At 39.6% G+C, this 60948-nt stretch overlaps 6 protein-coding genes across 6 annotated transcripts; 3 read left to right on the forward strand and 3 right to left on the reverse strand.

The window, feature by feature from the left end:
* Positions 1 to 6166: 6166 nt before the first annotated feature.
* LOC115767180 (UNC93-like protein) lies at positions 6167 to 33618 on the forward strand. Its single transcript, XM_030711369.1, has 6 exons — positions 6167 to 6376; positions 25655 to 25803; positions 30788 to 30922; positions 31002 to 31407; positions 31501 to 32354; positions 32472 to 33618. Exons 2-6 carry the CDS (start codon positions 25756 to 25758, stop codon positions 32649 to 32651), a joined length of 1623 nt encoding a protein of 540 aa, XP_030567229.1. The 5' UTR covers positions 6167 to 6376; positions 25655 to 25755; the 3' UTR covers positions 32652 to 33618.
* A 1395-nt stretch (positions 33619 to 35013) lies between these two features.
* Positions 35014 to 36695, reverse strand: LOC115767214 (dnaJ homolog subfamily C member 22). Its single transcript, XM_030711409.1, has 2 exons — positions 36430 to 36695; positions 35014 to 36364 (listed from the first exon to the last, which is right to left on the reverse strand). The coding sequence occupies exon 2, from the start codon at positions 36348 to 36350 to the stop codon at positions 35133 to 35135; it is 1218 nt and encodes a 405-aa protein (XP_030567269.1). The 5' UTR covers positions 36351 to 36364; positions 36430 to 36695; the 3' UTR covers positions 35014 to 35132.
* Positions 36696 to 37781: 1086 nt separating this feature from the next.
* Positions 37782 to 38988, reverse strand: LOC115767216 (zinc finger C4H2 domain-containing protein). Its single transcript, XM_030711410.1, has one exon. The coding sequence runs from the start codon at positions 38808 to 38810 to the stop codon at positions 37824 to 37826; it is 987 nt and encodes a 328-aa protein (XP_030567270.1). The 5' UTR covers positions 38811 to 38988; the 3' UTR covers positions 37782 to 37823.
* Positions 38989 to 39734: 746 nt separating this feature from the next.
* On the forward strand, positions 39735 to 40901 carry LOC115767198. Its single transcript, XM_030711388.1, has one exon. The coding sequence runs from the start codon at positions 39735 to 39737 to the stop codon at positions 40899 to 40901; it is 1167 nt and encodes a 388-aa protein (XP_030567248.1).
* Positions 40902 to 41937: 1036 nt separating this feature from the next.
* LOC115767231 lies at positions 41938 to 43005 on the forward strand. The gene has a single exon (XM_030711430.1). It carries the CDS (start codon positions 41957 to 41959, stop codon positions 42728 to 42730), a length of 774 nt encoding a protein of 257 aa, XP_030567290.1. The 5' UTR covers positions 41938 to 41956; the 3' UTR covers positions 42731 to 43005.
* A 536-nt stretch (positions 43006 to 43541) lies between these two features.
* On the reverse strand, positions 43542 to 57501 carry LOC115767236 (scoloptoxin SSD14). Its single transcript, XM_030711437.1, has 7 exons — positions 57243 to 57501; positions 48452 to 48652; positions 47550 to 47653; positions 46561 to 46801; positions 45441 to 45854; positions 44736 to 45380; positions 43542 to 44320 (listed from the first exon to the last, which is right to left on the reverse strand). Exons 2-7 carry the CDS (start codon positions 48586 to 48588, stop codon positions 43819 to 43821), a joined length of 2043 nt encoding a protein of 680 aa, XP_030567297.1. The 5' UTR covers positions 48589 to 48652; positions 57243 to 57501; the 3' UTR covers positions 43542 to 43818.
* Between the last annotated feature and the right edge of the window lie 3447 nt (positions 57502 to 60948).

Consider the following 60948-nt stretch of genomic DNA (forward strand, 5'->3'; position numbering starts at 1 on the left):
TTTTTACCGTTTCTTGGCAGCGCTAGTCATCGGGTAGGGCTCGCTGTCCAAGTTAACAGCTCTTAAGTTAACCAAGTGGCGCGTAAAATAGGACAGTGATTCCCCAGATAAGAGAAAAAAAGAGAATTAATTTGAATGCTGGCAAAATTTGTACATCTAATACAGGTATTATTATTATTATTTGGTTATTAATATAACTTTTATTAAAAATAATATTGGTTTTAATAAAATCATAGCTACGGTTATTGATTTTAATTTTGTATGATTATTAATATTTGAATTGCAATATAATTACATTTTTATTATACCCTGATTGTATTTGTGCAAAATGTAAATGTATATAACAGGCAGAAGGAAGCATCTCCGACCCCATAAAGTATATATATTCTTGATCAGCAGCAATAGCCGAGTCGATCAAACCATGTCTGTCCGTCCGTCTGTCTATCCGCTTGTATGTATTTACGCAAGCCTATAGGAGATAGATACTTTACCTAGTGCCCACTAAGTACGAGTTTGTTTCCGATAATCGATAACTTGCCGCTTTTATTAAGAAAATCTCTTAGGTTTATCTAGTATCTTTCATTGAATAGCTTTTGCTAACATACCCCATAGCTATGGATCGAATAAATGAACCAATTTGAACTACACACCAATTGAAGCCTTATATTAACAAATTGCAACAATTTCACACACACTTGCGCGGCTTAGTGGATTCTATCAACAGCATTGCAATTGCGATTGTATTGTTTTCTGTGTCCTGCTATTATAATACGTTTTGAATTTCTCATTGGAGAAAAATTGGTGTGGCTCTCGAACCAGTACCAGTTCTGGTTCTTGTTCTTGCAAATTCTTCAAGCAAATCAGTTCATAGAACATTAAAAAACAAAACACATTAAATAGTTTCCAAATGGAAAAACTAGCTGTTAAAATTGACAGGCGGATACTACTGCAACCAGCATTGAGCTAAGCTCAGAGATCAATTCGACGCAAGTCTGTCGCCCTCTGGCGATTGGCGGCCTCTTGAATATTGCTTTTGCGCAGTTTTTCTATAGCTTTTCATGGTGAAATGGGTAGCTGCCGCTATCCAATATTTTCCGGCGAGCATCGGTTTCCAAAGTCTGGGAGCTGGGAGCCAAGTGTTAATTGGTTTTGTTTAACCGAAGGCGCAAGCGGACGAGTTTGTCTGTAGCCTTTGTTCTTCGCATTAATTGATTTAATTATAAGTGCGTGTTGCAACAGTGCCACAAATAACAGTAATATAGATAGTAATATATACTATATTATTTTGCATTAAAAAAAAAAAAAAAAACTAAAACAAATACAAATCGAAAAACAAAATGTTGCAGCAGATGTTCAAATATTTGCTCTAGGTTTCCTTATATTTTTAATTGGCGCTGAGTGAATATGGAAAGCCAGGCATCTAGCAGTTTCTATATATATATATATATATATATATGTGGGTGGGTGTGTGTGTGTGTGTGTGTGCGTAACTGTATCTATATCTAACACGCATTTGCATGTAGAGCTGGTGCTAAGTCAATAGACCAACCCCGCCGCACCCCGCTAAGCCCAAGTTAGCTGGGCCCGACTGATAGCCAGCCGCAGCTGACAGCGTTAAAGTTGACAGCTCAGCTATCAGGCACACACACGCACACACACACACACACACACACCATTGCATGCTAACAGTGAACTTGAAAAGGTTATTAAAAATTCAAGTGCGGTAGTTGGGTGCTAAGGTAAACAGACGACGGCGATAACTTTGTCAACTGCAACATCGGCAGCGTGAGTGAGAGAGAGCATAGGGCCAGTCGGTGTGTATATAATACAAGTTGACCCATATTGTCGCACTGTCGAGATCGTGGATTTTCCGCAATCATGATTTATGCAGTGTTTATATACATATGTTGCCTGTCAGCCAGCTGCCCAAACGCACAGCACAATACAATGCTCGACTACGATATGCCCTGTATTTAGCGTAATCACATACACCCTTATACATATACGCCCATTGCACTAGTAATTTAACGGTACTGCTTATGTAAGCCAATCCTGTTAAGATAACAGCTGTTAAAATACCGATTGTCACAATATGTTCATAATTCTGTTAGCATAAATTTAGGCAATACCAAATTATTTTCTACTCTTTATGTTTAAATAATAGTTTATAGAGTTATAATTATTGTTTATTTTATATAACTATTTACAAAGCCACAAAAAAATTAAAGCTGTATTGTTTCTCTCTGTATGGGATAAATTTTGCAAATATCTGTTCAGAAAATTAACAACAAAAAGCTTATATAATTTCATTTTCATTGAGCAGAGTATGTAGGAAATGCGCTGTAATTAAAAAAAAGAAAAAATCATAATGATAATTGCAAAAACAAAAAAAAGCAAGAAATTATCTCAAATTTGTATATAGCAGAAAATATAAAATGCTGTGTTCTTCAAACAAAAAATGCATCAGAAATAGAACTATAAAAAAAAAGTAAGAGAAAAATGATAATAAATATAAATAAATAATGGAAATTGTTGTTGCTTAGCTCGACAGATGTTAGGGTATTTACAATGCGTTAAGCTCAATGGCAAACAGCAAGCAAAGTTGTTGTTTCCTTCACTTTTCTAAGAAGCGACAATTTACGAGCAACTGCGGTACTCGTAAAAATGATTTGCATTTTGTTGTGGCACACACACGCACACACACACTCACACAGATGTATCTGTTAAGATATATACCATATAGATATATTGTGTTTTGTGTATACATTAAATTTTAACTGTGCAACTCGTTCTTAGTCAGCTAAAATGGCACTCAACTCTCTGTCTGAGTGCATATCATAATTATATTCAAATTAATCCTATTCTCATCGCAATTATGCAACGCCTCAGATTTAATTAATGTGCCAAGCTGGACTCTAGGTCTGTGCACGTGCTCAGCTCGGCCGATTACAATTACATTTACAAGTCTATCAATATGCCGTAAATGATAATTGTTGCAAATATCATTTAAATTGAGCCATTTACTAGTCGCCCCTTCCCACAGCCCCCATAGCCCCATAGCTGTGGGAGACTGGACTGGACTGGACGTTGCGGCTTGGACCAGATTTGTGCAGATTCTTTGCACTCTAATTGAAAGAGTCCGTTTGCAAATTAAATCGCGCCAACAGTCTTATACACCCATTCACACTGCGTATACGTCATATTTGTATCTATATATATATATATGTACATGCAGCGGGCCTTAAGCATAAATATATATGTAAATGCTTAAGTGCCGCAGCAAACTACAAAATAGAAGACTTATATAAGCGTGGAAGAGTTTGTTAAGCACTTTATAAGAATCAATCAAAAGCTGATAAGAGCAACCCGAAACTAATCGAAGATGCAAGTAGTATAAGACGCAGCAAACATGCACACATTGGCATATGGTTCACTTAGTATAAGAGTTGAGGATGCGCCAAAAGCCTTGCTCGCATGCCAAAAATAGACGATATATAGTATAACAGCTGGTAGCAGAGCGTAAAATGTCTCACAGTATAAGAAAAACGCCAAATAAATAATGCTTAGCGCTACTTATAAAATGTAAGCTACTATAAATTTAAGAAAAATAACACGAATTAACATAATAATGTAGCGAAAAATTAAGGATTTTTATAAGACTACAAAATGTGCCAAGTGTCTAGTGCTGCTAAAATTAGTCAAAAACTTTCTAAACTAATCTAAAAATTAAAATGCAAGAGCAAAATTATGTTTGTATTTTTTTTTTTTTTTTTTAGTTTAGGTTCCCAAGTGTAATACTTTTCCTGGTATAAGACCTTATCTACGTATTTCGGGGGTGCATTATTGCTTTTATAAGACAGTGTAGACGAGCTTTGTATGCAAGAAAAACCTTGCGAAAAAAACTAAAAATAAACAAAAGAAAAATAATAAAAAATGGAAGAACAACATTTAGAAATCTAGCAGCAGCAGCAGCAACAGCAGCCAGGGCGAGAACTGTTAACGAGTATAAGAGTGACATTTCGGCAGCAACTAACGAAAGCCAAATAAGCTGACACACTGAGAATAGACAATGCAAAAAAAGGCAGCACATAGATGAGCTATAGAAGTATACATACATACATATAGATGTATATATATATATGTATGTATATGTAGATACTTTTAGCTGCGCTTGAAACGCTCGTGACGTCTGCTGACGGCGATGACAAAAGATGACGAAAAGCGAAGCCAAAAGCGACACGACGTCGGTTCATTTAAGCAAACAAATAAATAATTAATAAATTAAAAAATGAAACAATAAAATGGCCAGTTGTTTGTCAATGTTGTTGTTGTTGTTGTTGTTGTTGTTGTTGTAGATATTGTTTTTGTTTCATGAGTATGTTATGGCTTGTTTGGGGGGGGCTTTTGTTAAATGCGGCTACTGCTGCTGCTGCAGCGACTGCGCCTGCTTTTGTTTTCTCGTTTGTTTGCTGGATTTTGCATTAAACAGTTGACGCAGGCTCTGAGAGTGACACACAAAATGCGGGAAGCGAGGGAGCGAGATGGGGCTATAGCGATTTACGATTTATCAATCGCGGCATGCAAATCGTTTTTCATTAACAGCAATTATTATTTAATTATTGCATTAAGACATGCTAAACGACAGCGGCGACGTCGCTGCCAATCCACCGAGACAGAGATTGAGACCGAGACCCAGACCCAGACCCAGACCAAGATCAAGGAGCACACATACACACACACACACAGTCACAGCCATTGAAGGAGGCGTGGCTGAATAGCAATTTCTAATGAAAGTTGAAAAGCGCTACTCATGCGATTGGCTGAAATGTGTCAGTCCCACGCCCCACTTCCTCGCCACCAACAACAAGACAGGCAACAAACGTCAACAGCATCGAGCAAGTTTGAAGCAAGTTCGAAGCGGCAACGATGCTGCGCAGCCAGCGACCGCAACAGCAGCTGCGACGCAGCGTGCGCAGCACGCTCACCCACACATACCACGAATAGAGCCGAAAAAAGCTTACGATTGATATGAAGCTGCAGCTTCGTTTTATTAACTCCCTCTCTCTCTCCTATTGTGGTGCTCTCTCGGCGCCGGCGCAACGCAAACAGCTGCTGCTGCTGCTGCTGCGACGCTGACGTTGACGTTGACGGCGTGTAAACAGGATCTGAGCGTATATTACGTAGCGGCTGGCTTTAAGCCAACATCATTACCAAGCCGAACGCCAACAACAGCTGCCGTCGCTCCACACACACGCTCCACGCTCCACTCTCCAAACGAACATCGAGCAACGATCTCCGATAACGAGCAGCTGTTTTTGGGCCCGTTGTCAGTGCCAGAGTTATCTGGCCGCATCTCTGCCAAAACGCAAATTTCCAACGCAGCGGCGCCCCTCTCCCGCCCCGCCCCATCACAAGCACCCCCGCAGGGCAGCGACAAGTGCAAAAAGTGAAGTGAACTCCACATACGAAAGCATCGTTTCGCCATTGTCGTCGTCGTCTGCTCTCTCGTGTCGCGTTCGTGTTACGCTCGTGTCTCGTTCGTTTCTCTCTGTCGCGCGCTCGGCTTGCGCGCCGCTTCAAGTCCCATTGTAAATTACTTGCAAAGTAAAATTTAGTCTCGGCTTTTAATACCGTTTTAGTGCGTTTTCGAGTTGGTCGTGTTTTTTGTTACCAAAAAAAAACCAAATAAAGAAACTTAATACAGAAAGGCTTAATTCTGCGGCTGTGACAATTCCAAAATAAAAAATTACAAAATCAAGTTAACTTAAATATCAGATAAACCTTTTTTTTTCGGTTTCCTTAAACATTTCACAATAACTTTGCGGAACAATCGCAAGCAACAACAATTCTATTTCGCACGTCCTGCGCAATAATTATTGGCAGACTTTATCAGAGACTATCATCAACAAAAAAACTATTTTTTTTTTATAATCTGACATTTTGAAAATTAAACGGAAATGTAAACTACTCGCCCCCGCCAACTGAGCCTCGCTTCCTGTAAATTAAGAAAAAGCATTTTTCGGTTTCGCACGCCGCAAAGAGACAAATTTTGCAATAAAATTTGAAAGCAACAAACATTACATAACACTTGACTGCAAGTACAAAAATACATATTTAAAAGTATCATAAATAATTTAAAGATATAATAAAATACAAAACGATAAACAACCATAAAATAAACAAAAACCATACAGCCCAAAACAAATTCAAGACGGAAGTGTATTTTTTTTCCCAAAGCCGCGCATCCTGTTTGAGCTTTTCGCGCACACACACACACACACACACACACACACACAGGCACAGACACACGCACACACACACTTTGAGACGCGTAACTGGCTCGCGCTCTCGCACACGTATAAGAGTTGTGGAAACGGTAAGTTGCGTACTGTAATTGCCATTACATTCAAATTTTGATTTTGTTAAATGCTTAGCATAAGTAGCACAGAACCGAATCTAGGTATAAGAGAGCGCTTATAAGAGGCGGCAGCAAATGCAAATGCAAATGTTATGCTGCAGCTATTATAAGTTGGCATAACATATGTAACCGAACTCAGTGCTGAAAATGCAAGCAGTATAAGACTGCTGAGTATAAGAGCGGCAGTCTTGAGCGTAAAATTGCAAAAAAAAAAAAAAGAAAAATAAAAGAAAAATGAAACCAAAGCACAAATAACAATAATAAACAAACATTGCAATGTGCAATATTGCACATAGTGTGTTTTAGTAACAGAAACCATAAATAACGCCGCGTCTCAACTAACTCTAAGTATATTATCAAACAGTTCTAATGAAAACAGAGAAACACCCACTGCCACACACACACACACAGACGCACACGCACACAGACACAGGTGGTGAGCAGGTGTGGGGCAAGGGCGGCGACAGCACGCGCGCTGTGCAGTGAGTTCATAAACAAAAAAGCAATAAAAAATATATAGTAAACCAACAAAAAGAAAATAAACAAAATATAAATAAATAAGTATACAACAAATAAATTGCATTGCCCAAGCGCATGCCAATTTTAAATGCCCAAAAAATAAATAAAAATAAAGAAAGGAAATGTGTGCAACCCCCTTCAACTGCACTACACTACAATTTTGGGCTGTTCGTCAACCGTGTCGCGTGTGCCGAGTCACCCCAACCCGTCCATAGCCCAGGGTAATTGACATCTGGACAGTTCAGACGCTTTGCCACAAAGATTCGATGCGGCAAAAGGCAAGCACAAAAGCTACAAAAATAATAAGAATAATTATAATACTAATAATAATCATAATAATAATAATAGTAAAAATAATAATAATAATAATAATAATAATAGCAGCAGCTGCCGCAGCGTTTCAATTGTTTTTCAATTAATCATGCCAAGGCCGAAGGGAGCGCGGGCTGGGCTAGCTCGGATCGCATCGATATTCGCCCATTGCCCAAATGTGGCCATGTGACGCCCAATGGAGCAGTGCGAATGTATCTTATGGATACGTCCGCTGTTATGGATACCTTAGCTGTTGTGTTTGGCATGCGCGGCTGCATGAACTGTCTGTCTGGTTATTTAAGCGCTCAACGCACATGCGCAGTTTTTCAATGCCCAAGCACACACACACACACACACACACACACACACACACACACACACACACACACACACACACACACACACACACACACACACACACACACACACACACACACACACACACACACACACACACACACACACACACACACACACACACACACACACACACACACACACACACACACACACACACACACACACACACACACACACACACACACACACACACACACACACACACACACACACACACACACACCACACACACCACACACACCACACACACCACACACACACACACACACACACACACACACACACACACACACACACACACACACACACACACACACACACACACACACACACACCACACACACCACACACACCACACACACCACACACACCAACACACACACAGCCTTAGCCTAGGCTTAAACAGCTCCAAAGCAACAACAAAAATCAGCATAGAAAACTTTCACTGCTCGCGACGTTCCAGTTTCAGTTTCAGTTTTCGATTTGCTTGAAGATGCGCCCAAAATGCGACACAAAATTCAAAGTCCAATAGATAAATGTGTGTGTCTTTTTTTTCCAATTTTTTATTTGTAAAGCTACGAGCGGATTTCCGCCGCTGTAAATTGTACACTTCCAAGACAATTTGCATAAATACATGCGGACGATAACAAATCACCTCAGAAAACATACACACGCAAACAAAGTTCTAATTAAATGTTACAACTGCGAACAAAAAAAAAACTAATTTGCATTTTTTGGAGAACGACAAAAAGGTGAGAAAATTATTTCTACAATAATTGCGACAGTCGAGTCAAGTGCCTACTTGAGTGGAAAATCAATGCACTTCCGCAAAATCGCCAAACGCACACACACACACACGCACACACACACACGCATCTATAGCAGTTGCAGATACTCGTACGAAGATACACAGATAAACAGGAGACAAACAAACAATTTGACGGGCGCGCAAACTTTTTAATTATTTATAGCAGCAGCGACGCCAGCTGCGACAGCGACGCCGACTGCGACGTCAATATCAGAATTCACACTGCACATTGCATTAAATAAGTTAACAATTTCGAACTGCGCATAGCTATATACACATACATCTTCCAAGCTTAACCCAAAGATAACTGAAATGAACTCTATTAAATTTGTTAAAGATTAACATGAAATATATATATATATATATATGCATTAATATATTATAATTAATACATTTTAAGTTAGATTTTATAAAAACATATTTTCTGTCAATTTTGTTTAATAATTTTATTTGTTTGAATTCTGTCCAAAATTGGCCTAAAAATGCATACTAAAAGAATTTGTCCTAAAGAAAATACTACAAAATTCTATATATATATATATATATATATATATTGTACAGTTCTTGGTCGTCCAATTAATATGTTTCAAAAGTTCCATAACATAATCAAATTAAATATAGCTTTTTGCAAAATATTTGCCTACAACATTTTCCAATAAAATAGTTTTTAATTGAAGAGCAATTTTCATGGGCTTCATTAATGTTTACATACAGAAAGGGATAATTTATAAGCTGCCTAATAAATATCATATACAATTTATATATAGACTTTAGCCACAAAATTTATTGTTTAGCTCACTGTGAAATTATTTGGCAGCTGACAATTTGAGCGAATGATCAATATAACAGCCAGTAAAAAGGCAATATTTTAATTTGTGGACATTTTTCAAAGTATTTTAAATAAATCACTGAATGTCATTGATATCCATTCAAAATAATTAAAAAGCAAACAAATGTAGAATAAATCAATAAAAGAACAAGTACGCATATTATCAATCAACATTTGTCGTAAAACAGTTGTATAACAGCTTGCAACTCTGTTAAGCAGCTCTGTTAATCAGCTGTTATTTATGTTATGTTATGCTTAACTCTGCTCTGTTTAACATATGATATTGTTTTATCCATTAAATAGGACCCCATATGTATGCCTAGGGTATTTTTCAGTCTGGCTTTGCGAAACATTCGCCTTGCTTCTTGGCAAATTTGCAATGAAAATAACATGCATTTTTCTTTGTTTTTACGAATTTTGTTTGGCAAAGTGCAATTTAATTAAAACATATAGTAACTGTATGCATATATATATATATAAATATATTCCATCTGTTATTTATAATTGCATTTACACATATACATATACATTTTGCATACGTGCATTTTGCATATTCCTGTCGCTGCATTGATTTCATTGTTGTTAAATGCACGACAAAATAACTTTCGCCCTTTTCATATTTCGGCCTGCAATAAGCCTTGTGCTTTTTGCTGTTTGTTTGCCTTTTGTTGCTATTAATTTGCTGTGCACATTTTGCGCAATTTCTTGACAACAACGTCGACGACTCCTTCGTACTGTTTGTGGCTGGCGGATGACGTGTGGTTGTTGTGGCAAAATGTTGATAATAACTTTTTGTCTCTCAGTCTCTGTCTGATTGTTGGGCTTGTTATCGCAGCGATCGTTTACACAATGCCGCCGCCTGCTGCTGCTGCTGCTGCTGCTGCTGCTGCTGCTGCTGCTCATCATCAACAACAGTTGGCAGATTTACTTTATTACTCATACGCCATGTGCGCCTGCGCCTGCGCCTGAGTCTGCGTCCGCGCCCGCCCTCTTTGGTACGGCAGGTGCCAAACAAGCGTACAAATATTTGAACATGCCCGTTAATATAATTTGCAAATGATTTATGCGTACTTGCAGCCAGGTAGGCATACAGGCGGGCAGGCAGGTACCCAGGCAGTCAGGTAGTAAAACGAGCAAAACTGGAGCGTCTGAGCTTCTTTTCAGGTTCTTTGCAGCTAGTTTACTCGCATGTTATCACTTCATTAAGAGTCAAATGTTGCCAATTGACTTGCCGAGATATGCCTTGAAAATCGGGCAACATCATTGAACAACATGAACGAACTTTAACAAAAGACGTCGTGCATATCTTAAAAAAGAAATCACATTAAAAGAGACGGCTGCCAGCCGCTAATTAGCATGTCAAATAACCAAAAAAAGGAAAGATGAAAAAAATAGCTATGAATATCAACAATTTGATGGCTAATCAGTCTAATAGGCTGACAAAAACCACAACTGAGACATATAACATATATAGTATATGCAGATCAAGCAAATGCGAAAGGCTTTAGCCTTAAGTTGGCACACTCGACAATTTTCACTTAAGCACTTCAACGTGTCGAAAACATTTAGCATTATCAGCTCAAATCGTACAAGAATATCGAAATGGTCAGGTAATTGCTATTTGGAGAACCCGTGCTAAACATGTTTAATTAGAAGTGTACACTCGAAGATAAAACTTGCTGTTCAAATTTGAGAATTTCGATTATTTGTTTCAATCAAATCGAACTTTAGCCAAGAAAACTTCTTGATAGTTCTTAATCGTAGATTAAACAATAAATCAACTTGATAAATCTTAATTCAAGACTTCTGAAATAACAGTTCTGGAAGAACTTCAACAATATACACTTGAAGAAAACATGCAGCTTTATTCTAAGCCAAATTTTTTCCTTTACACAAATACTATTTTTTTAATGTTATCTCTGATTTTGACTGAGACAGACTTGAGACAGAAAGAAAAACAAGCATAAGAAAAATCTGTTCATTTCTCTAAGTGTACAGCCCCTCTACGGCTTAGAAAATAAGATATTCACCATTAAATCGATGTAACATAAACAACATTTTGTGTATATTTCTCTGAGTGCACGCCTTGCTGCAAGCCAGACGAGTTCTATAATGCCAATTGGACTTGTTGATTTGGGCTTCGCAAAGCTAACTGTTGTTTGTGCCAGCCAGAAGTACTCAGCAGCAGCTCGTTTGTTGACTAGTGTACACTAATATTGTGGCTGCAGCTGCGACTGACATTTCGGGACTCTCCAGTCCAGATTGCATAAGCGGCCAATCCGAAAAATTCCAAAAAAAGACAACAACAAAAGCAACATATAGAGCAGCCCTGATCGGAAACTTGTTTTTCATTTATTTATTTTTTTTTTTTTGTAATATTTATTTATATTTTTTCCTTTTCGTTTTGTTTTCTTCGTAAACGAAATTAACATTAAATGCAAACGTGAAGGCGAACGCGACCTTAGAATGGAATTCAAGGCGCTCGGAAAACCGCCGAACTTGGTAATTTTCCATAGCTGGCTACAACTGGGGAATCTTGGGAGCTTGTGAGTCTTTCAAAGGGTCACGGCTTTCACCTCAAAGCAACAAGAACAACAACAACAACAGCAACAGCAACAGCAACTGTCTGAACCGGCAGCAATCATTATGACGCTGACAATGACTATGATAATGATGTTGATGTTGATTTTGATGTTGCTGTTGATGATGTTTATGATAAGAGCTGCCCGCGTTTACGGCCAAACCTTTATTGTTATTTATAGCCAAATAATTACCGCTGACAACGATAAGACGTCGCGAGGCCCAAGCCTCATGACTGTCCAAAGTTAGTGGCAACTGCTGCCACGTTTACCCAGCTGATGAGGCTGGAGCCAGTCAGTCGAGGTGAGGCGTACCGACACACAATATGAAGATCACTTTGCACCGAATCGTCTGATAAGGTTTCGCATTTCGTAACAGCTACAGCAGCGGATACAGCAGGTATTAGTCACACACTCGCAATATTCAGATATTTATTCATATGATAAGTAGAGTGTGAATGAATCTCAAGTCACGCAGATTATTCCTCAAGTACTTCCCATTCGGGCTGACTCGCAGTTTATTGATTCTAATTTGGTTCATATGACGCTATCAATTCAAAGCAGAACAAATGGAAATCAATATGATTATGTGTCAAGCAGAGCATAACAGAGTGTGACAGTTAACAGCACTAGCTTAACATAGGCAGCTTAACATAAGCAGCTTGACATAGACTACTTAACATGGGCTACTTAACATTTGCAGCTTGCCATAACCTCAATTTATGGCAAGTTGTCGAAATATTACCCATGGCATACATTCAAAATAGGTAATATTTGTATTATTATTATGGATTTTGATTTCTTTTTGCTTTTTCAACTGACAATCGAATTATAAACTACGCATATCAGGCGTGGGCTAAATCAATTGGGCTTTTCCCCGGGCCAACACATAACGTGGCAATAGTTAGCACCTGTGCGCCGCAGGCGGGAGTTTAGAGTGAGGCTGTGTCATTTGTTGGTTTAGCTCATTAGCATCATTTGGGCTTGACAGTCTTTACAAATGAGACGCCAATGAGAGGGCAGAAATAAGAAAATACAAATAAAAATCAAATAAGACCAATATGAAACGAAGCGCAATTGAAATTGAAGCTTGAAGCTTGAAGCGAACTGTGCGAAGCCTGACTAAACAAACACTTAATGACCAGCAATAATAAACGACTTAAGAACTCGCTGTAACACAAAGGGAAAAAATTTGATTAATTTGCATTGAAAAAACAAAAGCAAAAAAGTAAGACGTAAAAAGCAGCATTAAGCAGCTAAAAATGGCCAAATCCCGGATAGGCAATCGAGCAACAGGTGGCAATATGCATGACAAGGCGATTCGCAAGTGCCGTCTGAGCAAACATAAATACATATATGTATGTTAGATTTGCCGGGGCCAAGCCTTGTCCACATTAACATCACAGCCAACTGCCGAGCACTTTTATCAGAGCAGCTTAATCCAAAAAGATTCTAAATGCCAACTGCGCAAACAAAACCGACAAGAAACAAAGCACTTTTTGGCCATCCCGAAACTCAAATAAACCTTGGAACTGCTAATCGACGGATGAGCGAAAAACCAAGACGAAGTACAGCACTGAAATTAAATATGACAGCAGAAATATAATAAAAATTAAAAAAAAACACACACACACACAAACTGGGCTAAGCAAAGAAAACGGAGGCTAAACTAAAAATTATAAAAAAAAAACAAAAAGACAAACGTCTTGTCGCAGTTTTTTTCCGTCAACTTTAAAGCTCTCTCGCACGCATTTTACATAATTAATATGCTATATAAGCAATTATTCTTACGATTGTTGTTTAAGCGATCATAAAAAAAACAAAAGCAAAAACAAAAACAAACAAAAAATATAATAAAAAGCACAAAAACAAACAAGCAAATAAGTTAACTCTGTCCGCCAAAAGCGGAAGCTATTATAAGTGATAAAAAAAACAAACCAAGTATTAACTAACAGCAGGTAAAAAATGAAAATACTAATATAAAAAAAAATTAAATAATATAAAAAAAAAAATTGATTCGCATCGAATGCGTAGCACACAAGTCACAAACTCAAATAAATTGGAATTGAAATTGAAATTGAAGCTCAATGCAATGTTTTGTGTTTGTTTAGAACTTTGTGGAGTTTCGTTAATATTATTATTATTATTGTTGTAGCTGTTGTTGTTGTTGTTGTTGTTGTTGTTGATGTTGCTGCTGTTGCCACTAATTGCATTCTAATCGGCGACGAAGGTCTCGGTCTCGGTCTCGGCCGCGATGGCGGTCGCAGTCGCCGTCTGGCAACAGTACAAAAACACAAACACAGACAAGCTCTGAGAGAAAAAAATAGATAGATAGATAGATAGATAGAGAGACAGTCAGACAGTCAGTTAGGTGGACGGACGGGCTAGATAGACTAGAATACTAAAAACTGCAACAAAAACAAAATTCATTCGTTTAGTTTGCGCTGTGGAAAGCAGTTGGCCAAGACGCATCTCAGCCGCAACTCAGCAAACGGTGACTGACCACAGCGAACGGCCATACGGTGCGTATGTGTGATGTGTGCAAATAACATACATACATATATATATATATACATATACATATTGATATATACACATGTATTTATATATATGGTAGAGGTTTGTGGCATGTGCGATCGTTGTTTTTAACATTTCTCCTTTCTCCCACATTTACCTCTGCTGCCTCTTACCTGTTGTTGCTTGTCTCCCATTTCTTGTCATGTTTGTTGCCATTGCATTTGCCTCGACGGCCCACGGAGCGTATGCGCAATGCACTTGCCCTAGAATACTTATGTTTACAAAACGGCGCTCTGTCCTCTCGCCTGGCTGTTGGCCAACAATTCGAGTATTTATTTTGATGCCTTGTTGATAAAAATCATTGGGATCGCCACATACTTACGGCCGCAGTATATAGTATATATATATATAATATTATTTGACTTGAGAATTGAACTAGACACAATTTTAACAGTTTCACAAGTGTAGTAAATTCAGCAGCAAGTTCAAATACAATTTTCAAACTGGGTAATATCAAAAAAAAATATATATATATATCTATAAATCTAGAACAAAACATTTTCAAATCAAAGAAGCAAAATAAAAACAAACTTGGCTCAAACAGAAATTAGACCAAAATTCCAACAAGCCGTTTATTATGATAACAAACAAATTATGAGCAACAACAACTGCAAAAACCTTTAATTAAAAAAGATATTTATATATAAATAAATGTATATTATAGATGTAAATTTGTTGCTGCTCTTGTTGATTTTGTTTAATTATTAACATTAATTTGTAGTTGGCATTGTTTCTACTTAATTATTAGGCTTTTGGCCCATTGACTGTAAATGTGACAATTTGAGAGCTACAAATACATTTTGGCCAATGGCCATCGCCAGCTCGGGGGTGTACACTAGCCAGCACAAAAAACAAACACACAGCAATAGGAAAAAAAAAACTCTAATAATAGTTAATCTACACAGATAGCCATTAAAATTGGTGTGCTGAGAATTGGCTGGCGGGAGCGGCTCTTTGGATCTGAGCCATTTGCATTGTGCTAACAAATTGAAAAAAAAAAAAAAACATATCACACACACACACACACACACAAAAATGGGAAAACTAAAACAACAATCTCTGGGCGAAAATTACAGAAAAATTAACACGCAACTGTGCACACAATAATCGTATTAATAACAATGATTTTTTTTTTAATATACAATATATGTGTATATATTTATTATAATCACACACATGCACATATGTAACGCCAGTAAATACATGCATGTATTTGATATGTATGTACCATATGTACGACATGTATGTACGTATGTACGTATGTACATGGCATGCGAACAGCTCGGCTTTTCCAGTGGCAAACGCCAGTTGTGATTTCCGTCCTCCGTTCTTTGTGTCCAACGACAAGTGCTTCGAGTGCTTCGCGTGACTTTTGAGCCATAAACTATGTGTGAGTGTGCGAGTGTGCGAGTGTGTACTTTGTGCTATTTTATATAGCACCATTGTAATCCCCGGCCATATATTGAATGTTGGCATTTATTGCTGCTCGCTAAAATCACTTGGTTAGAAAAAGCAAAATCACAGCTTAATCAAATTTAAATTGATTGATTTGCCTGCTATAAAGATTAGCTGCGAGTCAACTGTAAATCGCTCGCTTCTAATCAAAGGTAAAACTACCCTAACTACTCAATGATAAGGCAAAAGAGTTAAATAAATAAATAATTGCTATAATTTATGATTAACAATAGCTTCTGGCCGCAAACTGACAAAAGAACGACAAATCTTAGCTTCCTTCTTGATAATTAACAAATAAATTAGACAGATTTCTTCATTTATTCACAAAATCAATAACATTTTTCTTGACTATTTAACCAACTAGTTGCCAAAAGATAATTATTCAAGAACTGAACCAAGTATTTTTATAGACAAAAAAATGGCAGAAATATCTTATAAAAAATCTATACAAATGTCTGCAACTTTGTAAGCAACTGCTCTGATTGTATAATCAGCGATTGAATATAGGAAAAAAAAGGGCAAAATGAAAAAATTACGTATACATAATTTAAGCGATTCATCGATTGCAGTCAGTTGTGATATTTGTTTGTTTTTTTTTTTAGTTTTTTGTGTCTTTGTGCCGTTGTCATTTTAATTAAAAATTCAATACGAAATATTTGCCAGCAAATAACAACAAATACGAATTTCAAGTAGCGCGCCTAATGAAATGAAATCAGCAGCTAAAAATGTTGTCTAAATATAGTCAAATACCTGCACATAAAACCAGTACCCAAGTCCCCTTCACACACACACACACACACACACACACACACACACACACACACAAGAAGGCGACATGCACGTGACTAGCCAAAAAAAAAAATAAGAAAAAGAACTTAAAAGAGCGGCACTTGGCATAAAGATTTATTAAAATTGATTAAAGCCCAAATTGTTGCTAAAGCAGTTGTTGATAGAAACTCCAAGGAATTGCCAATATATGAATAAAATATATATTAATAGATATCTCTATAGAATAGCAAATATACCATTTCCAGTGCAGGCAACAATGCGAATATGCGTATATGGTATATTCACCGGCAATTTAACAGCTGTGCTCGTAATGCCCTCTGAATGGAGAAGCGCTATTTTTAGATGAGCACTTACAGTTAATGCTCGCACACAACTGAGCAATATCGAAGAATAAAAAAAACGTGGGGTTTCAAGTTCACATCCCTGGGTGCGAGCGAGTCTGTTTGTGACTCAACGATTATGGGATTGTGTCGATGCGCTTCATTAGTAAGTCAATCTTAAGTTGATTACAGCAATTATTTGATTAATGGTGCTAATCGTCACACTATATATTTTATAATTATGACACTTGATGCCGTTTCCGATTACTGAATAATTAGAAAATCGAAGAAAAATACAAGCGTTTATTAACACTTGCATAGTTATGAACCTAATTATTTTTTAAATATCATACTAACATCACACTTTCATATGCGTGCATGCTCAGATGTTTACACGATTATGTTAAGCATTATGCTAAGCCATATGTTAAGGCATTGCGTTATGTTAGGCATTATGTTATGGATTTTGCTAAGCATGATGTTAAGCATTATGTAAGGCATTTCGTTAAGCATCATGCCAAGCATTTTGTTAGGCATTATGCAAAGCATAATGTTAATCAAATTGTAATGCATTATGTTAGGTATTATGTTAAGCACTAGTGATGAGAAGGATCAGATCAGTTAGAGAATGTAGTCATATATCCGGAAATACCTTCAGTTCACTTTACACGTGCTGCTGAGAGGATAGGGAAAAACTTGATGTGTGATTGTAGTACTTGAAATTTCGTTTTAATGAACCTCTTCAGTTTGTTTACTTATCAATAAGTTTCGCTTAGCCTTCGACTGGGCAATGTAATGATAAAGCTGCCAGCCAAATCAGACATTGACTCTTCCAATAGGACATTAGCTAAATATTCCGAATACGCGATATTTCAAGGATTTTCAGACAGACAAAGTTTACTTTTAGATGCAAAGTTTACTGTTAACACGGCTGTCTCAATAACTGGGTCATTTTCTCTTCTTAACAATCTAACAATATCTGACTGCTTCAGAGCTGCATGAGCTCAGCTTTTAAACTTAACTCTTCAGGGTTGTTGCCCTGTTCCACTTGAAGGCGGCAACACTCTTTGGAGACCCAACTTGGCAACACTTGAAGCTGAAGAACAGCCCATACACATGTCAAGTGTGCCACCCTTCAACTTCTCAGCTCTCATTTTATTGACACAAATGTGCGTTTATTTAATGATCGACTCACAAATTTAAGTTTGCATATTGTTTTTGTTGTTGTTGTTGTTGTTGTTTTTCTGTTTCACTCGTTAATGAACAATGAGTGTTGGGCAACAACAACCCTGCAGGGTTGCCACCACCTGCCAGTGAACAGCAATTATTCTTCATTAAGGCAGGGTATATTTTGCATAATGCAATTAGTCAGACTGAGTTAAGGCAATAAACGCGAAATGGAAACCAAAATCGTATCACTTGACCAAAAAATCACAAGCCCAAGCAATTGATTGTGCGCCTCTTCCAAATAAATTGGCCCAATCACCAGTTAATCATAATATTTATGATCTGCGACAAATCACAGCACATAATCACGCGCTAATAACTGGCCACGGGGCCGATAGCTGCGATAAGGCCTCACAATCTACCGCTAGATGAGCTGTTTTTACGCTTTCAACTTTACTGCCAAGTGCTAACCATATGGGTAATTTTCTTGCCCACACCTACATGTATATGCCATACATATATATAGATATAGATATATATGTATACATATTAGTTTGGTTTCAGATTTGTTTATGGTGCGAACCCAGCGCTTGTGTTAATTAATTAGAATTTATGACTGTCAATTGCGCGGCCGGCCAGTGACAATAAATAGCTATTAGATACTTGGTTCTTGACGACGGCTGACAATCTTATCGGTACATGGAACCACCGAAATGCCTGACTAGCTAAACTTTAAACCAGCCGCCTAACAAGCATACATACACTCAGAAAAAACTCTCTCATCGAATGCACTTGCCACCCGATCGATAAATAACTATATGTCTCTATATGGCAGTAACTTTATACTTCAGCTTGGTAGAAAACAAGCTCAGTCTTCGGCAAAGGGGTCCATATGTGACCGTAGTTTCGTCTTAGCCAAAAGTCAGTGTTTCGAAAGTTTGATTGGTTGGCTCTTAATATCAATAAGAACAATATGTATATAGCATATAAAGCATATGTATTAAACATTATGCTCTCGACATTTTTGATAGAACTGGAATTTGAAGCATTTTTTGTAGTCAAGGCTTTTATGTTAAGAAAATGTTATTTTGAACTTTCGTTAAACTCAACATTGCAACATTTCAAAAAAGCTTTACAACAGTGGAACCAATGGATATACCTTGTTTATATATGTGTATAAACAAGTCCAATTCACATTATACGAAAAAATCTAAAATAAATATATGATTACATAAAACGCGATCAAAATTGCAGCATACTCTAAATAATAAGTATAAAAGGAATAATAATAACAATTATAAAATAAAGTAATTTTTTCGAGTGTAAGGGCCGGCACACGCCCAGAGCTGTCGGGCAAATCGGTTTTTTTTTTCGAGCACGGCCGAGAGTTTCCGATTATTCTAGAGTCCGTCTAGAGATATTTCAAAAGCGCCGCATTGCCGCCTGTTCGCCTTTTTGGTAGCTCCTCGATGCTCTTCCTATTCATGTAATCTTTTGAGTGGGTTCTGGCCAGCAAATTGGCAAACGAATCAGGGCCGAGCAGGTCGGTCATGCCCCGCCCCCGTTGCCGTTGCCGTTGCTGCTCCCTGATTATTTACTGTTAACTGTTCGTACTCATACTTCCAGCTAACGATAGATAGATAACCTTGTCCATTTAACTATTGGCGCGCTCTTGGACCCGTCCGTCTACGATTATGCCAGCAACAACAACTGCAGCAGCAGCAGCAGCAGCAGCAGCGGCAGCAGCGGCAGCGCCGACTGCGACGCCCGCCACTAATCACTCCAATTAGCTAGAAAGTGTTTTTTGTTTAAAATTCGCACGTTGTCGCAGTTTCTTGGCATTGTATTGTGAGGCAGGCAGCCAGTCAGACACTTGGCCAGCGGAGCGTCAGAGCCAGAAACCCAAAACGCCAAACAGGAACAGCACCCAAGGAGCTGGCCTTTTAACGGTTATCGTAACCATTTGCCGCATTGTTTTTTCTGTGATTGTGTGAGTGCCACTAGCTAACTATAATATACAAGTGCAATCGAATAAATATGAAAAAAGTTATGCAAAGTAGCAAAGTAAGAAACTTTAGGAGTCTGCGGCTAAAAGACTTTTGCACGTCGCGCGCCAAATTCAAACAGCCGAACCAGCTAGATCGCAAATGCCCTAAGAAGGCAAACAACAAAACATGAAAGCCAAAAAAAAAAAAAAAAAAAATCAAAACTGAAAATTCATTTAAAAAAAGTACCAAAAACAAAACAACATTAAATACATGTACGTTAAAGAGCCAAAGCAGCAACTAAACAAAGCGCACGACAAATTTGAATGCATGGCAAACAAATAATAAATGAAATCAACATTAAGCCGAATTCTGATTACTCTTGCAAGCGCATCTCGCATATTGCACTGCTGCGATTCAAGTGATTCAATATAAAAGTTTATTTTGCAAGCCAAACGAAAAGACAGTGCTAATTAATTAGTTCAAACCAAATTCAAAGACAAATATTTCATTTGTGAATTTTTGAATATATCAAAATAATTTATTTTAAATTGACAGAGAAATATTTTATTTGTCAAGCTCATTTTGAAATCCCATCAATTTTGACGTACTAAAAGCAAATTCTATTTTTATTTGTAAAATATCCTTTTGATTTTAATTTGAATTTCTGAATATTTAAGATAGTTATAACAAAATTTGTATTAATTATTACAACTTAAATGAAATATTTTTGATCTTAACCGAACTCAAAAATATATTCCAGAAAATTAACTTTTATATAAAAACAAAAATACAACAAAATGCAGTATGCATTAAATCTTAAATAAAATATAATTTAAATTTTACGTTCCTTTTGATTTCAATTATAAATAATGAATATTTTTTATTATTATAACTGAAAAATATATTTCAGTCAAAATTTCAAAATCTTGAATCAAATATGGTTAAAATGTTTTCCTTTCAATTATAAATATTGATTATATATATGAACAGATTTCCATAATTAAATCTAGAAAAATATCAAAACTTCCCCTAAATATAAAGTACACTCTCCAACTCTTGCTCTGGCATAGTATAATTTATGCAGAGAAAGAGTATTCGGGCTGTGTGCACAACTTGGCTTGCAGATGTAACCTGCTGCCTGCTTCATATGTGCTTCAGTTCATTATTGCCAAAGGGGTTTTTTTTTTGTGCTTACTGTCAGTATTTTTGAAAGGCCGGCTAAAGCGCGTCCGTTCGCCAAGCTGGCAGTTATTGTAAAGGGCCTCGCTTTGGCAGTGAACAAGCCAAACAAAAAAAAAAAAAAACTAAACTTTTGCTTTTTCAACGCTCTTTCTGCTATTTTACTATATTTTCATGCTGTTGTTTTTTATTTATTTATCTATCTTCGTATTTTGCTGTACATTTATTTGTGGCACATGCCAAAACATTGGCCACTTAAGGCCCAATCTGTATTGTGTGTGCACACGGATAATGCAGATTACACACACACACACACACACACACACACACACACACACACACACACACACACACACACTCACGCACACATACCTTATGCTGTGCTGCTCGATGTTTTCTGTCTCTTTTGTTGTTTTTTTATTTTTCATTCAGTTTCGTGTAATTGGGCAATGTGAATGCGCGCGCGATCGTAAATGGCCAAAAAGACAAATTGTAAAGTGGCTAATTTTATGCAAAAAAAAAAACAAAAAACATAACAACAACAATTGAAGCAAATGCAAAAGTGTAGCAATCCAAGCAGGCAGCTCAATAGTTTTAGATACATCGCACACTTAGAATAATAATTCATATAATATACTTGCCGTTATTGTGGCCTGTGTGTGTGTGTGTGTGTGTGTGCGTGTCGGGCGCGTGTCTTACCAAAAATTAAAACAGCTTAATAAAAAATATAAATAATAATAATAGCTAAACAGTAAGAAAAAGCATTGCCCCACACGCAGCAGCTATAATAAAAAAACAAAAATAAATAAAAAAAAACAACAACAAAAATATAATAATTAAAATTTTAAGAAATCAAACACAAATGAAGAAAATGGCCCATAATTGTCCCATTTTTGGCAGCGGCTCAATTGAATTGTTATATGCACACACACAGACACACACACATACACACACACATGCATTCACACGAATGTTGCTTTTGCAATACAAATTCCCTGCTTAGCCCATTGTGCGGTTCACTGTATAATTAGTTAACAGATCTACGGCTAAAACTAAACGACTTGCTGGCAAATAAATGTGAAAAAAAAAAACCAAAGAGCGGCAGCCACAAAAACCGCAATTAAATACCAGAAATAATAATAATATCAATCGCTCAGCACATATAGTATAAGAGGCTATCCCAATAGGCCAAGACACGTGCGCCTCAAGCACATGCCATAACACGTAACATACAAAAAACGAAAAAAAAAAAAGCAAGTAAAAGTGAAACACGGCTGGCAGATACCCTGCACTCATTCATATGTTATAAGCATACCAAAGACCAGAACTAAATCTAAAAGAGAGAGGCTTATGGCAAATGAAATAAACCAAAAGTTAATCTAAATATTTCAATCCGCGTATACTTTATGAGAACTTGCATACCAAATTTGGTGTCAGTAGCTCATAAAATCTCTAAATCCAAGGATTTTGGGAAGCTTTTCGATAAATATCGATATTATGGAAATGGGCAAAGATATCATACAGCGTATACCTCAAATTTCTCTAGCTCTTATAGTTGTTCTAGCTGGTGCACACATTTCCACAGAGCCAAATAGCATGTATTACCAATTTCTAGGGGCCACATTTATTCGGCAAGCGGAATTGCCTACGGCCAAATAAATATTTCAAATATTTTGCCAGTTTCCCCCATTGGAAGTGACGTCAGCAGCATCATGCGCATCATCATTATTATAATAATCATCGCCAGTTGCTGTTGTTGTTTTTATTATTTTTTATTTTTATTTTTTTTTTGTTTTTTGTTACTGTCGGCAGTAGCAAGTTCTTTTTTGAAGCATGTATTATTATTAATAGCCAGTTTTTCATTATTATTATTATTATATACTTTATTTTCGCACGCTGTTTAAAACGCGCACAAAACGCGCACTGCTCGGCCCAGGCTAGAATCCGTGTCCGTTTATTGCGCCGCAAAACTCCAAATTGGTAGTTTACCTAACTTGGCCTATAAACATTAAACACATGCTCGCAACTGATTCGCAATTCATGACCGTAAAATGCAAACAAACAAACAAGCAACAATAAAAAACCCCAGCCCATCCCTAACTCCTTGAAATTGGTAATTGAATCCCGCGGGAGCACATGCCGTATAATAATTTTTAATAGTTATACCTATTCCACAGCTAGCTAACAGCCCATAAGTACTTGAGCCATCGGGCCCGGAATCACGGTGTGCAATTTGAGCACATATATTTTTTCTGTAACCATCATTACAGACACAGCTAAGTTGACATTTACAATCAGCATACTATCCAGATTTAAGTACAGTTCACACGGTACCCAAATATATACCTAACATTTCTATTGAGTGGCTGCGACATGACTATAACTTAGCGAGTATCTCATGCCCCCTATATACATATATATGCATACAAATATATATGTATATATATAGCCAGATAGCTGGGCACGTGTGAACTGAGCTTAACACTTACAGTGACTTTTACAGCATGCAATGTCACATGATGTTAAAGAGAGTTAACATTAAGTTAGGATGTTTAATGTCACATTTGCTCGTAACTCTCTCTTTCTCTCTCTCTCTCTCTATCTTGCTCTTTTTGTCTCGCTCTCTTTGTGTGTCTTTCATCCTAATCGAAACTGAAAAACTGGAAAACACAGAAAAACCTGAATACTTTCGTATACACATATATATACTACCTAAAGCACAAATTTACCTGTATCCAATTTACAATCCAAGTCCCAGACACACACACACTCACAACTCGTGTGACTCCTCATTGGACCCAAAAAGATCGCTGATTCTATGAGTCTATGTCGGTCTTCCTCTTCTTTAGCGTCTACTTTTACGTTTTTAGCATACATAAATATTAATTTTTTGTTAACAAATTATAAAGCAGCGCCGCGCCTCGTCTTATTAAAAGCCATAACTTTGGGCATTTTTATGTTAATTTTGGCAGTTCTTTTTTTTTCAAATACATTTTTTTTGATTTGGCTTTAAGAATATCTATGCCACATTTTTGCCGTCTGCCATGTACTACATACGTGCCATAAGAGTAGAGTGTTTGCCCAATTTGTCGCCAGCTCGTTTCTTATCGCTTCATTGAAGCGACAACCAAAGTTGCCTTATGCTGTGTCTGTGAATAATTGTATGTGCGGAGTACTAATATGCAATTAATTGATGTGTCCACCTGGCCAAGCGTCTCTACCTGTCTACCTGTGTATAATTGAAACAAAACAGAAAGAAAACAAAGCAGCAGAAAGAAAAAAAACAACGTCAAGCAGGAAACATGATCTTGAACTTGCCGCGGCCAGCAGCTAATTACAGCAATACACAACAATGGCAAAATGCTAGACGATGGGAATAAACGCACCTACATACATATAAACACTCGAAAAACTATTCATATCCATTTATTGTCGAACTACACGCCGTACTACAATAGAGTTTCATATGCATCACGTATGCAAATAATTGATTCTAATTAGCGGTCCTCCATGGTCACTTGGTTCCTGGTGGAAGCATTAGAAACTCGCCAAATAAAGTCTTTGTACACATTCTCGGTTCTGTTCTGGGAATTGGGTTTCAGGTTCGATTATAATACAAATTAATAAATAACTAAATACTATTTGAAGTAAATCGAAACTAATTTATAGAGTAACGCATGCTGATTGAATCTGATATCATATGAAAAGTAAAGCCGAAAATTAAATCAAATATAATATACTTACAAATGTTACACACACACAGAGACTGTTGTTCGTCACAGTCTGTCTATCGTATTGCAGGGCACATTAGGTCGAAACCAAAAGCAAAACCAAACCCAAACCCAAACCAATTCAATCCCATAAAATTAAATCATTTGTCTACGAAAATTCCGACAATTATGGCCACAATTTCAATAACGAAAATCTACTACTCATCGTCTCGTTTCTGTTGCTGTTGATGTTAATAATAAAGCTTAATATTAATATTATTATTGTTATTGTTATTGTCATTGTTCTGCTTATAGTATAACACATGCCATGGCGCACTTATTTAGTATAATGTAAATATATATATAGTGTACATACATCATATATAGATATATATACATATACATATGTATATATATATAGAACTCAGAGTGAGTTCAGCCCAAGCTTAGGCTATTATTGCCCATCTCAATGGTGGCTGTAATAAGTTTTCAATTGAAATAATGATCGTACTATATACATATAATATATATTTACCACACGTGATATTTTATGGCCGTTTTGTTTGGCTTTGACTGGCAAATTGTTTTATAATTATCTAATGGATTCTATTCAACATCTTTTTCTCTCATTCTTCTCATTACAGCAAACAGTTAACTCGCCTTATTGATAATAAAAAGGGAAACTTTTACCCCCAACCACCCACCAAATAAAAGAGCAACACACAGCACAGAAAAGACCAGCAAAATGACTGGTTTCACCAACGCCGGCTTTGAGAATGATGAGCCCGTCAAGGTGAGTGTTAATACCTTAGTTTACAAGCTGGGCAATTGGCTATTGAGAAGAATCGAGGCTTTACGGAGAGCTATAGCTGGTATGAAGGCGTGATAGATCAAGCCAAGCTCAATTTATGTTTATCATCGACCAGGCATAAATAGTGAGGCCCTACTTTTCTTTTCTCTACAATTTTTGTATAAAAACCATTGGCATTAGTTCGGATTGCTTTATAGATAGAACGTCTGCAAAACTGGTTCTGTAACTGAACCGGTTCAAGCTCGAAATTCCAATTCATTGTTTAAAATGAGCCAAAACTCAAGCAAAGCCCAGCCAAGAACCAAACTAGCTCATAATTTTAATCAAAGCTCATGTAATTCAAAATTAAAATCAAAGCATAAAAAACTTGAATAGAGCTTTAACTTAACGCTAGCTTGTATTTGAGTTATGTTATGTTTTCAGCAGAATGGGAAATTCTGAATAAAAATGAAAATGTTTCAATTAATGAATTTGTATGTCACGGAACCTGACTTCAGGTTCAGGTTCATGAACGAAAACTAAGCATAAGACAGCAAGGAAACGCCCAGCTGGTAAAAACTTCCTGACTTTAGCCTCAGACAAAAGTCAATGTACGCCTTATATATACAAACTGAATGAAGAACAAGCATGAATCTAAGTTTAGCTGGAAAACCTTTCGAATTAGATATAACGAGAAGTCGTTTAACGATTCGATCGCATGCATTTCTTGACCTATTCATTTCAGTTAGTTGATGGAGTTACGAGTTTTTTACAGACGTATGTAGACATCGATTGCACGGCAATTGTTGAGCTCTGATCGAAACAAGTTTACAATTCAATCCTATTCATATTTATTTGGAATGTATTTGTGCACTCGTGTCAAGCAATCAAGTTTTATGTTTATCGGACTGGTTCGCATAGAGCAGCAGCATACTGTTCGATGTAAAAAACATAAATTAATACAAATAAAACCAATAAAAATTCCTTGATCGAATACGTGCAATATTCGTTAAAGTCATTCATGCGCATTACGTTAAGCCCAGCCCAATTGATTAAGTATGATGTCTATAAGGCTGGCTACGATATTACACTTATTGACAGGCCAATCCGGCTAATGACTGTGTTTGCCTTCGCCAAGAAATCATGTTTTAAATTGACACGCGTCACATTATTTATGATGTGCCCCCAAAAACAAAAATAAATAAAAAATAAAAAGAGATATTATAAAGAAGGAAGTATTTAAAAGCAGCTCACCTCTCACATTCGTACATGCATTTAGTTTTAAATTTATTTGTATATATACATATATATTGATGATCACGGGATGTTGGTGATTATGAATGATGATGTTGCCAGCTAATAGGCGGGCGGACAAGCGGACAAGCGGGCGGGCGGGCGTTTGGGTGCTGTGAAGTAAAGTGGCCACTCCTAAAAAAACACATAAAATAAATTTCACCTCAAGAAACAGAAACAGAGACAACCACAAAGCCCACGCTAAACAAGCCAAGCCAAAAAGAAATGTGACAGCAGAAAGCGCTATAAAGCCAAAGACAAACACGAATACACGAATTCGAATACGAGTACGAATACTCGATAACTACAAACCCATTACGTATATATATATATATATACGTACGCTATGTATCGCATAATGCCGCAAGTTATAAATGAGCCTGGCCCAATTGAAACCGAGCCACAGTCGCGTGGACTTGAATTGTGTTTCTGCACATTGCAATTGCAAAGAGCTGCATATATACATATGTATGCACATATATATTATACTTCTATTATATATATATATATGTGGTTATCATAAGTGGTTTTGCTGGCAAACATAAATATTGGTCATTTATAATGAGTCTTGTAAACCACCCATGGGCCCATTGGCACAGCATCCAAAGTGCTTGTAGCCAGTTCCAAGTGCCGGGCACAAAGCATTCTCAATGGTAAACCCGTTTTTGTTGTTGTTGTTGTTGTTGTTGTTGTTGTTGGCAGTGCACAGCCACATTAAGAAACCAGAGAATCAGGCAGCAAATAACCCAAAACTCAATAACAAATACAAATTTATGTAAAGTCAAGAGACATGTAAAAATATGGCAAGAGGAGACGGCGCAGCGACCAAACAAACACACACACACATACAGACAAGCACACAGACAGACACACACACACACAGACAGACAGACAGACCGACGGAGAGACAGACAGGCTGAAAGCCAAAAAGCAAACACGAAACGTGCCGAGTTTAAAAATAAAACAACGCAAATCTCGTGCGCCGTTGCGCCGCTCTACGCGCTTCTCACAGTGACAAGGCGCTCTGGCAATTGCTAATGTGCCCCTCACCACCCCTCGCCTGGCTGCCCCCCCGCCAGCCATCGCACACAATGTAACTGGTTTGCTGCTTGTAGGTCTGCTGCTGCTGCTGCTGGCTGCGAGATTTTCCGTGCTCTCTTATCGTATGGTATTTTATGCATGTTTCGCACTTGCCACATGATTATTATTGGATTTGGTTTTCGATTTGGATTTGCTTTATTTTAATTAGTGTTATTATTTTATACAACATGCATTTATGTCTGTCTGTCTGTCTGTCTGTCTGTCTGTGTGTGTGTGTGTGTGTGTGTTTTGTGTAGACATGGCCGTTTTCTTGGCAAATTGGCCGCAGCGCCACCTGCCGTCAGCTACAGACATCAGCTGTTTTGAGCGCACAGAAACGAAGGCGAGGATCAAGCGGCGAGCGTAGACAACAACATTTACAGTTACAGCCAGTTGTTTTTCGACCAGTTTTTATTTATAACATAGTACTTATATTTTTTGGTTGATTTTTTCTTCTACTTCTTTGTATTTTTACAAACACTGCAATTATATGCACATGTGTGCGATCGCACGAGCAGCTTGGAGGACAGAGGAATTTCATTGAATTTTCATTTGAATTGGGCAAATTTTGACAATTTAATACTTCACTTTTAATGCAAGTTCAACTTTGAATGTGTTCATATTTGATGCCAACAGAAATAAATTACCGAAAAATAAAACGAGATGGTCAAAATTTCATCGTCTAAAAACTTAGGTGAAATCAAGATCAGATATTCAAAAGGAAAGGAAAACAAATTTCAAACTAAGAGGAAAACCTTTAACATATGACATTTAATTGTTGAACACATTCAGAACTGAAGCGAAAAGTACATAAATTCTACCAGTATATGGTATTTCCATAGGCAATTATATTTCGTTGCGCTTCGTAATACTGTTATTTTAGAGAAGGGTGCTCCAATTGCCACTCAGCCACTGGCAAATGCGGCGTATGAGTAATATTTAGCCAAATGAATTCGTCTGGGCCGCATTGACGTGGCCGAAGTAGCTCGTGTTGTTGTTTGTGTATATTCATTTTGTTTGTTGCTCTGTTTTCTGTTGGTCGCCAAAAACTTGTTTAATTTTTTGTTTTGCCTTGTTTTTTTAGCACCTAATTAAATGCAATTTTTTAATGTCAGCACAACAGCAAGAACAACAACATCAGCAATAAGATTAACAATAATAATAATAAAAATAATATTAATAACAGCATCAACTTTACAGTTGCACGTATTTAAACTTCATTATCATGCATTTATAATATGCTTAGATGTGTTTGTTTAAACATTTAAGACTTTGTGTTTTATTGATAAGCTCGGGGAATTTTCGCTGCCCTGCGATTTGCATACAAACAAAGCGAGCTCTGCCCAACCACCCAACCACCCACAGCCCCAACTCCACCCTGTCATCAGTTCCTCCGGCCGCGTGTGAACCTTAGCCGCAACAAGGGGCTATTATGCGATAATATTTAAACTACTTACATACGATATTGTTGTTAAAAAAGTAATCGATTCAAGCTTGCATAACGCCGCTAGCTTCTGTTGTTGTTGTTGTTGTGGCTGTTACCTACCTAATTGGCCAGGGGACGTGGACGTGGACGTGGACATGGGGCTCCATGTCGGCTTCGTTAAATGCCAATTACAATTTCGTACCTCCCAAAAATAAACTAAAACAAAATAAAAACTTAACGTATATTGCGTTAGCGTTGAAAATCGTTCACCCCCTCCTACCTACTCTCCCCCCCCCCCCCCCCCCCCCCCCCCCACCCTCCCTGGGGACCGCTCTGTAACCTTCTGAGCGGTGCGGCAGCGCATGCAAAATCACAATTTCGATTTCGGGCAGTTCTACGACCGTGCCCAGCTAGCTGGCAAGTGCCTTGCGCATTTTTTATGACCATTTAAAGACCGCGACGCGCATGCGCAATGTAAAACGCGCACCGAACGCTCACAAAACGCGCGAAAAACGCGCGCGTTCACGCATTTTATTTTCGAAACTAAAAGCGCAAACGCGCCAACACATAAATAATTAATTAAGATTGTCCATGTGTGTGTGTGTGTGCCAAAGACAACCAAAGAAAGGCAAAGTGCAGCCAAGCCGCACCACAAATACCCTTTCACTTGCAAACATATGTTAGTTCCATATTTGACGTAGATCTATCCTAATTACAAATTTTGTAGAATTCCATTCGAAACAAAACAATCAATTGATCAAATTCTAAGAATTCAATTAGGAACAATACAATATTATGATTCGATCATATTCTAAGAAATCTATGAAGAATTTTCTCATACCATATACAAATTTTCAATCAACTTTTGACAATGGGGATTTTTCTAAATTCCATTGCACAGAGAGAAAAACTTGAGAACCTGAACTGGAATCAAGTAAAAATAAGTCTGGAAAAAGAAATGAATTTTTACAATTTTGTAATGCTTGAGTTAAGGATTGAAATATGAATATGAACTCTTAAACATCAATTAAATGGAGTTCGAATTGATTCGAATGATTCAAATTCATAGAAGGCAATTCTTATGTTGGACCATTTTTCTATATGTATTCCACCTTTTTCCATCCATACTACATTGACATTTTGAATGAACAACGATTAATTTTCGCTTTACTTTTGCTTTATTTTTAGCCAAAAGCTGGTTTCGAGCCCGACACCGCCTCGCTGCGAGAGAAAGTTGTGCTGAATCCGGCCGAGAAATGGCGCATATTAAAGAATATCTCAATCATCTCGATAGCGTTCATGGTGCAGTTTACTGCGTTTCAGGTGAGCGAAATTGATGAACGAAATGCATTTGGATGCACCTGCTAACCAATTGGCCAATTGTGCCTCAATACAATTTTAGGGCACGGCCAATCTGCAATCCTCGATCAACTCAAAGGATGGTCTTGGCACAGTATCGCTCAGTGCCATATATGCGGCGCTGGTTGTCTCTTGCATCTTCCTGCCCACGCTGATCATTCGCAAGCTGACGGTTAAATGGACGCTCGTTTGCAGCATGCTCTGCTATGCGCCGTACATTGCCTTCCAGCTGTTCCCGCGCTTCTACACCCTGGTGCCGGCTGGCATTCTGGTGGGTTTGGGCGCGGCGCCCATGTGGGCGTCCAAGGCTACATATCTGACACAGGTTGGGCAGGTGTATGCTAAGATAACTGAACAAGCTGTTGATGCCATTATTGTGCGCTTCTTTGGCTTCTTCTTTCTGGCCTGGCAATCCGCTGAGCTTTGGGGCAATCTCATCTCCAGCTTGGGTAAGTCACCACACACATCCCAGCCACCATCGTTCCACATCTAATCTCTCTCCTCCTCCCTCTCTCTCTCTCTCTATATGTGCCTCTTAACAGTTCTGTCCAGCGGCGCACATGGTGGCAGCAGCAGTGCCAATTCCACAATCACCGAGGAGGATTTGCAGTATTGTGGCGCAAACTTTTGCACCACCGGCAACGGCGGCCACGGCAACCTGGAGCGTCCGCCAGAGAATGAGATCTTTGAGATCTCTATGATCTATCTGGCGTGCATTGTGGCCGCCGTGTGCATCATTGCCTTTTTCCTGGATCCCCTTAAGCGCTACGGTGAGAAGCGCAAGGGCTCCAATTCGGCTGCGGAACTGTCCGGCCTCCAATTGCTGTCGGCCACGTTCCGTCAAATGAAGAAACCGAATCTGCAGCTGCTCATACCCATTACAGTCTTCATTGGCATGGAGCAGGCCTTCATTGGCGCCGACTTTACCCAGGCATATGTCGCCTGTGCATTGGGTGTCCATCAGATTGGGTTCGTGATGATCTGTTTTGGCGTTGTGAACGCTCTCTGTTCCATACTATTTGGCTCCGTGATGAAGTATATTGGACGCTTGCCCATCATTATTCTGGGCGCTGTTGTTCACTTCACGCTCATCTCCGTGGAGCTTTTCTGGCGGCCCAATCCCGACAATCCAATCATCTTCTATGCCATGTCCGGACTGTGGGGTGTCGGCGACGCCGTCTGGCAGACGCAGATCAACGGCCTCTACGGTCTACTCTTCAGGCGAAACAAGGAAGCTGCCTTCTCCAACTATCGCCTATGGGAATCCGCTGGCTTTGTCATCGCCTATGCCTATGCCACAACGCTCTGCACCCGCATGAAGCTCTACATTTTGTTGGCGGTTCTCACGCTCGGCTGCATTGGCTATGTGATTGTTGAGATTCTCTACAGAAAGAAGGTAAGCTAGGTCCAAAGCTAACATTTCTTAAATACATTGATTTAAATGCATATTTAGATAAAGTAAGCAACAAAAATGGATTATTTATTAAATTTGTTGTATTTCTTATATTTACAGCAACGCAAGATCAAGAAGCAGGAGAAACTCGAGGCCGCCGAGAAGGAGAAGGAGGCCGCTGCCGCTGCGGCAGCTGCTGCAGCCGCTGCAGAGGCCAATACCGGCTTCGGCGACGGAGTCGAGGAGACCGATGATGAGCTCGATGATCTTGAAGAAGATATTGTAGTCACGCGCCTGTAATAATCGTAATTTGTTAATTGTTGTACGTTCTTTTTGTTTATTTTGCCGACGGCGTCGTTGCGGCTGCTACAGCTCCACTGTTAACGGGTAACGGGTAACAGTGAGCAATTCTGTTAATCAAACACGAGTGCAAAACTGTAAAGCATATGTAAATTCAAACACACACACACACACACCAAAAACTATTGCATAGCTGCAGGCGCACACATTTCGTCGGCGCTAATCGTTGTAGTTGTCGTAGTACTTAGTACATTCCCTCTTCCCAATCCATTTAACACAAAAGGCCAACAGGCAAGCGCACACTCCTGCGCTTATATATATATAGATAAATATATATGTGTGTGTGTGTGTGTGTTTATGTAGAAATGTGTGTGTGTGTATAGGTGTGTGTGTGGTCTTGTGCTCGTGTCACGCACAAATTTAGTTTGTACATACATATGCAAGAAATGTTAGCAGAGAGTTTTGCAAGTTTATAGCAATTGACGACAGATGGCGCCTTTAACTTAACCTAGTGTGAATTACAAGCATCGGTGTGTTAGTTTAGCTGTAAGACAAACACGACACACAGACAACACACACGCACACACACGCATGCATGCACAAGCACCACGCACAATGACAACATGCTGCAGCAGTATGTGTGTCAATATGCCTATTAAATTGTTATTTTATTTTAAAAACTAGCATTAAATCTAAATATATATATGAATTTTTTTTCAATTTTTTTTTTTTGCTTATATACAACAACAAACAATTAAACAAACAAGAAAACGTGATAACCAGCCACACTCACAAATAAACACACACACACACACACACATGTATACAAACGTACACACACAGACACGAGTGCACACAGTCACAAAATAGTCAAATTTCTAAACTAAAACTGGCCGCGAAAACTAATATTAAAAATAATTATAATTAAGCAGTCGAAAAAAAAAACAATAAAAATATATGCAAAAAAAAATATAGCAAGCACGCGATTAAAACAAATTTGATAAATGCATAAGCAAAAAATATAGCATGCAAAACGATAAATACATTTTTTGCTCAGTATTATGTTTTAAACTAAATTTAAGTGAGTTATTGTATCCTGTTTTTTTTTTTTTTTTTATTTAACACCCTTTTCTTTTGCAAAAGAAAAACAAAAGAAACGCTATCCAAATAGTATATTTTTGAATGTATATATACATATATATATACATATAAATATATACTATACATATATGCATATAAACAAATGGAAAATTTTTTAATTTCGTGTTGGAGAAGCATTATCGAAAACCTCCCTTCGATTGCAATTATTATTATTTTAATAATGTTGCATTAGCACAATATACAGACACATATATTTTTTTGTTTTATTTAAATGTTTTACGTAAATATAATCAAAGCAAAACAAAATTCAAAAAAAAAAAAAAACAAAACAAAAATAATATTAATGCACACAATTTTCTTTTTTTTTTCTTAGTTGATTAAGTAGTTCATTATATTATGTAAAATGTATAAATAAATAAATGAATATAAATATTTGATATGGTAGTTGATTTTAATTTGAAAATAGTATTTTCTTAATATAAAAAATAGTTATCCAATTATTGCCACGCTTACTCGAAGCTGGGTAAAGGGTATCTGCCAGTCAATAAGATTGTACTAATTAGTTAGGAGCATATTGAAGCTCTTTATTTATTGCCACGCTTGGTTCAATTATCTAGTAAACTAAAAAAGTTCTTAAAAGAGTGCAGTGTTTAACGATTCACTCGAAATAAAGTAATATTAGCCAACGATAAGGGTAAAAGTTGTCTGTATTCAATAACCTCCAGCTCTAGTTTTAAACGACTTTCCTATCAACTACATGTTTCTAAACACTTTGTCACGCCTTCAATGCTTTAACTTGTTGAGAATTATAAAGCGCGTTACTCTGTTCGCATGCAGGGCTCAATCTTGCATCTTTCATTTAGCTGCACACGTCTGATAGGGCATACCTAGGCCTATGTACTGCCTAAAACGAGACTTAGGATAGTTTCTTCATGATAGTTTAAACCAGACAGACCATGGCTATGGCTATATCAACAGTTGGCACTAATTAAATATACATTAGCAGTTTTAAAGTAGTTCGATTGAATTTGCAAATTAGTCGTTGCAGGCTTTGGTTAAGACAAAAAAAGAAGCCTTACTTAAACTGTATATCTTGATTAAGAAGTACATATATTCTACACACATACTTAGCGGAGTCAGATGACTCGTGATGTTATGATGCCCTCTGGAAGGGTATAAAATAACAAAAGTGACCTCGTACTTATCACGACGCTCGCTGCACGAATATAGCTAAACGCTTATTAGTATGTTCGTATATAGGGATCTGCGGATTGGTTTATTCTATATTTAAATATTAAAAGTAAATACATTATTGTTATTGAAGAAAAAAAATGCCTTAAATTTGTAGCAGACTTAGACTTTGATTAGGCAATTATGGAATTACAGCTCAATGGCATCATCTGCATTAAACTGTTTGTTCTTGCGACGACGACTGGATTTGATCTTGCTGAGTACGCTGTAGGCCTGCTGGATTTCAATGAAGCGCTGGTGGGCAGCGGGTCGCAGTGCCTCATCCTTGACTTTGTCGGGATGGTTCTCTTTGGAGAGTTTGCGATAGGCAGCCGTAATATCTGCCTGCGAGGCGGTGGCACTGACGCCCAGTACCTTGTAGGCATTACGTTCACCATCCACATCCATGCTCTCAAAGACCTCACGCCACGTCTCGTACCAGCCATGATGCTGCGCATATGTATAGGTGTCGTACAAGGCCTGCTTTAAGTCTGTCCACCAGGCGGAAGCGAGAAAATTTTGCAGTGCCTCGTGTATGGGCACTTCGCCACCATCGTCGTCGCGAATGGTGCCGTTGAACAGCACCACGGAGCCCCACAGGCTAAAATAAATGCAAATGGCTGCGCCCAGCTTCAGTGTGCGTTCGGTGGGGCCGCGTCGGCGCGGCGGTGCACGGCGCCACTGCTTCGAGAAGGTATCAAAGACCAACGCAGACACAAGCGAGGTCAGGAGCAGCGAGTATGTCTCATCATAGATGAAATAGCGTGACGGGTAGGCAACCATTGCGCCTATAAGGCATTGCCACAAAACGCCGGACTCGCGTCCAATGTTGCCCACGGTCCAAACGCCCAGCGACACAAAAATCGGGATGCACCAGTGTAACCAACCAAAATCAATCCCCGCAGTGATGGCTTGCGGTATGGCCGAGCTAAACAACTGGCCAAACAGGTATCCAATCATGATTTGACCCAGAAAACGCTTGGCCGAGTACGGCGGTCGCGGATAGGCCTGTAGCTTGGCGACAAACACTTTCAGAAACTGTGGATCCTCGTTGGCATCGCGCACATATTCGGGTATGAGAAACAGCTCGCTGAACCAGCCAATGCCCAAGTAACCGCCCAGCGAGCACCACCAGACAAAGGCGTGACGGTCTCGATGTAAATACAAGTGGTGCAGTCCAAATATGCCGCCAACGAGCCACAGCACATAAGCGATCACAACGGACTTCTTGCCCGGCAGCGCATTCACCTCCCGGTACGACTTGGCTTGTCCATTTGCCTTCGCTGGTGATGCTGAGTTGGTCAGCGACTCACAGCCAGAGCCCTTGCTATTGTTGTTGCTGGTCACAACCGTTTCCTTAGGCGCCATTGTAGATATTCTCACTGCGGTGTTGGTAAATGCAAAATGTTATAAATCTAGCAATTGTGAAATGAAATTCAATTCTTACCCGCAATAGCCCAGTTTCGATTTTATGAGTCTTACTTTATTGAGTGGATTTTTCGTTCTGCTGTCACAGTAAGCAGCAGCAGCAGCAGCAGCAGCAGTCAGTGTAAGCCGAGTCGAGTCGACTCAGTCAGCCGCGATTCAAACTTTCTCTTTTCACAAATTCTGTGCACGCAGCTGCAACAACAACAACAACGACGACGACGACAACAATAACAACAGTGCGCAGAGACGACGACTGGCAGCAGAAACAGTTATAACCGCACTGATGCGTTCAAATCTTATTAGTTCTTAACGCTTCGTTTTAACTTACAATGTTATACAACAAAAAACTGCGCGCTATTTCACAAACACAAAGTTCTATCGCTCTCCACTTTGTCCGCGTTTCGTTTAGTGCTCGTCGTTCTCGGCAAACGCCACTTCATTCCCGGTTGAGCCTGTTGCTTTTTTTTAACTTCTTTAAGCCAGATCACTTTTTAGACTTAAAGCGTAAAACAGTCTGGCAGGCCTGCAAACAAATAGTATTGAAAAACTCCAAGAAGTATTGAAAGCGACGAAAAAAGTGCTGCAAAACGTTGACAACGATAATAATTGCGCGCTGATCGAATTTTAAACATCGTTTGATTAGTTTATATTCATTTGTTAGTTTTCATACTCTTGTAGAGTGTAATATAATTTAAATGTTATGGTATATAGTCTTGATCGTTAAAGGCAGCACATAGTATGATATGGAATCGGCCGGATGGAAACACTTTCCTGCCGCACATATTGAAATTTCCTTTGTTATCGTTGCTAAGCTGTGGCCGCTAGATACATTATCCAAATAAAACAGTTTATTTACCGAATGTAAGTGTTTTGATCAGTTCAATTATCTCCAATATTCATTTTATTCTCTCGGGCAGCAGAGCAGAAATACACACCGTTCGACTGTTCAGTTTAAAGGGATTTATGGATTTTTTTTCTTTTTTTTTCATATGCTTGACAAATTTGATTTTTGAGTTGAAAAACTGACCATATTGACCATTTGATAACATAAATATGAAGAAAAGAAATCAAATTGAAAATGTTTTGTTTTTATTTGAATGCTTACACGTATAAAAAATGTAATTGGGTTTAATTTGACACGGTAATTGCGCTCGATTAAATGTAGAATGTCTACATAGAGTTAACTTATAGATAATATGCAAAATTAGCATAGATGACAGAAAAGATGAGGATATAATTCTTAGCAGCTTACGGTCTAATGGTTATGAGAAAAAATTTAATACTTTGAATGTGCGGCTATATTGCGTCGCTGGGTTAATAAATAAATATATAAAAACCACGAAGAAAAAAATAAAACAAAAAAAATTCCAATTTGATTGAACATATACAAAACAAATTACTGAGTATTGGCAATTAGTTATTTTTCTTTTTGGGCTTCTTGGGGTTACGTGAACGCGACTTGGCCTTGCAGAGCGGACAAATGGGCGCATTGCGATGAATCTGCTGATGGCAGGACAAGCATGACTTCATTGGGGGCGGTTGTTGCCTCAGGTTCACATTGAAGTCGGAGCGAAAAGATGGATGGTGCCCAATTCCAATTGACGGTGACTGCTGCAAGCGATTTGTGGTTGGCGGCGGCGGCGGCGGTGCCGAGAAATCATTCTTTCCGAGACGCGCTGCGGCTACGGCTGCGGCTGCGGCAGCGCCAGCGCTGCCCGGTGCGCCTGGTGGTGCTGGTGGCATAAATGCATGCCCTGGCCCGCCAGCACCTCCACTGGGCACATTCGAGCCGCCGCCGCCACCGGCGCCCGATGCATTCGGCGGCAATGCCGTCACCGTGGCCTCGGGCATCAGCGGATGCCGTGCGTGTGGTCGCGCCAGAGATGTGGGTTGTGTGACGGCCGCCGCTGCCGCCGCAGCTGCTGCAGCGGCCGCTGACTGGGCGGCAACTTTAAGGAAATTAGTCTGAAAACGATCTTTTGATATGGGGCTGCCCTCCTCCTCGTGCAGATCACGCAGCGGACTGAGACCAAGGTAGTCGCGCCGCATGTGGTCGATTTGATACTTGAGGGCGAGGTATTCCTCATACACGCGGTTAGCCATATCAAAAGAACGCGTCTGATTCTCTTTAGTCTGCTTAATTATATTCTCCATGTCATTGATGTCAGCGTGTATCTGGCGCAGCTCCTCTACATGCGACATCTTCTCTTCCAGCAAATGCTCCATTTCTTTTCGATATTCGTCCAAGCACTTCTCCTCGTCATCGCTCAGCTTCACCTCCTTGATAATCCGCACCTTAAGCTTCTCCAACGCCAGAGTCTTGTCCCGTATATCCTTAATTGCCTCCAGCTTGGCGTAATAGTGCCGCTCGTTGGAGCTAGAAATCTCGCTGGTGGCCATTTTGAATGGCTGCTCTGATATTTATAACTGCTGCGTTTGATTCAATTCGGGATTTTGATTTAGCTGTGGCACTTAATATATTCAGTGTCAGCCTGGTATTGTTGATGCAATTGTGCAACGGAGAGGTGCAATTTTTAATTGAACTTTTTTTATTTTTGTATGCTTTTTTCACTTTTGCTTTGTGTATTTCGTACAGGGATGGCTGCTTCCAACCAGGGCCTTGTATTAAATAATATCGATATATCGCTTAACACTTTCAGAAAACCTAATATTAAATGTGCATGTCCGTCAAATTAGTGGCGGTGACTTAGCATCGATTTTTGTACTGAGTCCAAGCATTGGTTCGATTTCCGTTGGAGCTAGTAGCTCGATAGGCCTTTAGAATGAATGTGCTTTCATTTCATTCATTTTGTATGGGGCTATCAAATGGAGGTAGGTAGTTAATAATATTATATTTTTTTTAATTCAGCATTTAAATTTATTTGGTTTTGTGCCTAAGAACATAATCAAATGCATTTAAAGGTGAGCGATTTCTTATCCGATACCAAGTACCAAACATTGACGCTAAGTCACCGCCGCTAATTTGACGCACATCAGGTATAGCATAGACAAGCAAAGGTATCGACTACTGAGTACAAATATTTGGCGCGAACAGTTGGATTCCGTTAATAGTAATATACAATACAGACACGTTTATTTAACTTAATTGCACTTTTATATTCACTTGAATCGAAACGAATCCAAGTAACCGAGCAATATTTGTAACATTCGTCCCAAAGCATTCTGTTGACATCGAATCAACCACTGGTAAAACATCGACTTATCGATATACCTTAGTAATTCAACATTACTACTTAAAATTGAAATTCTCGGCTTTTCCTCAGTTTCCCTTCGATTTTCATCTAAATTAATAACAAAACCAAAATGGGGATTGCAGAGACAGACAAAAGAGTACAAAGAGACTCGTCAGATGTCAAGGCCCAAAAGGCCAGGAACCGCTCGTTTTTGAAACGACGCGCAGTGCAATTGAGCAATTGCTATTTGCAGAGCAACTGGAATTTGTGCACACATTTGCAGCGTCAATGGAATCGTCGCCGTTTGCGTCGCCTCTTCTCGTCGGATAAGCACTCTGGCAGGGATTCCAATCGTTCCAATCTGAAACAACAGAGCTGGTCCTTTTTCTGGTACACTTTGGTGCCCATGTTTCTGGTGTTGTGCTTCAGCTGCGGCATTACCTTGTATCAAAATACCGACGCCGTCTCGAAGTTCATGCAACGCTACTCTACCCAGTATCAGGCTATAGTGCACAACAAGCTGAACTACTGTGATCGCACCATACCGTTGCACGAGATATTTGAGCACATTCACCAGAATGTCATTAATCAGGAGGTGGCACTCGAACAACTGGAACAGGCATTGGCCAACCAAAGCTCATTTCAGGCCATTGCGCTGGTCGGAACTTCGGGCGTTGGCAAAAGCCTTACAATGCGAATGCTACAGGAGCAATATCCATGGTCGGAGAACGTCCAGAATATTGCCTGGAATGACTATGAGCTCATTGACGAGGAGGCACGCTACCAAGCCGTATGGGGCATGCTCAGCAACCTGGCGCATTGCGGCCGCAATTTGATAATCATTGACAACATGGCCATGTGCGATTTGGAATATGTATCATCAATTAATTCACTGATACTATCAAACACTGACGTGGCCAGCGGTAACAACGACCTGGACAAGAAGCAGCTGACAATCATCTATGTCTTCAATCTCAACGGCATGCTTCCCGAGGAGCACTACAGCCAGCAGCTAAAGATGCTGCAGAATCTGCCGCCAACCACGGTAATATCGTATCGTGTTTTTGGGCCGGATGATCTGGAAAAGTGTGTGCGCCACGAGGCCAAAGTGGTCGGTCTTAACTTGGAAGAGCGCTATGTCGAAGAAATGGTCAACACAACAGATGTGAAGGTCTCCGGATGCAAGACGGTACGTTCTAAGGTTTTGATCTATGGACTGCCACAGTCGAATGACGAGGAGGAGCAGGAGCAGGAGAAGCACAGCCAGACTGAAATGACACCTATCGAGGGTCACTAAGACAATAATACTGACTTAGCCAATAGCTATGCATGGGTGGGTTTTCAACGAGTTCATATTTCTTTCTTTCGGCATTTAAGTTTGTTAAACCAAAAGCAAGGTTACACTTCTAGCATTTTTCAAGGGGGGAAAATGGGAAGTAGAATCCTGTAAAATTGAAGTGTTACTAAGAATCTATATGTACACTTGCATATTAAAATAATCCACACTCCAATTATATTTAAAAACATTTATTTAAGTTAATGCCAAAACAAGGGAACATAAAGCTCATATTAAGCTTCGAAAATGACTGACAATTAATTGCTCTTAGATATGTATTTAGCTTTAAGATTCCTAAATGTTATCTTGATAAAATGGCCTACTTAGCCAATATTCTCTGATTGTGATTATCTGTGCATAAATGTCCAAGTAGCCATAAGTATATATATAATTAATTGTCCAACTATGTCGTGATTGTATGCCCTCGCAGAGGGAACTCTATTTGGTCACAAAATGTAAAAGGATTTCTACAAATATTTCGAACGTGTATTAATATAAGACAAAGGACATTGGTAAAAAGACAAAACCTTCCCAGAATGGGTTAAGACCAGTATTTTAAATTAATACAAATATGCAGTTAAATCTCAGCTGGCATAACTTGGCTAAAAACAGCCCGATTCGAACATAAATTGTCGTTTTGATAAACTTTTCTATGGCTCATCTGTGAGTTGATTTATGCAAATAGTTGATCGAGTGGCATTGGACTATGTCATAAATATTGTATATTCAGTAAGGCATACAGTTTTCTGTCGAAGATACAGTATGTTACTTATTTGTTAGAATTTCTTCTCCCTTTTGTCTTCAAAATTAAATTTCGTATATGTTTCGAACGGCCTCTCCAAATAAATCGAATATTTCATGTTTTACCAACTAACAAGAGGAATCTCTTGAATTCTGTTGAAAAAGTGACGAAGACCTTAAGTCCAGAAGGAGTCAGACCTCTAATATCGAATATATATATATATATACTTATATATATATATACATAGACAAAAACTGCAGCTCAAGCGTTAAAGATGGCTCTTCACGAGGAAATTGGCAATGTGAACATCTGGTGGTTTCCGCAGGACTTTTGCCAATCCCGTTTCGGCGATTTCCGACAGAGCGGTACCAACTCCTGTACGCTTATCTCGCTAATACTTGCGGATAAGGTGTCCAAGATGCCAAGCTTGTGCCAGAACGTAGCTGAATTCCCAGAGGTTGCCTGGGACTTAATTGGCGAATCCATCAACGATGGCAATAATGTCTATCACGACCTAATATCTGCGAATCTGAATATTAATATACCGGACGCATTGTCAGCGATACGATCGCATCAGAAGATCAACTTTCGCTTAGAGGAATGGTTCTTCACCCAGGTTGGCTCCGATCCACTCAGTCCCATGATTGTCGGTGTGGAACTCTCGCGCATCTTTACCACCACACTGGAGGTCTTCCAGCAGGGCGACGGCTGGGACGTGCCCTCCCACCTGTTCGCCGCCATTGTCGCCGACTGTCGCACCGTCATGGTTACCATCGACCTGCGCACCTCGATCGCAGCCATCATTGACTCACACCAGCATGGCAGCGATGCCGGCGCCGTGTTTGCCCAAAGCACCCTACATTACATAAGCGACCTGATGTTCTGGTTCATTAGCATGTTAGACCACATTTATTCAAGCCATCCTGCGATTTTCGAGATCTCCTTCCTCTGCTCCATGCCCGACGTGGCGCTGCGAATCCCGCCCGCCGTCGAGCAGTATGCAAATGATATCTGCAAGCCAAAGGAGAAGACTTCGAAATTGACATAATATTTATATCATACATATATATATATATATATATATATATATATATATATATGTGTGTGTGTGTGTATATATGTTTAGCTAGTCACATTATTAATTTCACCAGTTCCAAAACACCACCAAGTTCCATCCAAGAAACATGAAATCACAGTGCTGACGCTCGTTGGTTTTTTTTATGTGTTAACGTTGAGTTTCTAATTTTCTGTTTCTGTTTATTAACACAAATTTCAATCGGGCGAGCGACCGTGATGTACGTATTTATTCAATAAATCTTAAATGTTCTGAGGTTATATTCAGAGATCATTTTCTCAATTAAATGCCTAGTTTTTCTCTGTTCATATCTTCTCATATCTTTGTTAAATATTTGGCAAGCGGTTTGACTGCCTGTTAAACTTATACACTGAGAATAAGATAACCCAAGCTAGCTGACATTGGCAGATTCCAAGCTTTATCTCAGGCTTTATAATTCGGGATCACGTGTCACATATATATATACCCTGTTCCCAAGGTAAATGGGTAGAAACAAAGCTATTTTGGTTTCGTCAAAACGTTATTAAGAGGCACTTCATACATAAAGTATGTACATATATGTCATCTGTGCCGTCGATCTCAGAGTTTTATTTCAAAAGATCGTTAACTCGTTTCCTTTACAGAAAATCGATAAATATCGATAATGACATCCTACCTTTTTATTCACATCCCGGAGCTTATGTATAGCATACACAGATACCTGCTCCTGCCGCCCCTCCCCTCATGAAGACAATGAAAAATCGATCAAGTGTTGAAAAAAAAGTGTGTTGTTTTTTTTATTATATAAGGTAGTAGTAGGTAGCATATAAATTTATTTAACATACGATATACATACATATATGTAAAAAAAGACATAGCTAGCTTAAATACTTTCACACAAACATTCGATTTCGCCTTCACTTCTCGCTTCACGCTTCTTGCTTCTCGCTTCATCTCTCAAACTAATCTCACTTGACGATACGCTAGTGTGTGGTTATGTATGTATGAGAGTGTGTGTGTTTGTGTCTGTGTGATTGTGTGTGTGTGTGTGTGTGTGTGTGTGTGTGCGCGAGCATTTGCGCCTAGAAGCCGGAAACGCCGCCGCGCTTACGATAATCGGCATTTGCATAGACCGCCGTCGCATTGCGGCCAATGGCACAGACCACGGAGGCTGAGTCAAGCTTCAATGGCTGCAGATTGTGCCCCCGTTTCTGGAGAAGCTGCAGCAGCGGCTCCGAGTACTTGCCATCCTCGTACTCGAGGACGTCGGGCAGAAGCTGATTGTAGAACCGCGGCGCATCTACAGCCGCCTTCAGGTCATCTCCGAGCCACAGATAGCGTGCGGCCACCTCGACAATGGCCGGCACGATCTTGCTGCCTCCGGCAGCCGAAATTGCCAAGCGTATGTTGCCGTCGTGGTCCGCCAGCAGCATCGGCGACTGCGAGGACATGGGTCGCTTGTGTACGTCAATGGTATTCGCCGGCGACTGCGGCAGCTTGAAGTGATTGTGCGGCACAGCAAAGTCGTTCATGCCATCGTTCAGTATGATGCCCGTGCGTGGTCCAACCAGGCCGGAGCCGAAACTGCAAGCAAATCGTAAAAAATTGTCGGGAATTATCGAATAAGTGAGTACTCTATATCAATCACAATCAAATCAATCTGCTTTGAATGAATACTTTGATCGGGACTGCAAGCGGAGCAAAAGTTTAATTTGAAACGAACGGGTCTAAGCCCGGAATTTGAACTATATTCACAGAAACCCATATATCCCACATTCAAAATATGTTAAACTGTTTCATTCGAATTGGCAAAAGATGTAGATGTGGCAAACTGGGTTGCTGGTTCGAGCAAACACTTTTTTCTGAGAGTTTAGCCCCTTAGTCGGATTCCTTGCTTCTCAGCATACCCCATTTTAAAAAAGATGAAAATGTTTCACATTCCGAGAGAATGTAATATCAAATCGATCTATTTGAGATTATTTTGTCCGTTGGCACTCACTAGAAATTGATGGAGCTGGTCACGGCGACGGCATCGCCATTGGGCGCGATCACGGCGAGCGCGGAGGTGCCGTACGGATCTTCTTCGGAGGAGAACTGTGCGCCGTACTCGTGCGGTCCGCTCAGCACATGGCTATCGTTGATCTTGGAGCGCTGCTGGACTGCGTATTCCGGATTGTTCAGCTGGCTGACCAGTTCGCGCACTTCATTGAAGCGCGGATCGCCCAGCTCGGGTCGACGGGCGAATCCGAACTTGACCGCCTCGGTGATGCGGTGTACGGTAAGGGCATAGGATTCATCATCCGCCAAATCGGCGCGTGTGAAATTATAGCCCTCCAGAATGCTGAGTATGTGGGAGACGACAGATCCGCTGCTCACTGGCGGCACGGCATAGAGCGTATCCTCACCCAGTGGCATGGTTACCGAGTGCCGCATTTCGGCTGTGTATGCATCCAAATCGTCCTGGGTGATAATGCTGCCCAGCTCCTTCAGATCCTCGGCCAGCATTTTGGCCACGGTCCCGTTGTAAAAGTCCATCGGCCCGTTGTCGGCCAGCAGTTGATATGTGATGCACAGCTTCGCCGATGGCTTCAGTAATGTGCCCTCCACGTGGTGCTCGCCTGTTTCCACATTCAGAAAGATGCTCCTACGAATCAAGGGGACACATATATAAAGGATTCTTAAAGACAAGTGCCTATCCACATACTGGTACTCCGGATTATCCTTGATGGCGGACCACACGTTGCGCACACTCTTCTCCTGATGCTTGGTCATTCGGTAGCCAATCTCGCATATCTTTAGCGAGGGTGCCACCAGATCCCGCCAGGGTAGCTTGCCAAAGCGCTGGTGTGCCAAATGATAGCCCATCACCTCGCCCGGCACCGCAATGCTCAGTGGGCCAGTGAAGGAGGCATTCGGGTCCTTGTCGAACATCTTCTGATCGGCCGCGTAGGGTGCCAGCACGTGCGCATCGATCTGATGGCCCCGCTGGGACTCACGGTCATAGATATTCATCAGCAGGCCGCCGCCGATGCCCATGCTTTGGGCAGTCAGGAGGCCGTTGCACAACATTGTGGCAATTGTTGCATCCACAGCGCTGCCGTTCCGCTTCATTATATCACTGTGGTGAGGGGAGAAGGGTGTATAGTTTAAGCACATTTTAGGAATAAACTTGTCAATACGGATTTAACGATTTCTGCCTTTTTGGCACTTTTGAGCTCAGGGAATTTGCCTTGAAAGCTTTTAAGCACAGTTTGAAAGTCTTTGAGAAGCATAGAAGAGCTTTTCTTTATTATTATGTGAAAGTTTTATCGGAGCTTTTGAGTATTAATTATATCCCTCTCGCTTTGTTATGATAAACAACTGTCAAAGCTAAAGCAGCTTTTAGTAGGTAGCAATAAGTTCGAGCAGCTGTAAAAAGTTTACGAACTCTAGATATGAAGATACTATTTGAAAGCTCAGGCAACTTTCAAAGCTTCATGGGCTAGCAGAAGATAGAATTTGCCCCTTAAATCTGTAAATCATTTGCTGTTTCAAGCTTATCAAGTTAAGCAGTTTTGAAAGCTTGTGAAAGCTTTATACAAGCTTTCGAGTATTAATTATATCCCTCCTGCTCTGTTATGCTGAACCTATGTATGTTAAGATTGAAGCAGCTTTGAAAGTACATAAAATGAGCTTTTAATTTAATCAAGCAGCTGTGCTATAGGAAATCTTGATGGTATTGTGTTTTTCTCTAAAAAAGAATAACGCTAGAATAATTGAAACTATATGTCATATTAATCAATCAGTGTAGTGATATGAATATTAAGAGGAATAGTTTGTTGTACCTGCCAATCTGACTGCAAGGCTCCGCATCCGAGCAGACGGCCGCGTGCTCAAAGACGCCCAATTTGGATGTAAACTCGATGTTGCTGTTGTCCAGTATTGTTGCCGGCGACGGAGGTGGCGTTGTTGCGGACGTGGAGGCGGCCACCGCAGGACCAGCTATGGCAATCTCCTCAGCTGCTGCTGTTGTTGCCTCGATGCTGTCGTTGTTGCTGTTGTGCAGCGAAGCTGGCGGCTGCTCATCTGTTGAAGTAAATGTTTTAAATGTGTGGCTTGTGCTTGGATTGCTTGGTGTTGTTGTAGTTGTTGTTGTTGGTGTGCTTTCTATTGTTGTTGTTGTTGTTGTTGTTGCAGTTGTTGGTGTGCTAGTTGTGCTAGTTGTTGTTGTCGGTGCCGGTGACGAGGGCGCGGCGGCTGCAGCAGCATCTGTTGCTGCCGCAGCTGCTGTTGCTGCTGCTGTGCTGCTGCCAACAATTGCTGCTGTTGCTGTCGTTGTTGCTGTTGCTGTTGCAACTGTGCTGTTGCTGACTCGCAAGGGCGTTGACTTTGGCCAGTCTTTAGTAGTTGTTGTTGTTGTCGGTGCAATTGTTGTTGTTGTTGTTTAGTAAGTTAAGGTGTAAGAGTTTCTTGTCAATACATTGATTTTTTTTGGTGCCACAATAGAAGAAATATAACATTACGAGTGGGTGCCAGAGGGTGCAGGATTGTGAATCGAATGACAGAGGCATGCAAAGCTTATATGCAACATTTTTCACTGTGTTCTTTTTGTTGCTGTTGTTGCTGTAGTTGTTGTTGTTGTTGTTGCTGTTGTTGTTGTTGGCTGTGATGATTATCTACGCACATACATATCTATATAGATATATGTGTATATAGTGTATGTGTGTGCGGGTGTGTGTGTGTGTGTGTGTGATTGGATTAGTTGGCATTTGTGAGTGAGTGGTTAGGGTTGTGGATTTGGCCACTTTGTCAATTGGTACCAGCTGCCACTTACCGCTGAAGCACAGGCTGATGATCACATAGCTAATCAGGGCGATCCCAATGAAGCATATTAGGACAATCGTCAGCTTCTTCATCCAGGCCAGCAAATTGGCACGCCTGCAACGGGCATAACACATGTACACGTGCAAAACTCAATCATAGATGGGTTCAATGTTCTGAAAAGCACTTTTGCCTCAATTACGACATTCGGAAACATCCAATTCTAATGTTTGACGTTTTTAGATAACTTTTTTCTAGGGCATATATTTATAACAGGCTCGCTTCGTGAACCTGGTTAAATACATTCTTGAATCTTCAAATTTTACTTTGTCATATATGTATATTCCTAATTCTAATTTAAATTAATTATTTAAAACCCAAAACTAGCATCTAACAAATATGGTTAGATAAATGCTTTAGTTGGGAACAAGTTTTTTATGCCTTTGGATTGAGTTTGGCTCAAATATTTTTCATTGAGAAAATGGTTTGCTTTCAAAGAACAAATAATTTAATTTGGGTTTCTTTTCTGGTAAAGGTTCCCATTCAAAACTTGTTCGCAGCCTAGTTTGATTTACGATATAAAATGCCCGAATAAGTATGCTACACTTTCTACAAATGTAAACCTTCAACTAAGCTATTGCGATATCATGGATTGGAACATCTATTTACCAAATTTTTTTTCAATTTTTTCTATATGAATAATCGAATTTTTTAGAAGATAATGTTAAACTAATGCTCAAAAAATAGTTGCTTAAGATAATAAAAAAAAAAAAAAAAATATTGTAGTAAAAAATATAAAAAAAATAATACTATAATATGACTTAAATTCCGTTTATCAATTGGAACATGTTTTAACAATTCGAGACTTGGCGAAATTGAGGCGAAAGTGATTTGAATATCGTTTTTGAGACTTACATCTGCTCGCGTCGCGCCTCCTCGGCAGCGGCGGTGTCCTGCATCAGTTCGCCACCATTCTTCTCCTCATCGTCCAAGCCGCTGGAGGATTTGAGTGGAATCTTGTTCATCGCATCGTCGTTGCCGTGGTGCACCATCTTGTGAGCATCCGCTGTGGATGCTGCCGCTGCTGCTGCTGATGCTGATGCGCTGCTGCAAGTGCTGCGAATATACAAGCGAAATGTGATTCGTTTAGCGCTGTAAAGTATGCAACAGCTTATCACGCAGCTCGCAAATATGCAACAGATTTCGCACGCGTCCCAATGCCAACTGAGCGCTCGACACTCGACACTCGGCACGTTTCCACGCGGCGGCAACAATGCCGCCCGCTGAGTGCCGCCTGCGTCATTGGCATCGTCGTCGTCGCCTGTCTTTGATGGCAGGATGTGGTCGTCGTGGTCGTTGCGGTTGCATGTCTGTGGGTGTGTCCCAGACCATTTCCCATTTCCCACTTTTCACATCCCATTTCCCAATCCCGATTTTCATGTTGTCGCTGTGTGCGTGCGTGCGCCGCAAATGGGTCAGGCGCTGACGTCGGCAGCGGCACAGGACAGCGCTGCTTGCAACTTTCTGGCTTAGCACATTTTGTTGCACGTTGCGAGTAGCTGCTGCCGCTGCCGCTGACGCTGCCCATAACCATAATTGAATGTTGTGATTGGCAGCCCGGAGTGGAAGCGTGCATAGATTGTTGCCCGTAAATTGGGTTAATTGCAGCCGCACTTGATGTGTGGCACGTACATCAAATTGTCGGCACAAAAACCACCAGCTTTGGCCTCACATAACCTCCGACAACACTGTCATTATTGGCACCTGGCATCGGCAGGGCGAGCCACGAAATGCGCGAGTACCCAAAACAGTGGAGCAAGCCCTCACGCCAAGCTATTTGTCCTGACAAACTCATTGACTGACTGACTGATTGGTAGTCAATGCACAGCCAAAGTGAAGTAAGGATTATTAAGCTGCAATTTTTTATGTAGTTTTTAATTCCACCCGCAACTGTGGAACATTTGTGGAAATTGGAAACCGATTCATTCTAAAGTTATTTGAAACATTTCATTGTTTCACACTTTTCCGATAACCAAAACCAGCTGTGTGGATAAAAGATGGCAAAGGTAGTATGGGCAAAGATTTGATGCTTTGATATGTATCCACAAATGCATGTGTATATATGTATAAATGTGTATGTGTATATGTATGTACATACACATTACATATACCAATATGAATGGGAGTACGCATGTTCCTTTATGTCAAATGAAGACTTTGTTTACTTTTCTTGCTGCCAATTTGAAAAGAAAACTTATTTATTAATATTGCAATACTCTGCGATTCTCATAAATTTAAGTGTGGCCCACAGGCTTTCATGCTTTGCATAGAAGTGCTACGTATATTTACAAGTTCTGTTTGCAATCTAATAATCTTGTATATTAGTAAGTATATAAATATGTATACCATGTATGTACGCATTTATGTATATGAGTATGCATGCATATATAGTATGCATGCATGTAAGTATGTATGAATACATGCAAATATGTATGCATACATGAATGTATGTGTGTGTGTATGTATATCCGGTTGTACGCATGTACGTATGTGTTTCTGTGTAAATGTATGTGCATATATGTATGTATGGATGTTTGTATGTAAGAATTGAAGTTGGTATGTGCAAATTAAAAAATAATAATAAAATTGCCCTACTCTGTAATTCTCATGAATTGAAGTGAGGCCTACAGGTTATCCTGTTTTGATTATATTTGTTGTGTTTACAAGTTCTGCTGGCAATTTACTCAACTTAGTTTTTGTGCATGTCTGCGTGTATGCATGACATATTTACGTATGTATTTTGTTTATGGAACATACATATTGCATGTAAGTAATGCTTAGTGGGTCGCTGGCCCGTTCTGCGGTTGGCCTAGCCTGGCTGTTTTCTATTTTTAGGTCAACTGCATTTAATTTCATTTCATTTTCGTTAAATGGCCGCAGCAGCAGCAGCAGCAGCAACAACAAACGAACAACAACAGCGACCAGAGGCGGCAACAGAGCCAACAAAAAAGAAAGAAGAAAAAAGGCACACGCCACAATTACCAAGCATTACTTGGAGGCATGTGGATTGCAATTTGGGTTTACGACCCCGTCGCCGCTCCGTTGGGCCATAAAAATGGGAGAGAGAGACCACACCAAAGAGCCATAAGCAAGCAGCCGCACGGACAGGCACATGCATAGTGGGCGCGGGCACAGGTACGGGCACGAGCATCGGACATTGGGCACTCACCTATAGCACGGACAATCTGTTCCCGGCGCTGTCGCCGCCACTTCGTTCGGAATTGGTCGATTGGCGGGCATATATACTTGGAGACCCTAAGCCGCATTTGCATGCAGCTCACGGGAATTGCGCCAGTTTGGCATACACTAATTGCCCGATGGTCGATACAACTGTCTGCAAGTGGCGCGTGCGCAGCGCCCCATCCGAATTTGGCAAACAGCTCAAAACCAACATTGAGTCCGCGCCCGAAATCCGAATCTGCAACCGCACTCCCTGCACCGTCCCGGGGCCCCGCGGAATCGCTGTCATTATTATGATACCACGATGAGCACGGTGATTAGTTATGTACGTGAGCGGCTTGGTCAATCACCAGGGGCTTTTGGGTGTGGCGCGGGTTGGTTCATCATGGCATTTAATTACTCCACATAGTATATTTAACAATTATTTGATTCAAGTCTATCACTTCCACTTTTCCATTTCCCCATCTGTTTTTCTATTCATTTTTTTATTGCGGTTCATGCAAATCGACAAACGACTATCGAATTCTATATGCTCTACATACTATATATATACTCTTTAATATCTCCTCTGTTTGTGCATTGTCAGGCGCAGCTCTCAAAGGCTGAGTCGCTGTTTCGGTTCACGCTTCGAACCAGCTTCCTGCCTTCAAGTTCGTCTTGTAAGCCTGGATTTCGACATACGTAAAGCCGTATTTAAAGGGTAGTTTTTGTGGAAACGGTTTGGTTTAATGTTCGGCATATGCTTAGTAAAATATACTTATATCGGAATTGCAGTTTTTTTTTTGAAAATTGTCTCCCAATTTAAAAAATTTTTTTTTTTTTTATGCTTTATTGGTTTTTATAAACAAATCAGATTTCGAGATACGATCAGATAAAGCAAACAAACTTATAACAATCTGTGATCTATAGATATATATTTGGTCTACTCATATCTATTATGTCTAATTGACAATAATTTTGATATGAATTGAAACATTCCGATAAACTAATCGAAAAGTTCATTGAAATTGAGACAACATTAAGAATTCATACCTGTTTTCATTGGGAAATATTTCGGACTTGAATTAATTATCTTATATAATATATTCAATTATGATCATTCCTTCAAATTAAAGGGGTCTTTGGCTTAAGTTCATATATATTTTTCACGCTGGACTTAATCGTATTATTATTCTACAAAATATTCTAATAAACTATCTTCAATTCTTTTAAATTTTATGATATTAAAAGTGATTAAATCAGTTCAAGTATATTCTATTATATAGTTACATTATATTATTTAATTTAATTTTTCCCATTCTCTGAATTTATTAAAGGGTATCTAGGCTTTTTATTACCATTGCTAGCTTTTCACAGTTGTTTTGCTTTTGTCGAATTGGTTTTTAAGGGGTGTAAAAGGGAGGGGGGAGGGGAGGGATACCAAATGGGGTCAGCTAGACAAATGGAAGCTATGCTACAATTAGAACACGCATGGACAAAATACATAACTTTAGTAATGGCAGCAATAAAAAAATTGCAAATTGCAATTGTGGTTTGCGTTTTTTTTATTTTTTTTGATTTTCTCACTTGTTGCACAGAAATAAAAAATAAAAAAATGATTGCTGTTGCAGTCGCACTTATGTGTCTGAGGTCATAGCTGAATTTGATGCGTGTTTTTTATTTTTTTATTTTTCGGCTTGCCTAGACTTGGGCTGCCTCCCAATCGCCCCCGCCGGCAAAACAAACTTCTAAAGCGCACCTCGTTTTGTCCGCCCTTTGGTTTATTTGATTTATTTGCGCGCTTCGCTTGTGTTCATGCATTTTAATGTACTTTTGTCAAATTGTTTATTTAATTGTTCAAACGTTTTTGCCAGGGAAACTCGATTTGCTGTTGGGTATCTTGCCGTGGCTCCTATGATCTATGGTCGTGTGGGCGACCTTCGATTATTTTATGCCCGATCGAAAGTTTGAAATTTGTCAAATGTTTGCACATCTAATTAGGCAAAAGTATTTGCCGAGGGCCAGTTTCTTTTATGAGCATAATGAGGCTTGCCTTATTGGCATAGCATAGTAGTATGAGCCATGACTACCAAATGCCATTCGCTCGAGCTTATTGCATATATGTTGTGATTCATCATCTTTAACCTGAATAAAAGAAATATTTATATTCTATATATTCACGATATCTTTGCCTTTTCTATTTGCCGATTGCTCATGCCTGATATATCGGTTCAGTCTCCTGATAAATATCGATGTCTATCGATAAACGATTTCCGTGAAAATGCACATCTGTTGGTTTTCTTCTTAACTCAATAGAGTAACGGCATTTATTTATCAGCTCATATTCCTGGAAAACCTCATCCAATTTATCTGGAAAGCAATTCATATCTAGCTCAAGATCACAATTCCGTGTCAGAAAAGGAACGGTATATTCGCGTGTGTAAAGATTTAAATAAATTAACATGAATAAAGTATTCAATCAACGTATTAGTGGTAATCAAAAAGGTGACACAATAAATACAAATAAAGATTTACAAAGCAATTGAATAATCAAAAAACAGAAAACCCCCTTATATACATATATACATCTAAGTACACTGACAGAAAATAGGCAAATAAAGCTTAATTTTAACAATCTATAAATATGCCTCAATGCTATAAATACAAAAAAAGTATATGGCAAAATTAAAAATAATAACAATAAACATTAGGGTTTTTTTTTTTTTGGCTCAGTCTTATTGTTATTGACGCATGAAGTGTTATATTCGCCGGTTTTTTTTACAAAAATCGTTCAATTATTTAATGCAATTTACAAAATATGCAGGTTTTTAAATGAATTATTTGTGTGAATAAAGAAAATTATAAAAGAAAATCTCTAAAGCTTAAAGCTGTTTTTTAGAGATTTTCTTAAAGGCTAACTTTAGAGAAATTAACACTTTTGACCTTAGCCAAGTGGAAGCCAAAATCATTTTCAAAGCTTTCTAGTATTCCAGAGTGAATATGTGTTTTGTCGGAAAATGGGTGGAAAACTATTGATTGCAACTCTTAGCGTACGATCAAATATCTATGCAAAAGCATCTAAAAACGTCAAATTCACTTCACCGAGTGGAAGTAGGGTGAAAAAGAATGAAAACTTTCCCACGACTGGGAAATGCTTGAAAAAGAAAGAAAAAACTTGAACCGGAGCAAAGCCGGTCAATACCCGTTGGTAGTTATATGAAAAGAGATCTTAAGCTGAGTCTGTGAAACGTATCTAAATAAATGTTGCACTCGCAGTGGCTTCAACAAGGAGGCAGTGCAACTTTTGGTTGCAACTCCAGCAGCGCAATTGACAAGGCGAACAAAGAGAGAGATTGAGAGACAAAGATCTTGCATTGATCTGAGAGATTTGCGTGCTAGCATCGCAATTTGACACATTCGCAATTCGTGACAGTGCAAATTGAGCGCGCCCAAAGTTCAGGGCCATTTGGCAAATACACACATTATATTCCACATGCGGCAGCATTATACATAAATATATATATACATATATATATATATATATAAAGATGAGCGTGTGTGTGTAGATATGGTGCATAGATAGACGGGGGCACACACAGATACAGATACAGCTAGAGGTACAGATACAGATACAGAGACAGCGGCTTATTAGCTGACGGCGTCGCTGGCAATAGCCATAGACTCGATGTGTTATATTTAGAGAATGCCTTAGATTGTTGTACTCAAATGTTGATTAAGTTGTCAGCAATCAGCGTCGCGGCCGGCCGGCCAATGCCGATATGATGATACCCGAAAGCCACCGGAGATGCCGTTTAGCTGTAACAACTAGTACATACTTATTACTGTTGATTTAACTCTTGATGCGGCTATTGTTGTTGCTGTTAGTTCCAAGTAGCTGCTGGGATGCAGCTGGCACGGCAGCTCTGGCTATTAAGTGCCTGCCATTCAAAAGTGTATCCGAGATTTGAGCTAACAATTGACACTCAAGTTGCTGTCACTCGGCTCTATAATGACTTCGAACAAATACAAGCACACACACACACACACACACACACAGACGCGCACACAGCTTGATAAAGGCAGATTGGATGCTCGAAACAAATGGCCCGCCGCTGGCCAGCACGGAGATAGCAAACAGTTGTCCCTCAGCTTGACAAACATGCATGTTGCTGTCGTGACACAGCAGCAACAGCAGCAACATTGAGGGCCGCTGAGGGTGTGTCTGCGGCTTATCACTGAAACATTGCCTGCAGTAGACCAAGTGGCGGCAACGGCTCGTTTAGATAGCAACACAGACGGCAGCTGCAGCAGCAACTGCAACAGCAGCAACAACTGCAGCAACTGCAACAAGAGCTGTCACAGCAGCAGCAGCAACAGATAAACCGCATAAATCGACGCTGTGTCAAATTAGCAATAGAAAGATCAAGTCAACTGCTGGGCATATGAACTTATCATTTTTCTTGTTTTACTCAATGGAAGACATCATGAAACTTATGGGAAATGCTATCGGCATACATATATATATGTATATACATATTCATATACATATAGACGTCCGTTAAGTACGCACAGTTGACGGCAGACAAACTTGTTTGAGTCGAAGGCCAAACGACAATCTTAAGAGTACTTAGTACATAGGATATCTTTACTTGGAAGCGTCTCTCTTGTTCCACATGAATTCCATGGAAATTCTAACAAAAGCTGATTCGACTGTCAACTGGGGATTACCCATATCGAGTTTCCTGATAAATGAACAAAAATTCTGCATGATTTTTGTAAAGTAGCTAGAAAGTCAAACTTTAAACAAGAAAATGCTAAAAATGCAGAAACTAAGAATACAAAAAATTAATTTGCAGTTAAATAAATAAAAGGTAAAACGCAACAGAAAAATTATAACAAGTAAGAGGTTCTTGTCGGGAGCTCCCGACTAGGGGATACCCTGTACCCTCTTCTTCCAACATCAAATGTATATATATATTCTATTTTAGAAGCTATATGTCAAGTTTGGTGACTCTAGCTCTTATTATTTACCAAAATTGCCCAAAAAACAGGATATCGATATAGATTTTTATCGATTGCTTGGAAACGGAGTAAGTTATCGGGTATCGGAAACAAACTCGATCTGCGCGGGAACTAGGAGCATCTACATCTAAAATTTCAAGTCTCTAGCTCTTATAGGTTCTGAGATCCTTGCGTTCATACATACGGACGGACGGACGGACGGACGGACAGACTGACGGACATGGTTTGATCGACTCGGCTATTGATGCTGATCAAGAATATATATGCTTTATGGGCTCGGAGATGCTTCCTTCTGCCTGTTACATATGTACATTTGGATTTTGCACAAATATAATATACCCTTGTACCCATTTTTAATGGGATCAGGGTATAAAAATGATTTTCAAAAATAAAAGAAACTCTTTAAATACCGTTACAAACAATTTCCTTTGCTTTCCTTGTAACAAAATCTCTTGTAATTTTAAAAAAATTGGAAAAATCCGTAAAAGTTGCATATTTCATGCGAACTAAGTGAATTTTCCAATGAAAATGTCCAGCTTCTGGCAAGTTAAATTTCCAACGAGCCACGCCCATAAATGCACACAAAAGGCAGCCCGCCAGTCAACGCCAACAACCTCTCCCCCCCGCTTGACTGTTATTTGTATTGTGTATATTTTAATATGCTCAAATTGTAATATTTTCATATTTTCATTTGGCAGACAAATTGAAATGCATCTCGAGAATCTCAACAAGTGTTCGTCTGGCATCTACCGTTTGGCGTTTTAGCGGCGTTTTTCTTTTATTTTTCTTTCCTTTTCTTTTTTGGCGTCTGGCATTTATTTAATTTTCATATTCGTTTTTATTTTGAACATTGCTTTTGTTTCGTTCTTCTGGCTGGTTATTTATTTATTGGCAGCAGCATGCGAAAGAGGACAACAACGACAACAACAGCAACAGCAACAACAGCAACAACAACTAGAACAAAAATGTTGTTGCCTGTTGCTTAACTCCCTGCGCGGCTGTGCGGTTGTTGGGCAGGGGGCGGGGCAGGCGAATACCAGATGGGCTGCCCTCATGGGCATTGGGCATTTTTTGATATTTTTTTTTACTTGGACTTGGACTTGTTGCCGTTGTTGTTGCTCGCCAACGTTTGTCGCTATTTGTGTTGGACGTGTGTCTGTCTGCGTTTTAGGTGGGCGAACCTGGCGTCTAGTTGAACGCCGCTGCCAATGCCGGGCCCAGCGCACAGCCTGGCAACATAATCGCATCGCACGCACAACGGCAACAACGGCAACAAACATTTGCATTCGCTTTACGAAACGCACACGCACAAAAAACAACAACAAAAAAAATACAAATAAATAAATTATAATAATATGCTATACATAAGTACTATATACTATATATAGAAACATGTGTGTATGTGTGTGTGTGTGTGTGTGTGTGTATATATAAATTAATGTCGCACTGTGGCGCGTGTTGTCACCTCTTTCAAAAGATTCGTTCTTTTTTTTGCACTGGAAAACGAACAAAACAAAAAAACGCGCGCGTTTTTCAAACGCACAGAAAACGCGTCAAGTTTTTCGTATTTCTTTAATTGTGCTTTCCTCGCAGTTTTTGTTTTTACTCGATACGCGCCGCTGCCGACGCTATATAATTGTCTATATAGATGTGTTAGATGCGCTGATAAATTTCAATTATTATTTTTTTGCCCGATTTTCTATAAGTTTTGAATTTTATTTTATTATTATTTTTTAGTCGCGTGTCTCGTCGCAGCGCTGGCTGCTGGTCAACTGAATTAAGAACGGGACGCGTTGCGGCCGCGTCTGCGGCGACGGCAGCGTCGACGCTCGACACCGACCGCGACGGCGATGGCGACCGCGATGGCGACGGCGGCGGCGACGGCGGCGGCGACGGCGGCATTCACAGCAACTCGTCAGGCCGAGGCACTTCGTCAGAGCGGTTGCTGCTGTTGTTGTTGTTGTTGTTGTTGCAGCGCAAATTGCTGCTGCTGTTGTTGTTGCTGTTGTTTTGTTTTGGTTGTAGTTGTTGCTGTCGTGCGGAAATCACAAAAATTAGGCGGCCCCAATGGACATAGGCCGTGATTGTCACACGGAGCCGAGTCGCATCGAACCCAACCGAACTGGGGATGTGAGCCGTGCCGGGCCATGGGCGTGGAGCTCGGGGCGTCGGGGGGTCGGGGGCTGTTGCTTTGGTGCGTGTGTATTGTAGTCATGGGGCGGCTAAACTGAGCTGCGCCACCCACCCGGCCATTAAAAGCAATTTGTTGACAGTGACACACAAAAATGGATACATAGAGTGAAGCGACAAGTTGATAAACTGAAAAGAAACAAAAAAAAAACCAGGCCCAGTCCCCGACCCTGTCCCTGTCCCTCTTCCCGACCCTGTCCCTGTCGCTGTCACTGTCCCAGGCCCAGGCCCAGGCCAACAGATTTTCCATTACATCATCATATTATTTCCAAGCTATGGATAACATTACGATTCGCGTGCTTCCAAAAACGAAGTAAAACTCATAAATTTAGAATTGCGATTCTAGTTAATTATAAATCGATTTGTTATCCGGTTGTCATAGGCATTTCAAGCATTTTAATCACTTTTTAGAAATCAACTACAACAACAATATACAACTATCGAAACACATTCACATTCGGAATAAAAGCAAGTATTGATTGCACTTTCCAATATAATTATAAATATTACAAAGAAATTGTTGGACCCAAACTGTTTTTGAAGGAAACCATTCATTTCATCAAATCGAAATATATGTAAATTGGCTTATTAAACATTATAATAGTAACTGAATTATCGTTGACTCTTTTAAGAAACTAAAATATGTTAAAGAGAACATTTTTCAACTGAACAGCGGGTGAAAACCCTATTAATTGTAACTTTTTTCATGTATATAATGTATGTGTGTGTGTTCGTGTGTGTGTGTGTGTGTGTGTGTGTGTGTGTGTGTGCGTGCGTGTGCGAGAATAAACTTATATGCATATGTATGTATGTTACTTTATACCAGACGCAGGGTAAGTTTATTATTAATAAATAATGCTCTTCTCTGCGATTCTCATAGGTGCTAGTAAGGCCTTGAGGTTTTGCTGCTTTGATTATAAGCAAGTCTTGTGTTAACAATTTCCGCTGGTTATCTAAAAATCGTAGTATTTGCCAATGTCTGGAGTATGTATGTATGTGTTATATATAAGTTTATATACATATATATTAGATGCCAATGGAAGTTCGACTTGGACACAAGGCCATCTTCTAGTGTGTATATATATATGAGTATATTCGAGTGGTACAGGGTATCTGCTTGTTGAGCACAATTTAACCCGATGACACACCCCCTGCCCGCCCTTAACCAACCAACTGCAACGCACCTATTTAATTTTCTTTTTATTTTTAGCATTGCATTTTATTGTTGCCATTTCAAAGGCAACAAAAATATGAATTAGCAATTCGTTTGTACAAAACACGGACAATAAACCGTCAGAGGCAAATTGCCTCAAATAGGTATATTTACGTATAAAAGATATAATGGATATATATATATATATATATATATACATATATATAGATTTAAGCAGAAACCAGAGAGCAGCCTACTTCTGCATAGTTTAAGTGCAGCCACTCAAAACAATTTCAAATTTAAATCATAAATTGCGCTCTCGCCTTTATCGCAACAGTTGAAATGCAGATCTTGAAGCTGACTTGGTGTCTCTGTGTGCGTGTGTGCGTGTGTGCGTGTGTGTGTGTGTGTGTGTGTGTGTGTGTGTGTGTGCGTGTGTGCGTGCCAACGACGTTGGCGTTCCATAAGTAACCGCGCCACATTCTGCGTCCGGCGACAACGGCTCATCCACAGCTGGTGGGCGTCCACGAATTTCCGTCGCATCTCCGGGCAGTGCAAGAGGCCAATGATAAGACATAGCCTGGAGCGGCTCGTGGAGGCATGTCGCTGGCGTGCTGGTTAGCATGAACCTCGTGCGAACATTGAAATGTGTGTCAACAAATTGCACAAATTATCAACTGGACGCAACTAGCACAGCGCAACCGGCACCACATGGAGAGATGCGTCGAGCTGTGTGCACTTGCAACCAATTGGCGGCCGGGCGGGTGGTCGGGTGGTAAACAGCTGCAAGGTGGAAGCTGCGTGGGTGGTTCGGGGTCAAGCACACACGCACACACACTGCCTGCTAATAACTGTGATTTGACAGTCAGTTAATCTGTGCGTCCGACCGTCTATGTCTCTATCGGCGCTGCCCTCAATGAAGATGCGCTACCGGTCACCATTTATGGCGGCGGCGCAGCGAATCGTTGTCAGCAAATCAATTAAATCACTGTGAATAGTCGCTCTTCGACTTGGAGCTTGGCTCATGTGAGTGGGCTGCTGGTGGGCAGCGTGATTGAATGCTAACAAGTCGACTACCAAATGCGCTGTCTTTAAACAAGAAAATCAAAAACAAAACATGGCCCTGTGAAGCTCGAAATGCATATCTACTGTATTAACAAAATGAATATAACAAAGCCACAATTTAAAAAAAAACATTAATTAATTAAATAACCAGTCCTCCCAGATGAATCGTCTAAGTGACCCAGCCATTCTGACTAGTGTATGGTAACTTAGTCTTAGGCTTAGTCTTAGTCTTGGCTGAAGGCCACAGTAGCCGGTGCTATTATAAAAGTTGGCTGGATAATTTATAGCTACCAACATAAATAGATTATTAAAAAAAAAGAAGCGGTCAAAGAACTTATATAAACTTCAAGCTGCGTTTTCAATGCCCAATAAAGCATAGAGATTCCCATAAGCTAAACATAGAAACTGGTTGAGAATTTCAACGAAAGCTTTAAGCTTCAAGTAAAGCTTTTGTTAGAGCTAAAGCTACAGGTAATCCAAGCGAAACGTAAATACTCTTGATCTTGATAATTGTTTAACAGCCGAATTGATCCAGTCACATCCATTAATCTCCAAATTAGAGCTTACATATTCAAAAACTAACAGAGCTTTAAGCTAAAATCTAGTATTTAGCTTGTTGAAGTACTTTTTATAAAGTTTTAGACTAATAACAGGAAGTTCTATGAAATTTCATTATAGACAAAATAAATGAAGTTAAGATTGGAAGAACTCTGTTGAATATACAAATAAAGTAAGTTAAGATTGGAAGAACTTTCTGGTACAG

Source organism: Drosophila novamexicana, unplaced genomic scaffold (assembly GCF_003285875.2).
Source record: "Drosophila novamexicana strain 15010-1031.04,08,12 unplaced genomic scaffold, DnovRS2.1 tig00001353-arrow-arrow-pilon, whole genome shotgun sequence".
NCBI lineage: Eukaryota > Metazoa > Arthropoda > Insecta > Diptera > Drosophilidae > Drosophila > Drosophila novamexicana.

Coding starts and splice junctions, on each gene's coding strand:
- LOC115767180 (XM_030711369.1), top strand. CDS start 25,756: ATGACTGGTTTCACCAACGCCGGCTTTGAGAATGATGAGCCCGTCAAG. Junction 31,408..31,500: donor CAATCTCATCTCCAGCTTGG/GTAAGTCACCAC, acceptor GCCTCTTAACAG/TTCTGTCCAGCGGCGCACAT. Junction 32,355..32,471: donor AGATTCTCTACAGAAAGAAG/GTAAGCTAGGTC, acceptor TTATATTTACAG/CAACGCAAGATCAAGAAGCA.
- LOC115767214 (XM_030711409.1), bottom strand. CDS start 36,350: ATGGCGCCTAAGGAAACGGTTGTGACCAGCAACAACAATAGCAAGGGC.
- LOC115767216 (XM_030711410.1), bottom strand. CDS start 38,810: ATGGCCACCAGCGAGATTTCTAGCTCCAACGAGCGGCACTATTACGCC.
- LOC115767198 (XM_030711388.1), top strand. CDS start 39,735: ATGGGGATTGCAGAGACAGACAAAAGAGTACAAAGAGACTCGTCAGAT.
- LOC115767231 (XM_030711430.1), top strand. CDS start 41,957: ATGGCTCTTCACGAGGAAATTGGCAATGTGAACATCTGGTGGTTTCCG.
- LOC115767236 (XM_030711437.1), bottom strand. CDS start 48,588: ATGGTGCACCACGGCAACGACGATGCGATGAACAAGATTCCACTCAAA. Junction 45,381..45,440: donor AAGGATAATCCGGAGTACCA/GTATGTGGATAG, acceptor CTTGATTCGTAG/GAGCATCTTTCTGAATGTGG. Junction 44,321..44,735: donor ACCAGCTCCATCAATTTCTA/GTGAGTGCCAAC, acceptor ATTTGCTTGCAG/TTTCGGCTCCGGCCTGGTTG.